Source organism: Ostrinia furnacalis, unplaced genomic scaffold (assembly GCF_004193835.3).
Source record: "Ostrinia furnacalis isolate ACB-3 unplaced genomic scaffold, ASM419383v2 OfSCF1433, whole genome shotgun sequence".
Classification (NCBI taxonomy): Eukaryota; Metazoa; Arthropoda; class Insecta; order Lepidoptera; family Crambidae; genus Ostrinia; species Ostrinia furnacalis.
The window spans coordinates 301,939-374,027 of record NW_021131672.1 but is presented as its reverse complement, the minus strand read 5'-3'; the positions used below and the strand labels follow the sequence as shown (position 1 = coordinate 374,027).

Sequence of the window (72,089 nt, the reverse complement as noted above, 5' to 3'; positions counted from 1 at the left end):
AATATCGTGGTTGGCTGGCAGATCAAATTTTTCTTTCACTTTTTTATCTATACTAATATTATAAAGCTGAAGAGTTGGTTTGTTTGTTTGTTTGAACACGCTAAACGCAGGAACTACCAGTACGATTTGAAAAATTATATCACGCTAAGAAAGTAACTAGGTATTTCACGCGGACGAAGTCGCAGGGAGAAGCTAGTCTACTAATAAAATATCCAAGTAATGAAATAATGAAGAAACTGAAGGCTCTTTTTAAGGCATAATGTAAGTAGTCGTCTCAAGTGGCAGTATAACATCAGAATTATAAATTCCACTGAGTTTAACAGGTGAACAGTTAGGGCTATATTTCACCGGGACACCATGGCGGCGCAACCAGTCGCCGGCTACCAACAAAATGTATACAGCTCTATAGAGAGTTACTCACCTGGTGTCCGTTTGGTTGCGCAAAGCTCTATACATTTTGTTGTAGCGGCGACTGGTTGCGCCGCCATGGTGTCCCGGTGAAATATAGCCCTTAATATGCGCGGAGTCAAAGCAGATTCACACTATTCTGCCTAAGCGAGATGCAGTTAGTCTGAGCACTTGATTGAATAACGAAGTTAGTAAACTGAGCCAAGTTCTAATAGGAGATGGCAAGCCCTAGTTTATAGGGTTATGGCGTTCGTCTAAGTAATTAGTTTCGTGACTTAAATACCGCAACGAGATGAGGATAAAGATATTTATTTACACAAGTGTGAAAACCATAAAGTTAATATACCTAGAGGAATAAGGCAACAAAGGACTGAGCGAGGGAGATGTCACTAGCAGCAACACAGTGTGATAAAAAGAGATGCGAGATACGACGTAACAGAACCGTTTCATCCAACTTTTGACAGTTCGTTAGCACTTTTTGGCACGCTGAATTTGAACTAATGTTTTTTTAGATTTTACGTGAGTGAAATCGTGGATGTTTATGAGAAATAGTGCTTTAGGTGACTGATTCAGTAATTAATAATTGATTTGTACAAAACAGTTAAATAATCCTGACAATGACACACAAATGACATCCAGTGACATCCTAAAATCGGTTTCGTTTGACAGCTCTAGAGTCTATTCCGAAGGAATATTAACTTTATGGTGAAAACACAAGAGAAATATGAGTTTAAATCCCACGATTTAATCCGTATAGATGACCAAACTCAATGACAGGGGGGCGCTACCATCGTTCAACTAGGTTTCCAACATGGCAAAAATCGGAACCAGCGATCCGGTATTGACGGTGGCGCCCCACTGTCAATGTCATGCATAGGACAGTTCAGCCCCCCTAGACAAAACGCACTTTTTGATCGAATCGAAAATCGAATCCGTCAAAACTCCATACAAAAAAGGGGCTTTTCGACCACTTTTCGACTGGTTTGCGATTATAATTTGCACTTTGTCTAGACCCACTGTATTTTAGAACTTTAATATCATCTTTAGGATATTTTTTTTCTATGGTGTCTAAATGGATAGTGTGCGGTATATAGCCTTTTTCGTTATATTTTGTGAAACGTAAGACCGACGACTTTTATGTCACAAAGGAATTTTTGGAATTACTAAATCTATTTTCGGATAAATCTTTTGGATAACTTTCCGCGGCTAAAATATTCAAACTTCTCAGGATTAGGATCTTCTTAGATCTCTCAAAGTTCTAAATGTTTACTCATCCGACACGATTAAGCCTCTGTCACACAGACGGTGTTGGTTTTTCCATATTTTAAATTGTCTTTGATAGATAATTGAAGTGCACCACACCTAAGGTTTTTTTTTTGCTAAACAGTTTATAAACTTTAGTTGCAAAGCTTTTCCGTGACAGACAATCGGACATTACAAAACTAAGTGTTCGGATACACTATTGTAGACTATATTATACCATGCTTTATAATTTGATGATCAGTTTGTTTAGTTATCCCAACTAATATTATAAACTCTGTCTGTCTGTCTGTTACGCTTTCCTGCTTAAACCTCGCAACCGATTTTGATGAAATTTGGCATAGAGATAGTTTGAGTCCCGGGAAAGAACATAGGATAGTTTTTATCCCGGTTTTTGAAACAGGGACGCGCGCGATAAAGTTTTTCTGTGACAGACAAAAATCCACGCGGGCGAAGCCGCGGGCGGAAAGCTAGTTTCCTATATATGGGACAACAAACAATGAAGTACAATAATAACAAAGGGTCGTGAGTTCACCACTACATAAATATACGAGTAGGTAGACAACCTTTCAAGTGAATTTTTTTTTTTTTTTCCACAACGAGGAAGCTCTTGGCCTGTATCTCACCTGATGGTAAGTGACGATCAGGCCAAAGGTGGAAGCGAGCTTCACCCGGAATCCTCAACCACTGAGGAACTGGCTATCTTACCTCTAACTGCCGGAACACAACAATGCTGTTAACATTGTTGTTATGGCGACAGACTTAGGTAAGATGGTGGTAGCTAGCCAGGCGGACTTAGAACAAGCCCTACCACCAACCAAACCGAACAGAAAAATCTGCCCCCACTGGGAATCGAACCCGGGACCTCTGCGTCTGAAGCAGGTGGTCTTACCACTAGACCACAGAGGCGGTTCGTGAATATCTTTGAACTGAAGGTATTAGAAGATACATCAGATATCAAACAAATTATCTTATTACAAACAGTATAGAATTGAGAAGATCCGTAGGAGAACCAGTGACTGACATAGCCCGCAGAATCGCTAAAATCAAGTGGCAGTGGGTGGGGCATATAGCTCGTAGAGCTGATGGCCGCTGGGGCAGGAAAATTCTCGAGTGGCGACCACGAGCCGGAAGACGTAGTGTGGGCAGGCTTCCCACTAGGCGTTTAGGCGGGATTGGTCCAATTCGCAATTGGTCCAATCGTGAAAAATTCACAAATTCGCGATTAGTCCAATTCGCTATTGGTCCAATTCGCTATTGGTCCAATTCGTAATTGGTCCAAAATAAAAGGATATCCAAAATGAAAGAAATAAGGAGGTTATTCAACTTTTACTAATATTGCAGAAAAAAGCGAATTGGACCAATCGCGAATTGGACCAATAGCGAATTGGACCAATCGTGAATTGGACTAATCGCGAATTTGTGAATTTTTCACGATTGGACCAATTGCGAATTGGACCAATCGCGCCTAAACGCCACTAGGTGGACCGACGATCTGGTGAAGGTCGCGGGAGGCGCCTGGATACGAGCGGCGCAGGACCGGTTTTTGTGGAAATCCTTGGGGGAGGCCTTTGTCCAGCAGTGGACGTCTTTCGGCTGAAACGAACGAACGAACGAAACAGTACTATTGTCTACAGATCGGCCAAAAGTTTCAAAACGGAGCTTAAATAATATGTATTTAGGACGTTGTGTTCATTGACTAATACCCGTCCTTCAATCTTAATACGACTAATACAGAAAACCAGGTTAATAACATGGATGTCCTATAAATATTAGTGCAACTACCTACTGTGTGTTATAAAATAAAATGTTTAAAAATACTTGACTGGGAGAATACTAATTTTTTAGTCGAAACTAAAAGTAGTTGTTATAAATGTGCTTTTACAGTAAAAAACGTAATCACTGTACATCCATTGACACTGCCTTTGTAAGCACATTACATCGGAGGGCACGGTGAGCCGACAGCCAAGGCTTATTGAGTCTAACAGAGCCAGCAAAGCTCGTAAAAACGGACGCTATGGTTGCACTTTAAGAGCAACTCAGTTGCTAAAGCCCACACGATAAAAAATGTCTCGGATAGTTTCTCATTTTCAATATTTATTGCAAATGGCGGCCTTCTTAGCGGATGCCTACGTCATAACATCTACCTGCATGCTAAATTTCAGCCCGATCCGTCCAGTGGTTTGGGCTGTGCGTTGATAGATCACTATGTCAATCAGACAGTCAGTCAGTCACCTTTGAGTTATTATATGTATTGGTAATAATAAGTATCTGTATCAACTACATATTACACTACTCGAGTTCAATCCGTCAATAAGCCAACATTACTGGAATACATTAATCGTTTAAATTATATTAGTATGCCGAGTAGTAATTTCCTCACTCTACTGCTATTGCAACTATACCGATTTACTCTAAAATTAAACAACTACTCTAGAATTAAGTATACAAGCCTTGCTTGTCTCGTGCCAAATAAAGATTTCATTATTATTCCTTTATTCATCTTACTTTCTTATTTTTAATTTTTTCTTTTTACAATGTAATTATTATCAAAAAATTATTATTATTATTATTAATAACTACCATCAAAATGATATCGACCGGAGCCCACTTCCAAACGTGCTATAAGCACGGAGATGCCTCATGCCCGTTTTCACCATCAATCCCTAATTTTTAAGTGACCTCTATGGTAACAAATAAGAACATTTGAAAGTTTTTAAACTTTAACTTACATTCTTTATTATAAAAAGTAATGAACATTCAAGTAATATTTTTAAACGAAAGCATTTTATACGTTTTTCATTAATTTTCAGAGAAGAAAGAAGTAATTAATTCACGATATTTCCCTTTTGTCTCGGAACTGGGGCGCGTTCTTTGCAAGCGGACGAGCCCGCTCGTGGTCGCAAATATCTATACAGGATGTTCATAGTGTTTGAGTTGTGTATTATTACAACCTACCTACTAGAAACGAAATGCTATAATTATGACGTTTCAAACTGTATATTACTATCCTTAAGATTGCTATTTCCTATCTACCAATGTCTATCGCCAATTCATAATTCAATAATACTCAATATACCTACTATTTTTATTTACTTGGCCCTGTAAGCTTATCGATATTCAAAAGACAGACGAAATTTTAATAGGGCATCTAAATAGGTATATTAGAAAAATTGGACCCTAGCATTAAAACAAAAAAAAAATAGGCTAGTTTCTGTTTCTACTTTTCCTAACAAACTAAATGTAATATTTTTATTTTTAAACCCTCTCTGTCATTTACACATTATTTACTTAAGCTGCTGGACATCAAAAAATCTCGAAAACTAGCATTCTAAAAATATGGTTGTATTATTTAAAACTAATTAATTTAAGATGTTTTATTTGTCCCTTAAATATCGTCTGTCTTTTGGAGGTGACCTTATATTATGTAAGTAGCTAATTTTCTAAGACTAATTAAAAACCTTTGAACACGTAGGTATTAAAACTAAAATTACACGTCCAAATATATTCCCTGAACTAAAGTTCTTAGGTTTTCATCAAAACCATTCCACCGAGTTTATCGAATGTCTAGGTAAGTTGGTGTATTCTTGAAGCGTGCGAATTCCATATCGCATTTAAATTAAAGGGGTTATTAGTGGTATGAATGAACGAATAAAGGTACCTTCTTACTTAGCTTCAATGACTTCAGTGTTCTCAACAATAATGCTGTCTGCTGCATGCCTGATGAGTTGAAACCAATTGATTTCAAATGACCAATTAACAATTTCTGTTTCATACGGTCAAAGCACATTCGTATACAGGGTGTGGTTTTGTAAAAAACGCCCATCTCATGGGCTTGTTTCTTGTTTTACAAAACCTCACCCTGTATAAGCTTCAAGAATTCGAATGTATCAAGATTATAGCGGGGTTATTTTGAGGAGGTTTCGCCGATAATGTTTGCTTAGGGCCGCCTTCATGCTAGACATAACGTATGGCCCGTAAGTCTGGCTACAGGAGTCACCGTATTTTTTCCATTAAAAGTCCTTTGATTATAGCATAATTTGATGGTAGTAGTCGTAAGAGCGTCGGATAAAGAGTTAACGATTAGTTTTCTTTGCTCGTGCCTGCACAGTCAGATCGCATCAATACAAAATGTAAAGACACCTATAATATTGATCATTGTATAATGGGCTGAGTTCACTTTGATCTGACCGCTGACCGCAGAAAACATCCAGTGTGGCTAATCCTTTAGTCCTTGAAAGTCAATTTCACGTCCTGCTTAGCTAGGTTGGCGCAAAGTTCCTTATCTGAACCTTAGACACGTAGGCAAGTCAATCTTCTCACAACATAGACTAAATGAAGTTAGTTTGCAATCTACTTAATGCTGCGAACTTACAAAGGACTGTTACAGACGCTCTACGCCGAGATAAATTGGATTTTTCCTGCAGTTTAATATTTGATTTGAAAGAATCTTGAATAAGAATTTGCGATCTTATAAAATTCACAAAGCGATCTTAATTTCATTCTACATATTTTATATAGCTGTGCCCGCGACTTCGTACGCGTGAAAACCCGTTTTCGTAACATTTTTCATTGTTGCTCTGCTCCTATTGATCGTAGCGTGATGTTGTATAGCCTATAGCCTTCCTCGATAAATGGGCTATCTAACACTGAAAGAATTTTTCAGATCGGACCAGTAGTTCCGGAGATTAGCGCGTTCAAGTAAACAAATTTTTAGAGACAATACCTCAATTAACGACAGAAGTTAATAAATATTCATCACATGGTGTGATAAACAATGTAATAACTATCGAGTTAACCTTACAATTTAGCATAAAAGGTAATTTCCAACTTGGCCAAAAATAAAGGCGCGTAGGCTGATAATACTGAAAGTAATTTCCACAATCCCATACTACTCGTATTAACTAAAAAAGGGATAATTATTTGGGTCGATTCCTAATGACCCCCACATAGGAGTAATTTCAGCTAGCTGACCTTCATCCAAAGTACGCAAGTATTTCAGGAATCATATAAAAATAATCTCTCGTCTTACAACATAAAATAATCTTTACATCAATTCATTTGCACTGCTTATTATGACAGGTAGGTAGGTATTTCTTTCTCATACGTTTCTCGAAAATATGTAAGAAATCGGATTTTAATTAATTGTGAACCCCCCAATTCATAGCACTCTTAAAATGAATTTTATAATTGAAAAACGGTTTCCCAAAAAGTAAAGTATTTCTTGTTTGATATTATATATACTGGTATACTGTACAAAAATATAAACCTTAATGAGTTTTTTGGATATTTTAAAACATTTTGCAGCTATTGGCAGCAATTCAATGAAAATGATGGACGAATGTAGCAATGAGTTTGTAATATTTTAAAACCTAAGTAAGACCTTAAAAATCATCTATCCCATCTTATTTTGAATAATAATATAGATCCTGATAATGTCACCTCAAGAAAAATACAAGATTACTAAAAAGCATTCAGTTTTCCCTTCGGGAACATTAGTGTCAATCTTTTTGCCGTATCAGCGAGACTATTTCGAGACCGACATTTGGTAAGTGCTGAGAAAAGGCTCCTCACAAACATAGTAACAATATTATAAAGATTCGAGACCAACATTTGGCAAGTGCTGAGACTGAGAAGAAGCGCCGCAACGGACACAACAAGTAACAATAAGAGACTAAAGGACGTCGCACATTTATCAACCTGAAAATCCTAACCTGATCCTAACCGTATCAACTCGAGGCGTTCAGTGTTCTTTGAATGAAACTCCATACTGCAACGCACACTTATCCGCACCGTAACGTAAACGCCTCGCCTAGCGATTGAGAGCGCGCTAAAGGCGAGGACAGCTCGCGAAAGGCGATTCATACGATGTTGATCCCTTTCCGAGTTGAAAAGTCTGCTATGACCTTAAACCCCCTCAAAAGGACAAAAGTGCGACAACGTAAGACAAGGTGAGACTGCGGGCGTGTGTCGCGCCCGTCATGCACCTGTCATCTCCGGTTACTGTTGCTTTAAGAGACACGCGTATCTCTTAGCCAGCTTGAAAATATACAGACTTTTCTCACACTTTTGTATTATCCAATTATTTGACATGCAATATTTTTTTCATTAATCACATTATAAAATCTTACGCCGACAATTAGGACTCCCATTATTTGTAATTAAAAAAAATATTTTTGTTTTTAATTTCTTTGAGTATGAAAGTTTAATTTCCACTAGTAGTAGTAATATCAGGCCTGTTCATCTCCACGAGTATGCATCGAAAACAAAACACGCACGGCGTACTCTCCTGGGATATTTAATCCACAAGGCATTCACGAGTGAGTGACGAATAAGCGCGCGTAAATTACGACATTTGAGTAGACATTTTATAAATATCTTCCCGAAGAAAACTTTCTGAACGCAGTACTTATTATTATTCTGTGCTAATATGACTTAATATGGCTTTAATTTGATGTTGTTGTGAAACATTTTGCTATCTATACCATCAAATTCTTATTTATCAGCAGTAAAAATGTTACCCGTTTTTCATAGATTGCGTCTTGGTAAAGGCCGCTAATATATTGTTTGATAAACCTTTGCTAATCCAATAAACAACACTTGCACGTTTGGAATTTGTTATCCAGATTATCTCCTAAGGTCTTAATTCCAGACCATTACAGTAATGCTGGGTGCATTAAAATTTATCTGGATCAGAGCAAGCATTCGATCGGTGGTTAATCCACTTAGGCTCTCGTTTCTGCGGTTTTCATGCAGGGTTAAAAGCTTTCAGCATCGAAGGGTTAACGAAAGTCAACAACATCGGACTATAATTTTTTGTTGCGAAATAGCCTCTGTTATAACCATAAGATTGGCGTTTATCACACTGCGACGCGCTCCGCCGCGGAGCGCGTGATTTCATATAAAAAATCCCGCGCGCAGACGCGTTGTCAGTGTGTTGTGCCGCGCGTGTTTTGTATACAAACTGAGGTAAGTACTTGCATACAATGATTAAATCTGTCGTCCCGCGTACCGCGGCGGAGCGCGGCGCAGTGTGGTAAACGCCTATAACAGATTTCAAAGTGTTGAATTATCTGCCATACTTTCGTTTATTAATATACGAATAATTAAATTGTTTCTACGTTTGATGATACGATAAATTAACCCTTCAACAGGTATAACAGATTCAAATTTTTCTATGTTTTTGGACCTTGAGACAAGCGAATTAGGGTAAGCCTAGGCGCAGACAACCGATTTTTCCCATAGTTTAGTGCGCACATCACCAATATAGTATCGGCCGATTCTTCATACAAATTAAAATCGGGCCCAACTATCGGCCAACAGTACGGTGCAAGAGGAACTGTATTCCCAGTGTCTTACAAATGGATAAAGTTAATTTAAATATATATGTATAACTGACTGACATAGTTATCTATCAACGCACAGCCCAAACCACTGGACGGATCGGGCTGAAATTTGGCATGCAGGTAGATGTTATGACGTAAGCATCGGCTAAGAAAGGATTTTACGAAACTCCACCCCTAAGGGGGTAAAACGGGATTCACGCGTACGAAATCGCGGGCAGCTGCTTGTCTAAAATAAATTCAGATTAGCTTTAACACACCACAAAATAGCAATGTTATCCGAGGAGCTGAAGCAAGTTCTTGAGCTAAATCGAATTCCGTGAAATGGGTCAAATTCAACTTGTAAGATTTGATTACCCACCGACATCGGATCAGGAAAAGCTGAATAAAATTTTGCAATAAAACAATTTGATAAAAAATGGGGCCACAACTCGTAAATTCACCTATTTTACACGAACATTTTATGTATATTTCGCGATTAATATGTTATAAAAAAATTAAATAACAATAATGCAAGTCGCCAAATAATTTAATTTCATGTAAATACGATTTTTATAACGGCGCAACTGCAGCGCGATTCAGCATGTGGGCTACATATAACTTGTTCCTATAAGCCCTTTGATATCAATTTAAAAATATGTCGAACTACAATCCTATATCAAGTACGTATTGTCTAACGCTTGACCTTTTTGATTCAGGTGCAGGTTTGTTAAGAATTGTCGAGTTTCTAATTCTCGAGAAGTTTTAAAATGTTCTTTTGTTCTGGTTTTAAAGATGAAAGTTGGTTGTTACTTGAGAATACATAAGATCCATGACTTATGAAATATAATTGTATTTTGGTTGAAGGGTCATACAATTATAGCCTTTGTTGTGTGCCTGATGAGACAAAGGAAACTCAGCCTCAAGGTCTAGAATATCTGGAGCACGCTCTATAATTTACTGAACAAATCAGCAAACAAGCACTTAAGTGTTTGGGTACTGAATGAATTATGGACTGAATAATTTGTATCACCTGATTGCCTTTGTGAAATCTAGTGCTACATGATTAATATGAAAACATTTTCCATTATAAATTCATAATTTAGTATGTTGCTATCAAAATATTAACTACTCATAATATTAAATACATGATAAGTAAACATTATGATTAAATATACAGACAAAAATCATGTCTAATAACCGTGTCGCACCCACTCCTTTGAAGGTTGGAGACTCTACACTCGAAGCTGTTGACAATTATGTATACCTGGGACAAACAGTCCAGTTAGGTAGGGCCAACTTCGAGAAAGAGGTCAATCGTCGAATCCAACTCGGCTGGGCAGCGTTCGGGAAGCTACGCAATATACTCACGTCCGAAATACCGCAGTGTCTCAAGACAAAAGTCTTCGAGCAGTGTGTGCTGCCAGTGTTGATTTATGGATCCGAAACGTGGACGCTTACTATGGGCCTCATAAGAAGGCTCAAGGTCACCCAAAGGGCGATGGAGCGGGCCATGCTTGGAGTTTCCCTGCGTGATCGAATCAGAAATGAGGAGATCCGCAGGAGAACCAGAGTTCTCGAGTGGCGACCACGGGCTGGAAGACGTAGCGTGGGCAGGCCTCCTACTAGGTGGACCGACGATCTCGTAAAGGTCGCGGGAAGAGCCTGGATGCGGGCAGCGCAGGACCGTGCATTGTGGAAAGCCTTGGAGGAGGCCTTTGTCCAGCAGTGGACGTCATTTGGCTGAAACGAACGAACGAACGATACATAATATTAAAGTTACGAACGACGTGTTAATATTATTTACAAATTGGTTTTGCCCGCAGCTTCATCCGCGTGAAAATCAGCTTATCACAGATCGTCACAATATAGTCATGTTACTCGGAGTTATAAACAATAATACTGTGAAGTTTTATCAAAATGCGTTCAGTACTTTTTGCGTGAAATATTAACAAACAACATGTACATTCAGACATCCATACAAACTTTCGCATTTATAATTTTAGTAGGATTTTACAGCCGTTACCATAATATCTTTGTGTATGGCTCAAGAGATATGAAGACATGTAAAGACCTTTTTTTACTGTATTTGACGTTCATAAATGCCACCAGTGGTCAAAATTGAATAAAATATTTTTGATTTTGATTCATTAAGACTGTGTGACTAAAATGTTCGTGCAGATAGAAGTCGTTAAGCTGACCTTTAAAACACTTGAATACCTGAAGATCGGGCAAATATTCAATCAATAGTCAATACGATGTAGAGAGGTGCCAAATGTGACTTTGAAACACCTGAGAAAGTGGAGGGTTAGGATGTAATCAATACTGTTTAGAGCTGTGACATTTGATAGCATCGATAAATATACCTAACTAGCGGCCGCCCGCGACTACGTACGCGTGGATCCCGTTTTACCCCCTTGGGGTGGAGTTTCGTAAAATTCTTTCTTAGCGGATGCCTAAGTCAGAACATCTACCTACATGCTAAATTTAAGCCCGATCCATCCGGTGGTTTGGGCTGTGCGTTGATAGATTACTATGTCAGTCAGTCAGTCACTTTTGAGTTATACCTATATATTTAACAAAACTATAACAATAACGAAATATATTAATATTTAATATTCATTTACTTTCGCCACTCTCGCCTAAGTTGGCGTTGTTACTTGATATCGTCAAAATATCGATAAAATCAAATCACAAGAACAACACTAGACCGATATTAATTAAGAGCTGGATCAAAGGATTGCTCCAGTTGTGTCGCGAGAACCAATGTTTTGCACTTACCAGCTATTCATAATTAATGTTAGCCAATTTAGCTACGCAATAGACACGTACTAATATAAACTGACAATGCACTAAAATTAGACGATTCTTTGAAAATTAGGCCGGTTTCACATTAGGGCATGATAAGCGCGACAGAAGCGCGGTAGCGGCGTTTTTATAATGTGAAAAAGGAAGGCATGCACTGTCATACAGGGTGGAAACGATAAACAATAAACAATAAACAATTTATTTCATAACAATGGGTACATTACAATGTTAGTGACCGTAGCTCCCTTTTAAGCTAATGAGCCTGTATCAGGGAGCAAACGCTCTTCCATTAATTTATTCATACTATAGTAGAGGATGTACAGTTATAAAATAATATTATTCTGAACATATTAACTTGTTTTTTTTTAAGTTTTTTTAAGTTTAATTTTAAAGTTACACTATAAGAATCATAAGCAGTTACTCTAATATAAAAAGAAGCTAAATTATAAATTTAAAGAATTAACACATCAGCTAACAGGTCTATTATCCTATTTTTAACAATAAGTTTAACACTTTCTAGCGTGGCTTGTATGTAGTGTATTGTGTGTGTGTGTGTGTGTGTGTGTGTGTGTGTGTGTGTGTGTGTGTGTGTGTGTGTGTGTGTGTGTGTGTGTGTGTGTGTGTGTGTGTGTGTGTGTGTGTGTGTGTGTGTGTGTGTGTGTGTGTGTGTGGGTGTGTGTTAGTGTGTATAATATGTTTTCGTTACTATTGAGTTTTCACTAATAATGCCTCTAGATCATCATAGGTTTTATCTTCCAAATATATCTGTAAGCACCTTTTACACTCGCGATATGTTTTAGGATATAAGTTTAGGTTTCTATTCAGAATTTTGTAGAGGTAGGCCGAACGAGCCATATATTGTCTAGTAGCAAACACAGAATTACATTTAAGGGTAACTAGCTTTTGTCGCCTTCTTGCAGCATTAGTGGCATATCACGATAAGTGATCTCACGCGATTAATTCTAAACTACACAAGATATTGAAAAACTGGTTACTGATCCTGAAAGTGCTTCACGAGCTCTTTCCAACGGTATAAGTAATAGGTTACAGAATTAACTGGATCTGTCCGAAAATTCAATGTTTTCAGCCTCCATACTAAATGTATGCCGGCCACACAATAATAAGAAGCGTATTTTTTTTTATTAAACAATAAACACTTAAATTGAACTCGTAAGTTGCATTCTAATTTTAATTATTCATGGAAAATATTGGTTTTAGGCTTTACTTGCTATAATATTATCAAGACATGAGTGCCATGACTGTGGCAGTACTAAATGTATGGAGTCTGGAAACATTGAATTTTCGGATAGATCCAGTTTATTTTGTAACTTATTATTGGTACCGTTGGATAGAGCTCGTGAAGCACTTTCAGGATCAGTAACCAGTTTTTGGATATCTTGTATAGTTTTTACTATTATGTGGTTTTACTAAATGTATGGAAGCTGGAAACATTGAATATTCGGATAGATCCAGATTATTTTGTAACCTATTATTGATACCGTTGGATAGAGCTCGTGAAGCACTTTCAGGATCAGTAACTATTTTTTGGATATCTTGTATAGTTTAGAAATAATCGAGTGAGATCACTTATCGTTTCCACCCTGTATTATGTAGAATGAAATTATCGGCAGCGCGTCTGTTGCGCGTTTGTCGCGCTGCTAAAGTCGCCTAAATGTGAAAGCGCTATTAATTTACTTGTATAATGTATGTCTTAAGAGCGGTCTCACCTAGGGTTGCCAGGTGTCCGGCATTAGCTTTAGCCGGCTTTTTACGGACTTGTCCGGCCTGTCCGGATTTTGTTAAACTTTTTATGTGGCTGCCGCGCCAGTCGAAACCCGAGCCACAGAATAATATCGAGCACACGCATGCGCGTATCTAGATGTTGGGCTACCGATTCGAAGATGATAGTACTCTCGTGAGCTCGTCACTAATTGCAAATGTCCGGTCAAATGAAGGACAGAGTCCGGCTTTTGTGTTTTTGGACCTGACAACCCTACCTCACCAGTGATTCGTCTAATAAGGTTCTCGAAAACTAGTCAATTAGATGACGGATATCGGATCTAGTACGTATTTCCCGGATACGGATTCCTCTTAGGCTTGTATTTGAATAGATTTGTAACAAATGAAAGCAAATCATAAGCTACCATAATGTTAATTGATTAATATTTTATGTCTTTACTAAAAGCACTGATTTATTGTAAATTATCGTACATTAACCAAAACCTACCGCATACCGCAAGCTTTTAGTAGCATGAAACTCACAGGTCATAACTCAAAACCTAACAAAGCTCCATTTCATCAATATTATAGCCTGACCAGGAACATAAAAACCCTCGCCATGTTGCGGAAAATTAATGGTACTAATTTCTTTTAATGGCAACAGTAACTGAAAACTTCATTGACATGTCACCTTGCATGTCAGTCTATTGCTGTCAAAGTGTAAATAAACTTTATTTTAAATGTGCGCAATTGATTTTGTGAATTAAATTGCTAAAATCTTTTTATAGTCGTGAAAGAAAAGTGGTTCACAATGTGTTAAAGTATTTGTCGGAGAGAAATACTAAGGGTTCGGACAATATTTTCATTGAATAATGTTTCCGACAAAGGTTGTCAAATTGACTGACATGTTTATCGTATAGTACAGTCAACTATGAAAATTTGCTGTGGTTTGTTTCAACTACCTATTTTAAAGTTTTTTGTCACTTTGTAAGTATTGAATTTTATGGAATTGGGAAAGAAGTACCGAGTTTGAAGCGTTCATGAGCAGACATTGTAGTTGAATATTCAAGTTCAGAATTTGATTATTGATGAATAATAATAAAATCCTACTTGCTCGATTGATGGTTTCATTTAATTTATTTAAACCAGTTTACCTATAGTATAATACGTTTTTGTTAATTTATGAAAATATTAAATAAGCCTATAATCCTGAATCCTGATACATAAAGTTAGCCTATTAATTTAATACAGGTACGACTGTACCCAGTGTTGCACTATCAAATGCAATTGAAGCGCCTCTATGCCAGGGTTTTTATGTTCCTGGTCAGGCTATACCTTAATTGCACAACAAAATCACTATTTTTGGACGTAAAAGCTCATGATATCATAGCAATATCTATCATTAAGAGCGATTGGAATTACAACAACGCGCGAAAATTGTTCATAAAATTAATTGGGACTTTCGCACTTCATGAAGAACAAGATTGAGAAAAATTACCCATCTAATTCAAGGCTGTAAATATTTTCAAGTAAACAGTATCTTGTAAATAGTAAATAAATTAATTGATATAAAAGAGCATCTTTATTAACCATAAATGCTCTAATAGTCTTTCAGTTGCGTTAAAAAAAAGGATGAACCTTCTCCGTCTTTATTATTGTAACTGAAGAGCTGAAGGACTTAACGAGAAGTCTGTTGTTGGAATAGTTTTTATTTTCGAAAATTCCGTCTTCGTTTGTTTTGATTGGATAAATCGAGCACCAATACTCTTCAGTTAAACGAATGAAGTTATTGTTTGTATTTCCATTTGTACTTCATTCGTCCACAAAGATTATTAATCCAGTCAATGAATGCTTTAACGACGGTGTAGAGAGAAATCCGTGGAACACAATTTCTGACCTCGGGACTTTATTTAGACTAGTTAGGAGGTGAACATAGCAAAAGTCCCCGCTCTTAGCCCTTGAGCCGGCGGGGAGAGGAGGATTTAAAGGTACCACTTTTCGGTTTTTCGCTTAATCCTCGGAAACTATGCGTCCTAGTGACATGGCTACTATGAACCAAAAATAGCTTATTCAATTTGCTACAGGTCAGATAGTCAAGTTTTTCTATATTTTGTATAATTTTCGCGGCATCAGCTCTAGAAGATCTGTAATATTGGAAATTTTATTTTTGTGTCACATGTTCCCATCAGGAGAAAATTGACTAAATCAACATTAAGCAAACATTATAGACATGCGGGAGCATGTTAAGCCTAGTTCCAGGGAGGGGATTGCACCGTGAGTAATATTTAGAGGAATCACTTGGAGCCACTTTTGACTCCTCATCACTCAAAAACGACTGTGCATTAACACTTCAAATTTGTCTCATGTGTTGAGACTTGCAAGATAAATATCAGCTTCATATTTCATAAATACACCTCAAACGGTTATTTAGGTATTGACGTTAAAAAAATATTGACTAGACTATATGAATATCAGGCCGGCCACAGGCTTTGTGATTCGAGAAGCTTGACGTGCTAATTACAGAACATAATACTTATAGGTGGGTACGTCACCGCGGTTTAAATGTTGAGCTTGGACCTCGTTTGATATGGAGGATCGATTGGTATAGAGAGAGCAGAGAAGATATTATGTGATGCCCATTTTGATTAGAAGTATCAAGTGGAGTAAAGTTGGGCCTACCTGAAAAAGTTTCATACTACCCTTAACTTACGTAATAGACACACGAGTATAAGAACAAATGAAGACTGATAACTGTCAAAGCCCAGGTTCACAAGCTCTCTTCAAAATAGCATTTAAATTAATAAAAATAATCATAAAAAGTGCGGCTCAAATATCAATTTACTATCGAATGAAAAAACTCAGTACAGACCATTTTCATCAAGACCTTTATAAGTAAAAAAATTCAATTACCTATGGCTTAAAATTTCAATCAAGTAGAAAATAAATTAAGACTGTCAAAGCTTATGTTACGAACGGCCTCTTTTGATAGTTTATGGTTTTATATTTTTATACTTTACTATATGTCACTTGTCATCTGTCTGTCTCTTTTTTATCCCTATAATCCTGTATCTTCCTTTTATCCTTTTATTATATCGCTTTCCCTTCCTTGAGCCTGAGTATCATTTTTACTCCTTTTTATCCCAATTCCTAACATTTTTGGTCCTTCTTCCGGCAAAATTTATTCCCTTCATTTTTTCGCTTACCAGCCATGATCACTCGGGCTCAAAGAAAAGCGCAAGATATTAAATCGGGTATAGCCGAGGCTAGGCAGCCTATACGGGGCTCCCCTCACGTTGCTGCACCCGACCCCGCACCAGTCGCGACCGCCCCCGCGGCGGCCGCCGACGCGGCATCTGTTACAGGATCGTCATCTTGTTCATCGGCCACCGTTCGAGCACGCATCCTCGCCGTGCAAGCTAAGTTCGCTCGCAGAGCTGCCGACGCAGAGCGAGCGCGCGTGGAAGCGGAACGCGTGCGTGCCGCTGAAGAAAGAGCGCGGTTAGAAGCTGCCGAAGCCGTGGCGAGTGAGCTTGAGCTGCAAGCGGAACTTGCCCATATAGAAGCCAGCTTCAGCCGATCTCGCTCCAGTCGTCACAGCAGCCGCAATCTTACGGAGTGGTTGGAGGATACGGCGCCTTCAAATCAGGCATCGTCTACCAGCAGGTTTGCCTCTCCGGGCGCGCCTATCTCTGCGTGCCCAGGTAAATCTGCCCTTGCTAACGTGCCTATTTCAGGACAACCTGGAGCTGCCACCGGGGATGCGCCTACCTCTGCGCATCCCGGCCGTTCCGTTTCTATGGTTGCCGCGCCCCTTGACCCAACCCTCCTGCCCGCCGGTCCCAGTGTCTCGGAGTGGTTGGAGAATACGGCGCCTTCAAATCAGGCATCGTCTACCAGCAGGTTTGCCTCTCCGGGTGCGCCTATCTCTGCGTGCCCAGGTAAATCTGCCCTTGCTAACGTGCCTATTTCAGGACAACCTGGAGCTGCCACCGGGGATGCGCCTACCTCTGCGCATCCCGGCCGTTCCGTTTCTATGGTTGCCGCGCCCCTTGACCCAACCCTCCTGCTCGCCGGTCCCAGTGTCCCGCAGGAACACCTGTTACCTGTCCGCACTTTATCTGAACGGCCCATAAACAAATCGTTTTGCACCACAGCCATCGGTTCTTCGCCATCTGTAAATAATCATCCATCACAATCTGTAATTATTATACCAAATTGTAATTATTGTCAACAACAACATTTGATTGACAACTGTCATAAATTTCGTCATCTAGACATTATGTCAAAATTAAATTGGGTCCGTAAGGAAAAAGTTTGCACTCGGTGCTTGAAAAAAGGTTTTCATACTTATAAGTCGTATAATCGAAATACTTTATGTCAAGTCTCCGGTTGTAAATACAGGCATCGACATCGACATCATGAAAAATTACGCGCAGTCGACGTCCCTTGTGGTCCTTCCAATCTTAATTCTCCTCCACTATCTGGCCCAGGTCTTCTATCTTCTTACGATGATTTAATTTTCCGGGTTCGAGAGGAGAGAGATTCTTGTTCAATTGCCATCAAGGAGATTAAAATTGGATCCCAATACAAGGACGTACGACACTTCCCATGCCGCGATCTTTCCTATTTGCCGTTTCGATCATCTTTAGTGCTGCATGATGTGCAAAAGCCAGTGCATTTTAAAGGCTTTTGGGTTTCGAATATTCCGGAGGCACCCGCTCTTGTGCCTTCTGAGCTCAAGTTTGTAGATAGTAATTATGTAGATAGAAGTAATCTTTAGCAAAGCGTACGAGCTTTTGGTTTTATCCGGTATTCCATACCTGATCAGTAGGATTTCACTATTTCTTTTTTGAATATGTGCTAAGGTGAACCAACACATTATCCCACTTCCAATTTCGTGTATTTGTTATGGCTCAGTACACTCGTTTCCATTAATATTAGAAGTAAATATTGCTATTTTTTGTTTCATTTAGAAAGACATTAAAGAATTAGTCTTCATATTTATTTAGTTCTCACTTTTTGTTGGAAGTCGAAGAGGTTTCGCCATTAGCAACTTCCATTTGTATATTATAGGTACCTTTAATTTCTATTATCTCACCTATAATATTTTTGTGTGTACGGATCCGTTCCGTTTCAGCCAATGGCTGCATTTTTTCGTTTCAATAACCGCGCATCAGTTCATCAGGTGCTTGTAAGGTAGAGCTAATGTGTGTAAACCTTGCACGCTCCTGGCATTTCAAACTGTGCAATCCTAAGTTTAAATTTATTTTTAATCTTTAACTTTGGCTACTCTAGTTTTTTTATTTGTCTTAACTTTTGCAAAGTAAAATTTCGACGTGTGGTTCTGATTTAATACCAAGATGGTTATTGTGGCTCTCGGTAATATCTAACTGCTTTTGAAAATTGGATGGACCCTTCTGTCGTCTTGAGTGGAAGTCTTGGGTGGAACGCATCGAGCTAGTGGATTGCAGACGTGTCATAACCACCAACGCCTTGCTCACGGCATACCAATATGGTCGTTGATGGGACTATTGGATACTGAAGCTCCATCGGATTTACGGCTCGCCATCTTCAATTTCGTCGTATCCAGAAAGGGACCGCTCGTAGCCAGTTGAAGCCAATGGTAGCCGCTGCAGCGTTGACACTCCGAAATGGTTGGAGAATACGGCGCCTTCAAGTCGGGCATCACATATCTACAGCTCTGCCTCTCCGGGCGCGCCTATCTCTGCGTGCCCAGGTGGAGCTGCCGCAGGTTTCCCTCTCCGGGCGCGCCTATCTCTGCGTGCCCAGGTAGACCTGCTTCTTCAAGTGTACCCGATTTGCAATCTGGAGCTGCCACCGGGGATGCGCCTACCTCTGTGCATCCCGGCCGTTCCTTATCTAAGGTTGCTGCGCCTCTTCCTTTAACTCTGCTGGACGCTGCTTTATCTACGGTTGCCACGCCTCTTCCTTTCTGCACGACGCCTCTTCCTTACTGGACGACGCCTCTTCTGTTCACCTGTCTGCAAGACTCCCCCTGACCCGAAGCCAGCACATTGTGAACCACCACGTCACGTCACAAAGTTAGATGAACCTTTAACTCTTTTTGTAGCCCACCTTAAGGCCGGTCGTATCAATCTCTCCCGCTCTGTCTCTCTCTTTTTTCTTGATATTCATATTCTATCATTGTTGAGAGAGAGGGAGAGATGTTACGAACGGCCTCTTTTGATAGTTTATGGTTTTATATTTTTATACTTTACTATATGTCACTTGTCATCTGTCTGTCTCTTTTTTATCCCTATAATCCTGTATCTTCCTTTTATCCTTTTATTATATCGCTTTCCCTTCCTTGAGCCTGAGTATCATTTTTACTCCTTTTTATCCCAATTCCTAACAGCTTATTAGCCTTCAAAGATTCATTAGTAACTACACTTTGCTGGATTCCTTTCCTGAATGCCCTTTGAGACCATTCGTATTTCGTTATCGTATACATTTTAAAATCAAATACCATTTATTAGGATTCCACTATCATTTAATAGAATTCCAATATCATTTCAAACTGTTTGCGTTTAGAGAGCAGTATTTACAACGTTTGATGTTAATTAAAGCATCAGTACACATGTCCGGTACGTTTGCACACAACACTGCTAAAATAAACATGTGCGGCTACACTACACATACTACACACTACGTCCAGTGGCGGCTAGTTGCCGTGGCTGTTACAAACCACTTCAAATTAGACGCAAGACCGCACACTAACTATTGGTAATTGTCAATTTTATTCCGACGCAGTTGTCATACAATTTACCGCGTGCGGTCTGCCAACGCACGGCAAGCGCGGGGCAAACGTCCGGCACGAAACGTCTAAATTGAAAGCGCCCTTAAAATCATGAGGTCCAAAGTAATAGACTTTTTTCTGAGCTTATTCACTCAAAAGATGACTAGGTATCAAAGAAATTTTAATCAAAAGGCGTATACATACAATGAAAATAATCTGCCTAGCATATAACGCTAATGCTTCAAATACACGCCATCTAAATATCAAAGGTCTCAAAACTCAAGGACTGACTGACTGACTGGCTGACATAGTGAACTATCAACGCACAGCCCAAACCACTGGACGGGTCGGGCTGAAATTTGGCATGCAGGTAGATGTTATGACGTAGGCATCCGCTAAGAAAGGATTTTACGAAGATCCACCCCTAAGGGGGTAAAACGGGATCCACGCGCACAAAGTCGCGGGCGGCCGCTAGTTATGCATATTTCTATTAGACCTATCACGTAAGTAACCTGTCAGTAATACACGTGTCAGAACCCTTCGAAAGTCAACAGGTGGCTAGACATATTCTACCCAATTTGAAGGCTACTCCGATATAAATAACAAACGTTTGAATTGGCTACTTCAGTTGGGGAGCTAAATGCTTTCAATTTATCCACCCTAACAGCTTCTAGGTACAGCTACGAGTATACCAAAACTGTTTGCAGTGGTTGGTTGGTAAATTGTAGCCACGCAAAGGCTAGTTTCACACTGTATTACAGTTTTAGATGTACTAAAAAGTAACAAGCGATGCATAGTTATACAGGGTGTCCCGTAATGTAACGTCAAGCCGGAACTGGGTGTTGAGGCAAGTTGTGCTGGTTATCAGAAAAATATAAAAAAAAATCTATGTGGCATATTTAAAAAATTATAGGCATTTAAAAAAAATCTAAAAATTCTACTCCAGGTGACGGTCCTTTTACTCGTGTTGCCACAAATCTTCACTTTTTCCAAATTTTTTTTTTGTTATGTAAGCCTGAATAATGCTTCTCTAAATTGTTATCAAAATTACAAAACCAGCTGCTCCAACTTGGATGGAAAAAATACATTATTCCCAAAAAAAATATCAAAATAAAAAATTTGCCTAGTTTAAACTGACTGTACTGAAAAAAAAATGTACTACGCGAGTGTGGCAAGTGACGTCATAATTTGGCGCATTTAGTAAGGATTCCAAAATGGTATAACACTTTGTAAAATCTTGCTGTAATTGTCGACAATTTTTGTTTATTGGAAATAATCCCGTTTTTAACTTTATCTACCTTGGTTAAAAATATTATTCTAATGTGCCCAAAATTCAAGTTTCTGGCTTAAGTGAGGTGGAGAAGCCATTTTAAAAGGTATGAGCGGGACGGAGAGGGCCATCTTACCAAGCAGGGATGTTATGGATATCCGTAACGTACGGATAGTTTCGGATAAAGGCCAAACTGCAAAACTCTATGAAATCTGCAGTATACACGCCGCAGCTGCAATGCCGCGCTGCCGATTTCATAGTTTTGCAGTTTGCGGTCTGCGGCCCGTCTTGGAATTGTACCTTAAATCTTAATATTTGTTACCAACTTGTCTGGCATTCGCTGGCACCATCTAATATACCAGCCTGTTTTACCTTTATCATACATAGGTGTCGTCTTAGTTGGTACATAAAGTAGCTATGTGGGTCACGCTCACGCAGCATCTTGCTATTTGTATTATACCTACATTTTTGAAATTCTAATAATTCCGTAACCGAAATTATCCGAGACTTTCGGATAATCTGAAATGATTTCATATCCGTGACCGTAACCGAAACCGGTATAATATTATTCTAATATCCGTAACCGTATCCATAACCGAAACTTCATATCCTTATTATCCCTGTTACCAAGTACAAGTGCAGGCAGAGCAGTAAAGGCGCGCGCGCACGGGTGACTTTTGTCACAGTATGTCAACTACTAATTACTGTCATGGTGACAAAAGTTTCTGTGACTGACTGTACGGTAGTCAGTCACAGAAACTTGAATTTTGGGCACATTAGAATAATAATTTTTAACCAAGGTAGATAAAGTTAAAAACGGGACTATTTCCAAAAAACCAAAAATTGTCGACAATTAGAGCAAAAATTTACCAAGTGTTATACCATTTTGGAATCCTTACTAAGTGCGCCAAATTATGACGTCACTTGCCACACTCGCGTAGTACATTTTTTTTTCAGTACAGTCAGTTTAAACTAGGCAAAATTTTTATTTTGAAATTTTTTTTAGGAATAATGTATTTTTTTCATCCAACCTGGAGCAGCTGGTTTTGTAATTTTGATAACAATTTAGAGAAGCATTATTCAGGGTTACATAACAAAAAAAAAATTTGGAAAAAGTGAAGATTTGTGGCAACACGATCAAAAGGACCGTCACCTGGAGTAGAATTTTTAGATTTTTTTTAAATGCCTATTATTTTTAAAATATGCCACATAGATTTTTTTTTATATTTTTCTGATAACCAGCACAACTTGCCTCAACACCCAGTTCCGGCTTGACGTTACATTACGGGACACCCTGTATATTGAACCAATCTAACGTCGTTTTTCAACGTCAAATCCGATATCTGTTATCAGCTTTATGCAAACTACCCATACGCGATGTGGCATGTGTAAACGCAAACGGACAGCCCTCTCACACACGTTGAATGGAAGTGAAATGGAATTTAAAAGCTCAAAAACTGTTTGCGTTCTCGAAATGGATTGTCAGAACTTCCGCTTTCCGGATGCTTTTAAAAAATAAAATCTGCCCCATAACCGGAAGGAAATGGCATATCAAATAATGTGTATGATTGAAAACTGTATGTAAATACTGGTGTAAATACAAGAAATGCTTTGTTTACTGTTAATATTATTTTCCAGTGTGACCTTTAACAATGTGGAGGAGGGACGATAAAAATAAGTAAAATAAAATGCTGGGAGATAGGGCTCGAGCGCTGTCGTCACGATTGCGTGCAATTTGAGACACCTAGCTATTTCTAGCCGAGAACTTATGATACCTATGGGTGTTGGTAATTAAAATACCGATGTGTGATAAAATTGTAACTGGAACCGAGTTTATAATAATAATTATCCAAAAAGAACACGATATTTCCTCCATATTACGTTGTTTGAAAAAAATTACTAATTTTGGAGATATTTGTGAAATGGTGGACTTAAGTTTGTAAAAGGAACTATTTTTTCTCAAGATCAACTATAGTGCATAGACTTTTTGTAAAAGACCGACGCAGAAACTATGTAAGTACCTAACCAATAAAAATCCAAAACTTCAGTAAGTCGCGAGCGAGGCGAAACTACAAAATATGGTCTTCCAATTTTTAAAGGACTGTTACAGTTACAACGTGCTGTTAGTAAAATAAATTTGCATTTTCTACTCAACCAAACAGAATGTTGGAGCTATTCCGTTCCGTTTCGCAGAATAAATTTTATTTTCAATAGCATCTCCCGTTTCCAGTATTGGTCTTTGAAAATACACCTTCAACATGTAGGAAAAATTTAGCAAGGCGACGCATCAGGGCGAGCTCTCTCGCTAAGGCTTCATTTTCTACAATAATTTACGCGGTTGCAGCTCGAGGCAGATTCATTTGAATACAATTATAGAGAAAATAAACATATGGAGCCTCGATGGATGGCATTGAGGCTAATTTACCATTAAATTTGAAAACGTACAAGTTAAGTGAAACACAAAAACTACTTCATAGAACCTTAAATTCATTAGTCTCTTTTCATGCCTAAGTGCTACAGAAAACGACAAAAAAATATGGATTTTATAAAAATAATAACTTTCATGAAGGTTTTAAAGAATAGCAATTCAATTATTTTTGTATTCGCTGATCCTATTTGAAAAACTTTTCGACAAATGGATTGCATAAAAATATTTGTTCAACAGTGCAAGTTTTGATATTTACAAAGCTTTTAGGCATATTGTGTTCAGACCTTTTGTTTAAAATGTTTCACAATTAGCAAATGAAAAATTGTTTTCCAGTAAAATGAGTTCGTTCGTTTCAAAGATTTCCATAACGACCGTTCCAGCGCAGCCCGCATCCCGGTTCTTCCCGCGACCTTTACCAGATCGTCGGTCCACCTAGTAGAAGCCCTGCCCACGCTTCGTCTTCCAGCCCATGGTCGCCACTCGAGAACTTTTTTGCCCCAACGGCCATCGTCTCTACGAGCTATGTGCCCCGCCCACTGCCACTTGATTCTGCGAGCTATGTCGGTCACTTACAAAATAAATAAGTTATGTAGAAACAATACGGTTTGTTTGGCCACAAGTCAAGATACCTGTGCATGGTGAAGTGTGAACTAATTAAGTTGAACTCATATACTGCATTGCTAATCGAGTAGAATGTCAAAGGTCAATTTCATTACGAACATGATGCGTCTGTGGACTAAGTGAAGGTCGAATGTATTTTATGTGGAGACGCTACAGTTAATTTAACATTAAATTTCAATAAAATTAATTTTACAGAATCAAAGAATACCTAGAATATTCGGCTAGAGAATAATAAAATAGTTTACAGCTAAAGCTACGCTTGTAATGTCAGGAATTTCTAACTACAGATATAAGTATTTTAAAAGAATATTTTTTGGGGTTGGAGTAAAGTTTAGGTGATAAGCAGTGTTATGTTTTAGAGAAATTATAACTTAGGACAAAAACGAGCCTAAATATATTCTGAAAATTCTGATAGACTTAGACTGAAATCTATATATATAAAAGAAAGTCGTGTTAGTTACTCCACTTATAACTCAAGAACGGCTGAACCGATTTAGCTGAAAATTGTCAGGGAGGTAGTTTAGAGCCAGGAGAAGGACATAGGATAGGATATATTTTTATCCCGTTCGAAATAAAAAAAAAGTCTGCTTATTTATTGCCATTAAGGCGGAACAAAGTTCGCCGGGTCAGCTAGTTAAATATAATAAGAGTTTCTAGACTGATTATCCGTTTTGTCCGTTCATACTATTAACTCAATAGTCGGCCGTTTGGTGTAGTGGTTCAGAACGGACTACTATGCCGAGAGGTCCCGGGTTCGATTCCCGGCCGGGCAGAAATTAAAATGATGAATTTTAATTTCTGTGACGGGTCTGGGTGTGACTATGTATAATATTTATGTATTTAAAAAAAAAAGTATATAAGTAGTATATCCGTTAAGCTAGCACCCATAACACAAGCATTAAGTTGCTTACTTTGGGGCTAGCTGGCGCTGTGTGAAATTGTCCAAAGATTTATTATTTATTTATTTATACTTTAAACCGATTATGAGAGTTCATAATCGGTGATGCTGATTCAACAAGCTGATTCAACAAATTGTATTGTTTTTGCAAAAGGAAAGTTCCTTTTGAAAAAACAATACAATTTGTTGAATCAGCTTTTTGTTTTCATTTTCAATTGAATTTAAAATTATTTAATTGATTACCGCATGCTCAACCACCGCTAATATAATTTATTGAGTAATTTATCACATAAATGTACTTAGTATGTATTAGTATGTATTAGAGCGTAAAGATATTGTATCTCTCTCTGTTGAGCGAACTATTGAGCTGTCATGTGCAGAACTGGACGACTATGTTATTGTATGTGTATATAGACCCCCATCTAGTAACTATGAATTATTTGAAACCACAATGGAAGAGGTACTTAGAAGAGTGTGTAATAGTTCAAAGAAAGTAGTTGTATGTGGAGACTTTAATATCAATATAATAGAAGATTCCTCTCTTTCAATACGGTTTTTAAATTTATTCAAATCTTTTAACTTGTTAAATCTTTTCTCTGAACCAACTAGGGTGACTCCAACATCAGCTACTTGCTTAGACAATATATTTTGTAACTGCTTAGTGCTAGAGAAATCAATAATAAATTTTGTTAATTCTGATCATTGCGGTCAAATAGCGTCATTTCAACACCATTTTGTGCCATCGAGCAAGGAAATAGAATATAGACCAGTCACTGCATCCCAGAAAGACAAATTTAAATCTCAAATATCTAATAAGGTCCCACTTTTGCATTATTTTAACTGTAGTATAAATATTTTATATGAGCAATTATTTGAATTAATTAAAAATGAGTTCAATAAAACTTTTCCTAAGAAAACAATTATTATTAAAAACAATAAAACTAAATTCAGTGACTGGGCTACAGTAGGTATTTATATTAGTAGGAAAAAAATGTTTGAATTATATGGTAGAAAAGCCTATAGTAGCGACCCGGACTTTATAGAATATGTAAAAAAATACTCAAAAGTTTTTAAACAAGTTTGTACTATGGCAAAATCTATTTACATACGTGACAAAATTAAAAACTCTGGCAACAAAATTAAAGCTACTTGGAATTGTATTAATAAAGAAACTTGTAGAATTATATCTCGGGATGACACATTCGCATTAAAAATTGATAATAAGTAGTAAACATATACATTTATTTACTAAGAAAAGTGACGTCCACTCATTTAACACGAGACATAAGAATAAACTTGCTGTTCCATCATTTAGGTTGCATAAGATAGGTAATTCATTCTTGGGGAAATGTATTACCATATTTAACAAAATACCACACAACCTTGTCGAATTGCCAATAAACAAATTTAAGATACATATAAAAAATACCCTTATGTCCAAAGGGTACTACAAGGTTCGAGACTATATTGATGACAAGGATGCGTGGTCAGTTCAGTCTGCACATATTTGATGTACTTAAATTTGACTATTCTTACCGTTAGATAATTCCTGGCAATAAGTGGTGACTGAGTTTGTTCCGGCGTTTCTTCTCAGCACTTGCCATATGTTTGTCTCGAAGCGCTGGTAGGGCCCAAAAGATAAGGAGACATGTAAAGTGCCCCATAAGGGCTACCTTTTTCTTTTTTTTATTATTTTCTATTGACGTTCATAAGTGCCACTTGTGGTCTAAACTGAATAAATATTTTTGATTTTGATTTTGATTTTGATTTTAGTAAAAAACAAACCTATAAGTATTCGTAGACAATCTAAACACAGCAGCATCTTATGCCGTTGAAATAAGTGCTATTTTGGAACAAAAACGTACAGTCCGATGCGCAATTCACTGCACATTTCTAGTCGTATGATTGCAAATTTGACGGCTCCAGTCAGCACAGAGATTGATGCGAAAACCGACTGTGGAGTAGGGATGTTATGGATATGTAGTTTCGGTTGTGGATACGGTTACGGATATAGGAATAATATTATACCGGTTTCGGTTACGGTTACGGATATTTTTTTATTTCGGATATCCCAAAGTTTCGGTTGCGGTTACGGATATCTGTGCTCTAAAATGCAATTTGCAATAGTTGTCTAACACGGTTCATTCATGGCCGCACACTTCACATCGAATAAAAAGTAATAAAATAAAAATTGATACTTGATGGCATTATAAAGGTAAATCAGGCTGCTATGCCTTTACATATAATGCTATACAAAAAAACAATTAAAAATACTTACATCCGAAACGATTCGAAACTTTTGATTTGATTTGATTTTTTAATTTTGAATCGGTTACGGTTACGGATATTTTTTTATTTCGGATATCCGAAAGTTTCGGTTATGGTTACGTAATATATCCATTAACATCCCTGCTGTGGAGCTCGTTCCGTTTGTACTTCGCGTTGGCGCAGTCCCCGGTGTGACTGGTAATAGAGGATGCGATGGACACTGCTTCATTATGACGGCTGTACAGCTGTGTACCCATCGGACTAGTGGATTAAAGGTCGCAGTAGAGATGTGAATTGATTGAATATGACCGGTCATAATGGTCAAAAACCATAAATGACCGGTCATTTAATGTTAAATTCAGTCAATTTCACTCAAATATTACTGTACTACCACCGGATAATTTATTTATTATTTGAAATTGCATAAAATTTATATGCAATTTCAAATGAAGGAACTTTTTTTTGTATGATATTTTATTTTGAGAGAATAAAACGTCATCAAAGATGACGCGCGCTGCGAATGCTGCGATGCGACAATGCCATTAATTCACCTATAATGCACATGAGCGGATCTATAAATTATCAGATATGTTATGTACCATCCTAGACTGCATTCCACTTAACACCAGGTGCGATTGTGGTCAAATTACCTGCCTTGTTATGCATAAAAAATCTATACTTAGTTTAACTTAATTTGGTTCACGATGTTAGAATGTAAAATATGGAAGAATGTTTTAGTTAGTTTTATGACGTTACATTACAAGATAGGACGCTTCTAAGTTTCATCCCCCATTCAAGGGGGGGGGGGGGGCTTTCCCTACTCGAATTTATGACAACATTAAAAATAAAAAAAATCATGGAATCCTATTTGATAACGTCCGGCTAACTAATGAAATGAAACACAGCTTCACCGCTACATTTTTAATTACTTACTAATTTTGAGAGTTGACTGTATTTTGACCAAATTAGTTTGGGACTAGACGTATACTTAATATGTCTAAAAAATGTTGTTCGGTAACATGTTTGGTAATAAATAAATAACCCACTGAAAATCAGTGTCTTGGCAGTCACACTGTCAAGATGTTACTGAATAGGTAAGTGACCTTTATTGACAACTTTGTTTTTTTTGTGTATGTCTTTCTTGCCTGAATTTGTTGTTGTCAAAATAAAGTTATTTTCTTTCTTTTTTCTTTCTTTCTTAAATTATATTCTTATTTAGGTAGGCACTTATACAAAATGACAGGTAATAAATAGGGGCACAAGGGCTATCCGTCACAAGTAGAGAATACAATCCCGGGATCCCGATTCCCGGGATCCCGGGATCCCGACCCTTTTCTGATCCCGAAAATCCCGGGACTATACTTGGCTAATCCCGGTATTTTCGGGATTGATATAAACAGGTCTTTTTTGCATTCTACGATCCGTTGCGCTTTGACTATGACCTTGCCTAAATATAAAAAACAAACCTATGGTACAATACGGACACGGACTATACAGGTACGGCCCTAATAATATCTTTTTCGTAGACCTTAGAAAGCAGGCGGAACGCCGGTACTAAAGGCTCTTCAGAGACTGTTCGATTCCGTCATACTTGAGGGAAAAACGCCTACGGCATGGCACAGAAGTGTGGTGATACTTTTTTTCAAAAAAGGCGACAAAACCTTGTTGAAAAATTATAGACCCATCTCACTTCTGAGCCATGTATATGTATGCAGTGGGCGGGGCACATAGCTCGAAGAGCTGATGGCCGCTGGGGCAGGAAAGTTCTTGAGTGGCGACCACGAGCTGGAAGACGTAGCGTGGGCAGGCCTCCCACTAGGTGGACCGACGATCTGGTGAAGGTCGCGGGAAGTACCTGGATGCAAGCGGCGCAGGACCGGTCTTTGTGGAAATCCTTGGGGGAGGCCTTTGTCCAGCAGTGGATGTCTTTCGGCTGAAACGATACGATACGATACGAGACCTTAGAAGGGACTTTCCCACTCGGAATACTTCAATAAGGTAATTCCCCTTCTCTTAAGGTAACTCCCTGACGGGCTAACAGGGAAATCACCCGATCACCTCACATCAAAATATTGTTGCGGGGTAATTCCCCTTCGGGGATTCCCTGTACTAAAGTATAAATACGCCAGGAATTTTTTTTTTCATTTATTATTCTGCCAGTGACAAGTTTACGTAGGTGACGTCATTTAAATTTGAAAGCAAATTATCTGAAATTAAGTATTTTAAACGGCGGCCATGGCGGGATACTTTGTTAAATACATATAAAAAGACAGTGATACGTCATCAGTGTGGAGTATTTTTTTAGTTGCGAAAGACGGGAATAGTGCTAAATGTAAGCGATACCCAGCTATTCTCAATACTATGGGTGGATCAACTAAGGGATTACATACACATCATTTGTCATCCAAACATAACATCAACATTGTATCAGCTAACGTTATTCGTACAACAGCTTTCCACATAAGGCTGATCCCGGGATAGTCCCGGGATCCCGGGATTACCCATAAAAAATCCCGTAATCCCGGGATTGCAAAACATGCTCGGGATTGTATTCTCTAGTCACAAGTGAATAAAGTATGAAGTAATTACACCTGCAGAGCCGTTTTGCGGCGTGGAATTAGAACTTAAAGGCAAAGTATACATTTGCTATTCCGGTTACCATCCTGGCATACAATTAGCTAAGGGAAAGTATCGGGAAACAGCTTTCAAATCACACCCCTTCGCTGCAAACTGAAGGAAATTTAATTTGAGGCGATTAGTTCGCCGACGCGTTGATAGTCGCATGGAATATTAAAAGAAGTTTACTGCAACGGAAAGCTTTTGCTATCCAAGAACGTTTAACTTTTTAATTATAACTTTTTAAAAAAATAAAACCGACTTCAAATGCGTGAACACAAAAAAAAACTAAAAATTGCGTATAAAAAAGTTCATCCCCAATTTTCCACCCTTGGGGGTGAAATATTTTCTTCAAATTCGCATGAAACCGTCCTTTTGATAATACCTATTCAACAAAAAAAATTAAACAATCGTTCAAATTGATTTATAATCGGCGGAGATATTGCGTATAAAAAAGTTCATCCCCAATTTTCCACCCTTGGGGGTTGTTTTTTCTATTATTAAATTTCAATGGGACCACCCTTGAGGTATTACCTATACGCCGAAAAAAGATTTGTTCAAATCGGTTCATAATTGGCGGAGTTATCGCGTAACAAACATAGAAAAAAAAAAAACATACGGGTCGAATTGAGAACCTCCTCCTTTTTTGAAGTCGGTTGAATAGTAAGACCCGCGTAAGTAATGCTCTTAACGCGACGTTTATTAATGAGTTACATTATGTACTCACGGCTTGACGTTTCGGCTGCGATGCTGCAGCCGTGGTCACAAGCAGACTGGTGGCGCTTCGCGGCGTCGTCCGTTCGGGCGGGCTTGAAGATTTTCAACTACCCTCATATTGTCATTTGTTACACTACCACTAGACCCGTGTCTTACTATTTTAATTGAAATGGAACGCGAAAGTTTAAAATCATGTTTTAACTTTCTACCTTGGTAGCTTGATTCTTTTTTTCGTTTAGTATTTTCCCTAGACTTTAATGTTAAGTTTAGGACGCTCACGAACGAGTTATATTATTATCTCTTCAAATTAATATTACTAGTTAATTCAAATACAAATTGTATTCATATATTTCTATACAACTTCGTCTACGGTAGCAGGAAAGCGCTGGACGCAGGCCGCTACCAACCGGGTAACATGGAAGGCATTGGGGAAGGCCTATGTTCAGCAGTGGACGTCTTATGGCTGAGATGATGATGATGATACAACTTCGTCTAACTTCGAAAGCCATCAGCAGAGCAGAAATCCACGACAACTGTTAATTGTTTTCTACAGCCTACCTATCAGATCCCCATCCAATAAGCAATTGGTTTAATTACTGACTGCACTAATGATCGCACGTAACACGTAAATTTGAACTTTATGCGGGTGTTCATAAAGTCTATTTTTTATGCAAGCGTTGCCTTGCAAAGTCGTTATGTGGACGATAACCCTAAGACGCCTTATTATTATCACCTGCACTGTCTGGAGTCATATTCTTATTCATATTCATTTATTCACTTCGCAATCAGTCAACAAAAAGTCAGAAGTCAGCCCTATTCATACTACATATTTTACCCTGTTTTGCTGATCCTTGAATTTTCTTTATGATCGAAGCCAGTATGAGGATTTATCTTCGTAAATGTTAAAAGCAACAGCTGTCCAAACACTTCGATGAAACCGAATATATTTTATCATATTAATTAATATTAATAAAATTTTCCCGAAAATAATACCAACAGTTATCATATTCATAGGGGTAAACGGAACTTAAAATATTTCAGTTTTTACTATACGACCAATCACTGGATACTTAGTAGTTACTGTTACTGTTGTTATTTGTACTGTTAATAATTATAACCATTTAACGGTTGAGAGTTGAGTTTTGTTTTTAACACAGCTCATAAACATTTTATTTTTTTTTTCATACGAAAAATTGTGACGACGTGCTGTGATTGACGAGAGATCTTCAAATTAATTTTTTTTCATACGAAAAATTGTGACAACGTGCTGTGATGCCTGTGATTGACGAGAGATCTTCAAATTATCTGGAACTAAAATTGCGCTTCTAAGAAATTCAATTTCTCGGAACTATTCCAGAAACCTATCGTAGATGAGACCATCCAAATTGCATACAGACGTTCGCCCGTATTCACAAACATTACTATGAGGTCTCAAAGTTCGCGTGGACGCACAGGGTGACACACTCAGATCATGGAAGGGAATAGATGTGAAACGGGGGCGTGGCGCGTGTCTCCGCGATATGCCCAGAAACGAACATCGGCCGCGTAGCTAGGTTAGTCGCGATTCAGTCGTACTAAGGAAATGTTCTCCGAATTTTTTGGATAATGCGTCGTTACGTGCAATAAAACAAGTGAAACGAAGAACTACAGGAACAATGGAGTCATTTAGGTACTACATGTAAGTATTGCAAATCCATTGGTATTTTGGTTATAAATAAAAAAAACTTTACATTTTTACGAACGAATTCAGTGCCGTAACAGTTACTGCGATATCGAAATCAGTGGTGATAAAAATTCTAACACACTTGTACATTGACTATTTAGTTAGCAACCACTTTATGTCATGCTCAACTACTGCGCGATGTATTTAATTTCTTCCGATATCCACTATCGTGTGAAAATACACAGTACGGCCGCATGTGCCGGTCGTAACATAGTGCCGTGCTCGTGTTCTAATGCGGTTTCCTATTATCGATAAATAGAAGTAAATTATAATTTTCTATTTTGTAATTTTAAATAAAAAAATTATGTGTTACTTGCGATTATAAGATTTTACAAAAAAAATAATAACAGTAGAAGTAATTAGTAACTGTCAACTATGTAATTACTATAAGAGCTAGTTGAAAGCCTAATATAGGCATTATTTTTGATAAACATATGCGGTACGCAGATCGCCATAATTAATCCTTCAAGGCCCGCGAATCTAGACACAATAGATAATCAATTGTTATGACATTAATTAATGCCGTCTGGGACTCAAGCGGTTAAAAAGTAAATGCGTGATAGTAGTTAATAATAACGTATAATAATAAAAAGGTTTTCATACATAAGCATTTTGTGAAACCAGTTTCTAGCCTTGCCCCTAGCGATTTAAAGTATCGATATCTTGTCGACTTCATTTTATCTTTGTTCTCTCACTAGTTTTCAAAGTGTGCGTCACGTCACGCGGCCATTGATTGGCCATAAGGCACGCCTTCTGGCCAATCACAGCACTTTTTAAGCCGGTTGCACATGTTGTCGTAGACTCTCAGTCGCTTTGTTTTTACACAGTTGAATGTGTGTGTGGGAGCTGTGGTGGGGGAAATGTGGGGACACTGGTTCTCGTTGTAGTTACGCGCGACTTCATATCTATTCTCTTTCTATGATCTGAGGTGACACACGAACCAATCAGCTCTGTCTAACACTGTGCGTTCGATTTGGTGCTTCACATAAGCAAGCATCGTTTGTGAATACGAGCGTCTCAGTCCAAATTGGATGCATTCGCTGGAAACACGATGCATGTACACTCTACGTTCGTTATCACCGAGCGCTTGTGTACGTCACATTTAAGTACGGCCCACTGAACTATGTGGTACATGCCATTGTTTGCTAGTGTCCCGGTTGTGACTGAGAACTTGTTGATGAAGTGTGTATCAGAGATACGGTCGTGTATAGAATGGTCAGTGTCAATCTATCTATACTAATATTATAAATGCGAAAGTAGCTCTGTCTGTCTGTCTGTCTATCTGTCTGTCTATCTGTCTGTCTATCTGTCTGTCTTGCTTTCACGCCTAAACCACTGAACCGATTTTGATGTAGCATAGAGATAGTTTGAGTCCCGGAAAAGGACATAGGATAGTTTTTATCCCGGTTTTTGAAACAGGGACACGCGCACGATAAAGTTTTTCTGTGATTGACAAAATTCAACGCGCGCAAAGCCGCGGGCGGAAAGCTAGTTTAGAATAAAAGCTAAGGGCGCCGCCTGAGGAAAAATTCGCGCCCAGAATTTGTGCGCTGCTCTTTTCAGGGCTGGTCTTATTATTGTCCCGAAGCAGTGGTAAGGTTAATGATCATAAACACATATTCGGACTTGTGTATAATATTGTCTTCTATAACTGAGAAACTATTTTTTATACTGTTGTTATGCACAAAACGTCTATGAACGTAATGGGGCGAAGTCCAACCACTAGAACATCGAGATTTTTCATATAATTTTCATTTTGTGGTTTGCGTTATAATGTTATCTTGGCAAGTCACGAGAGCTACCGTACCCAGCAAGTACTAACATAGTAAGTTACGTATTGATTCCTAGAATACAGGTAACTGCGTAACACAAACCTAGTGGTTGGCTGCTCTTCAAATTACACTTGAACAAAACCGAAACTGTACGGTGAAGCTTTAATTAGAAGTATCAGGTACGTATAATGGATAGCTATTTTGCTAACTCAATTATAAATAACTAGCTTGCCGCCCGTGGTTTTGCCCGCGTGGAATGTTGTCTGTCACAGAAAAACTTAATCGCGCGCGTCCCTGTTTCAAAAATAAACTTATAGTTATAGATAGTTTGAGTCCCGGGAAAGGACATAGGATAAAAACTATCCTATGTCCTTTCCCGGGACTCAAACTATCTCTTTGCCAAACATCAAAATCGGTACAGTGGTTTAGGCGTGAAAGCAAGACAGACAGACAGACAGACAGAGTTACTTTCGCATTTATAATATTATAGTATAGAAGTATGGATTATACTCGTATAAATTATTATATTTTTTTCTCTTGTACAAAATCTAGCTTACTTGCTTACAAAATTAGAATCAATCGCGCAAAGTGATTGGTCAATCAACAGTTTTCCAACTAAAGGACAAACCTATAATCTTCGTTATAATTATTATTGACGGGATTGCTACCATGTACCTTAATTTTGAGTTTCCGATATTAGGGCACTGTTGCAAGCTTAATCTTCCATAATCTACAGTTGGAAAAATCATTAAACCTTTGAGGCGACAAAAATTACAATTACTATGTCTACTCATCAGAATATTCCTTAAGAATAAGCTTTTTTGCTAGTGGGTACGTATAAAATCAGCAATTTAGTCTAAAATCGAGTAAAATAGGAAGACACGGGTCTTATTTATTAATGAGTTAGGTACATTAGTACTCACGGCTTGACGTTTCGGCTGCGATGGCCACAAGCAGACTTGACTATTTTAATTGAAATGGAACGCGAAAGTTTAAAATCTTATAAAATCGAGTAATTATAAAAAACAAGCTACTTACCTATAAAAAAGTTAAGTACTAGTTGTCTAAGTTTATTTATTTTATCTCGTCAAGTACTAGCTAAGTTTATTTATTTTATCAAGGTACCTAGAAAGGTTGTTTATTTCATGCAATACTCCGTAAATCATAACATTTCACGCGTCTTTCCTGTTTGATCGCAAGCCCAGTCACCTGTATTTCCTGTCAGATATAAATCCCATTTCTGATAAATATTGCTGGAAAATCTCCAGTCGGTTTAAGTTTTCTTATTTTCCTAACACTTTACCGTCGAGTTTTCTTCGTAAGCCTCCAGTCAGAGGAAGAAATTATTTTCCAAGACTGCTTTCTTATAAAATTCTAAAGCATTGTGTGTTCGTGTTAAATGGTCTCGAAAATAAGAAGAATTTAACGGTATCCCTTTAGTTATTAACTATTTTCATTGGAACTTAGGACGTAATTTCTAAGAACCGTTAGTGTGTATGGTAAAACTAATTAATTAGGAATATAGCTACATGAAAACAAAAACCTTAAGTACTACATAAAAATTAATATTAAAACATTAATTTATAATAAATTCACACTTAAAATCAAAATAGCAGTTATGTTAATTTCAGTAGCAAACTGGAAACTATTCCACAAACGCTATGCACAGCACATTCCTCCTAGGTGCTGAAGCATCCTGAAGTGGCAAGATATTCACACTATTCCCTCAGGAATCACTCGAGTAACAGCTGCACATTCCTTTCATATCACAGGCTGAGAGCTCCAATTGGACACTCAGTTCCTTATAGGTGCCAATTTCTAGTGTATCTATTCGCTACGAACATTGACTACATGACACAAGCGAAATTCATATAGGGTGTACTATAAAAGTAACAATCTTTTGTACTAGTCAGATGGATATTGAATATCTTCTTTCTTCTTTTTCAGCCAAATGACGTCCACTGCTGAACAAAGGCCTCCCCCAAGGTTTTCCACAATGAACGGTCCTGCGCTGCCCGCATCCAGGCTTTCTTATTGAATATAATTTTAGGTAATTCACTATTATTTTTGCTACATAGACTAGACTTATGAATCGTTTAGAGATGCTTAAGGATACGTTATTTTTGGCCTAAACGTAACTAGTGTTTGGCCAATAGTTTTTAGATGGAAACCAGTTTCAAATTCAAATTCAAATTGTGTTTATAGTGAAATCACAGGTACCTAAGTCAGGTCATAAAATTTGTATAATAGATCAGCTCTGTTCCGCCGCATGGGCATACAATAATGGAAAGATACAGGATTGATCAAATTACATCTTAAGAAATTGATAGGTAGTAAAATCTATGACGCAATAAATGATACAATTCTTAGTCAATGATTATTAAAAAAATGTTTGCCTACCTAAAAATAAATAGCCTGTTAATACGCTTAAGCTTTTGAATTCCACGATTTAGATATTTCTTGTGAAGGAACAGTTGCTGTGTACAATGAGATTACGCAGCCTCGAGGCCAGCTCCGTTTCCTCGCGCAACCTGTATAAGATTAAGGTCCTGTCCAAGGTCAGAGATAAGTCCTATCACAATACACCCTTTTGTTGCTGTTCCATTTCCGACGGCGACTATATCAGCATCAGGGATGTTATGGATATCCGTAACCGTAACCGAAACTTTCGGATATCCGAAATAAAAAAATATCCGAAACCGTAACCGTAACCGATTCAAAAGTTTCGGATAGTTTCTGATGTAGGCAGTTTAAAATGTTTTTTGTATAACATATGTAAAGGCATAACAGCCTGATTTACCTTTATAATGCCATCTAGTATAAATTTTTATTATTTTATTACGTTTTATTCTATGTAAAGTGTGCGGCCATGAATGAAATATCGCAAATTGCATTCTAAAGCACAGATATCCGTAACCGTAACCGAAACCGGTATAATATTATTCCTATATCCGTAACCGTATCCATAACCGAAACTACATATCCATAACATCCCTAAATTCAGCATTATAAATCTCGCCAATCTTCTTCTTGGTACTCAAAGGAATCGATAAACACCACTTTAGTCAAGATCCCAGGCGTAAGCTAGATTTTGTATTCGGCTCAGCAGCGCTGATTTAAAATTAATTTTTAATAAAATAACTGTAAAATATTAATACAAAAAAATTGGGACTTACGACTCGAAGCGACAATCTTTGGGTATAAGACCATCTGTATCAGTTAATCATTTAGTTAGATAGTTGTGCCCGATTTTAATTTATATGAAAAATCGGCCAAATCGAATCGGCGTAGTGTGCGCACTCCCATACATGCCCATACTGATCAACTGCCCGACTAAACTATCGGCCGACGAAAAATCAACGGTGTGCGCCTACTCTTATACAAATGCAGAATGCTTTATAGCACCAACTCAAACTTGTCGCTATTCAATGTAAAGCTACGTATTTACTCAAATGAAGTGTCCAACGATGAAACAATACGGATATATTACCTGTCGATAAGTAATTAATTTTACAATAGGCCGCGTAGGCGAGCGGATGAGTATTCGAGCGCCTACACTATAATAATGACGTCACAACTGTATATCGGAAGCCTACTCGTATGTACAGCCTTTAACTGGGAAATCAGTCAGTCACATTCATCGGCCGAGTCTTCAAATAAAATTATAAAATCAGGTTTTTCTATTCGTATCGTAATGGACAGCTAACCTAGCGGCTTAACGTGATTTGTCTACGAGTATTTGGAAAAAGAAGATACGAGTACGCACGTAGTATAAGGACAACCGTAAAATGCTAAACACTTTAAAAACTACACCGTTTAAGTAAGACCTATTTTGCAACCACTCTACATTATTGAAAAGTATTCACGTTGGAAAATTAATACAAAAATGTTCTGTAAATATTGTCTACGTTCATCCTTGTTCAAATAATCTCACAATGCACTGCACTTTACTCAAAGATCAACATTGCAGAAACAGTAAAAGCGTTTAGGGATCAACTCTGCAATACTGTCGATATTATTTTAAAACCCATCTTTTTATTTAGTACTATCGGCCGCCCGCGACTTTGTACGCGTGGACATCGTTTAATTACTAATGATGTTGATAGATGGCGTTTAACAGCTCCACATGAATATTTACGAACGTCGAAATTTTTGGACTGTAGATTTTAACCAATGACGATAGAGGGCGCTTTTTACCCACGTCTTATTTATTTATTGAAATTTATTTTGCCATAATATCGTCATAAATTATAGCCTATATGTTAATCTGGATTTTAAACAATAACAATGTAAAGTTTCAACAAAATCCGTTCAGTAGTTTTTGCGTGAAAGAGTAACAAACATCCAGACAGCCACACAAACTTTCGCATTATAATATATGTAGGATATTAGCGGGAGAAAAAGAACGAATATGTCGAAAATATCGGATTGTTTCGCAGGGAAGGGTCAGACTTAATCCCTGGCAGGCATAAGCTGGTATTTTCCTCCTATGTTTCGAATGGACAGCGTAAATACCTCTTCAGACACACTCCGGAATGGACTGCCGGCATTATGTTGAACTACCCGAATTACCAGTTCGGATTTTTTAGAGAAATGTGTGTATTTTAAGTCAGTACAAATATTTGTTAGATTAAACAACATTTGGTGATTACAAATATTTGGTGAGGCCGCGGGCAAAAGCTAGTTTATAATATTAGTAGGATAGAGTCACTCATATAAGCTTGCACAATTGAGTAAATATTTAGCCGCGAAAATTGGCGCGACTCAATAACCGTCCTTGTAGCCCACTTGTATTTTTGCCACATATTTATTTCTTAAGTGGCGACTTCGATTTTGCGTGGGAGACGTTTTTAATGCTCCACGTTAAGGGCCTCATTAGGAACGGTAAACCAATGGACCACGACCCCGTATTTATATGGGACTTCGTCCAATAAGGAGGTCACGACGTTGCACATCTACATTAAAAAAAAACTCGTTATACTAACTTATTTAACAATTTGGGATAATTTTTGTAATCAGTAAATAATACTGCGTAGGTTTAAGACATGAAGTTATGAAGAAATTACTTTACATTAGTTCGTTCGTTCGTTTCAGCCAAATGACGTCCACCCTGGACAAAGGCCTCCCCCAAAGCTTTCCACAATGAACGGTCCTGCGCTGGACGCATCCAGGCTCTTCCCGCATCCTTTACCAGATCGTCGGTCCACCTAGTATGCCACGTAGTCACCTGCGTGATCGAATCAAAAATGAGGAGATCCACAGGAGAACCAAAGTGAACGACATAGCTCGCAGAATTGCTAAAATGCCGTTGAGGATGGCCGTAGGGGCAGAAAGTTCTCGAGTGGCGATCACGGGCTGGAAGACGTAGCGTGGGCGGGCCTCCTACTTTGCATTATTAATTCTTTAATAAATCAAACTTTACATTTAAATAAAGATATGAAAAGCAAAACCCTAACTCCGATCTATTACGCATATATCCGTACTTAAAAACTAAAAAAGCTTACTGAAAAAAAAGAGCCCAGATTTATCAACGGCCTACTTTTAATCTCTTAGGTTATTATCATTGATTCTCGGGAAAGGTTTCAAACTACTACGGGAATACCAGTTTTACCGGCAAAATAGTTGCCTACCTGCGAGAGAAACATTCATTGTAAGCTCTGTGGATATTTGCGAGTGGAATAGACACGGCAATCCACTCCAGGGATTCCCCGGGGGAGCACATTGTGTCTCTTGCACATAATGATCACGACCCGCAATAAGAGTTAATGATGGATGGCGTCCCTCTATTTGAACCAGCTACTTGCCCTTGCATGTTAGGTAGATACAGGGCATTTTAAGTGATTACATGAAAGAATATTCATAATATGTTTTTCACCCGACTGCGCAAGAAGGAGGTTTATGTTTTTCGAGTGTATGTATGTATATTTCTGTGGTACGACCTACAGCCTAAACGGCTTGACCGATTTTAGCGTGAGAGGTGTCGTTAAATTCGTCTTAATCGTGAGAGTGACATTGGCTAATTAAAATTTAAAAAATCAAAATGGCGATTTAGGCATCATAATGTCTTCCAAAAAAATTTTTTTTTCTCAAAACCTATCGAGTGGGGTATCAAAATAAAGGGATTTTTAAGTAGCTTACAAAAATGTATGTTGTTTAACAAAAAAGATTAAAATAAAATTATGGTTGAATAAACAAAAAACCCAACTGCGTAAAAATGAACTAAAAAGATAAAAACAAGCCTTAGTGTTCACAAATGCAGTCGGAGGCATCAAATACATATCACCAACAAAAGAATTCGTCATTGTTCATCAATGATTACTATTCTTGCAAGTAATTTATACACGAGCAACCCCTACAAACAAGCAATACGTCCATTTTCTATTAATATTGTCAGAAAGTTTATAATAAGCCTAGCATTTAATCATATTCGGAACGGACCACAAACCACATAACATGTCACGCTTGTACGGGTTTGAAACAAGTTGACAAACAACTTCCAAATCACGATACGAATTGATATTCCGTAATTTACTCACTGTGTCTATTTGTGGTAATGACAAACAAGCACATTAAATATTAATGTATGTTGATTTAATTATAAAGATAATTAAAATATCATAAGCACAATCAATGGGCAAATGTTATGGTAAGCTCAAACTATACTTACGAGCAAAAGTATGGAATCACTCCATTGTGTTTGGTTCCGATTCCGAGTGATCTTAAGAACTGAATAACTATGCATGTATCTATGGTATCAATTTAAAGTATATAATATTACCTTTAAAATGGTACCATTTTTATGTATTTTCTATTAGCCATTTAGTTCTTACGATCGCTCGAAACGCATAGGGTGATTCTATACTTTTGCTCGCGAGTGTATATGGAACGTTCGTAGCAAAACCGTAGTTCTGTAGCTACGAGCATTCCGCTTCGCTGGCTACTCGGCGTAGTTATTGTTCGTGGCAATTGCTTCGTAGCGATGCGATTTTGCCACATCCACAGACTACAATTTTATGTACAGCATATTCGTAGACGGCGATTTGTTACACTGTCTACGCCGTAGCGTTCTCTCAGTGAAACGTAGATGGTACTTTTAAGTTAGTTCCATCAATTTGTAACATTAAATTTAACTACGTTCGGTTCGATTACATTTCGCATAGGGATTACGAATAGAAAATTATTTATTCGCGAAATATACGAAATCTTTTGGCGAGGATAAACGTGAACATTTTATCCTGATATTACGCGCGACAATTGATTCAAATTATGTACAGTTCAAATATAGTATTATTCTAAGGTATCCGTCTGCTCTTTTGCCTCCTGTCACATAAAAAAAACATAGGTGATAATGACAACAGTGTAATAATTTACCTTTGTAGTCATGTAATAGAATAATGGAGCTTAAAGTTACTCTATTGGCATAACAAAGTTATTTCGTGACGCCTAACTTAGTTTGGTGGAGCACCGTCATGTAGTAAAATTTTGACAATATTTTGCCTAATTTTCTTATTAACTTGGTTAATATACAATTTTTAGGACACAGGTAAGCAAAAACCTAGAGATTAATCGGTAATTATGCACTACCAGCCAGTGAATTTTCTTTGTTCACTGAAGTTTGTTATTGTTTATTTAGCCCATTTTTAAGGGGTTCCGTACCTCAAAAGGAAAAAACGGAACCCTTATAGGATCACTTTGTTGTCCGTCAGTCTGTCAAGACCCTATTTCTCAGGAACTCGTGAAGGTATCAAGCTAAAATTTATACCAAATACTCAAGTCTATAATACCTTTAAGCTGTAACAAAATCAAAGTTATATACCTACAGGTTTCTACGGAACCCTTGGTGCGCGAGTCCGACTCGCACTCGCTCGGTTTTTCTTAGTACCAAATACCAATGTTATTTTCACTTATCCAACCGAACAATAACAACAACTAATATCATGTTTTTGCTTATGATTTCATTATGTTTCACCTCTAATATTTTGCTGATAAATATTTCATTATTTTGCTACACATTGCGTGATATTCCTAAATGTTTTTTTTTTTCTAATAAATACGATGGGAAAAACCTATCTCCAATAGACAAAAACGCATGAAAAAATATTTTGCATTCGCTTGTATTGTTACGCCCGTATTCACAAACGATGCTTGCTTAAGTGAAGCACCAAATCGAACGCACAGCGTTGAAAGAGCTCTGTGATTGGTTCGTGTGTCACCCTGTCCACGCACACTGTGAGACCTCATAGTAATGTTTGCGAATACGGACGTTAATCTCGTTAATGGGATCGTTCGTAATAATATACGCATATCAAAGTCCTTATCAGAGCATGCTGAAGTCTTATCAATGCCATAACAAATGACGATATTGATAAGAGAGCGCTGCGGTTACATCGGCTCGTTGATAACTAGAGCCGCAGTGCACGCTCGGAGCTTAAAGCTGAGCTTAAAGCTTTCACGCGTTCGTCATAATCATTTAATTTTGTACTCGTAGAAACGTCTTATTATTTAGGCCTGATTCGATTTAAACTTTTCAAAGATTAATTTTGTCGGTTAAAAGGTAAATGCAACAAAGACATTCACAACTGATATCAATTACCTAAAATCTTTTATATTCCTCAAGAATTTGTTTATGTTAATGAAAAGTGTAATAGGGCGACGTATATTGGAAACATTAGAAGTCAATCTTCAAATGTAATCGTATGCGAAATTGATTTAAATTGCGCCATTCATTTAAACTGCTCGCAATTAACACTATCGAATCATTTAAATCCAAATGTTTTAACTAAAATTCCGCCAGAATACCACGCAAGAGGTCCTAGGTTGAATTCCCGGCCGGTCAGAAATTGAAACAGTGAATTTTCATTTCTGTTGACAGGTCTGGATCTGGGTGTTACTACGTATGTATATTTAGCATGTATTTAAAAAGTATATAAGTAATATATCCGTTAAGCTAGCACCCATAACACAAGCATATTAGTTACTTTGAGGCTAGATGGCACTGTGTGTTATTTAATTAGTTACACTATGATTGCGAGAAACAGAAATGTGAATTAAAGTTTCCCTTTGTTTCTTTTTGTCTATTACTTTTTCATTTTTTTTATCGAATACTTTTTTCATTTAATAATGTCATTCTGCAATTCAAAAACTTCATCTAATTTTATATTTTTGTAATTTCGTATGCGAGTTGGAATCTTTAATTTATCAATCTTTAATTTTTCGTACCAGCTGTCAGCTTCCCATGGGTCTCCTGAAATTCTTTCAGCCTGTCTTATGCTATCACTTACCTTAGCCCACGAAGCGAAAGTGTGGCTACCTAAATAAACTCCGACAAACATTACTTCGACATTACGTTACTCCGAAGGCGTAATATCCTTTGTCTGAGTAGTGTAGTGTCGAAGTAGTCATGTCGATATTCAGTAATGTCGAAGTTACGTTTGTCGGAATTTATTTAAGTAGCCCGAAAGTGTAGTTGATCTCCATCCCACCGGCTCTCAATATTCCGCTGGTCTACTCGATATCTAAAAACCTATTTAACTAAGAGCGGCGGGACACCAATTACCTGCACGAGTACTTAAAGAATCGGCTATGTTGTAAAAACCGTGGTTACTAAAAATGATGCACTTGAGTCCAGTTGCTCTCAATTCAAAATGTGAAATGGAACGCGAATATAAACGCAGTACGATAGTATATCCTATCCTAAATAAAGTAATTATTATGTTACCACTTTTTAGTGCACTTTTTTGGAATCAATTTTTGTGGTTTATTAATTTTCTAGTAGACCTTGTTGTTACCACTGAAGGTTAGCAGTTTATTATGATTATTGAGAAACCGTTCCTTTTTTGAAATCCGTAAAAAATCGAAATCTATAAGGTAAAATATCGTAATCTATCTACATATACCAGCGTCGTGGCCTTCCCCACCGTGGGCCACGGCATATGCTGAGTGGAGTCCCATTGCGATGGGCATCGCTGTTACGACAGGGTAGCACTGCTCAGTTCACTTTTTATTTCCGTGCAATATTATGTGCTATTTCTGTATACCTTCTTTGTCCTTAACTTAGTGATTTTCATCGTAACAAATGTTTCTTTCTATACCAGTCTTAAACTATCACTTACCGAAGCAAGCGAAGCGAGCGTGTTGTCAACCATTTCGTTGCCGCTGTGCATCGGTGACATCGGCGTCGAGGCGGGCTTAGTGGTGTTCCCAAAACCGGTGTAACGCCCGCTTCCATACTCACTGCTGAGGAAAGGGATTCGTTAGACATTTGACAATCAGCATTTGGAATCGCCAGTACAAAATCAAGCCTCGTATTCACTAGGTTTTTTATTCAAATTCTTTATTAGTATGTTGGATCTAGTCAGGGCACATACACGTCCCTAACGGCTATAAAATGCTACTCCGACAAACGTTACTTCGACATTACGTTATTCCGACACTACACTACCTAGACAAAGGCAAATATCCTTTGTCTGAGTATTGTAGTGTCGAAGTAAAGGCAAACATCCTTTGTCTGAGTAGTGTAGTGTCGAAGTAAAGGTAAATATCCTTTGTCTGAGTAGTGTTGTGTCGAAGTAACGTCATGTCGATATTCAGTAGTGTAGGAGTAACGTAATGTCGAAGTAACGTTTGTCGGAGTAGCATTTTACAGCCGTCCCTAACATAGCTTTTCTTACCACCACTTCGGTACTATCGGGTGATGTTGAGAAGTTGTTGAATAAACAGTCACCTTAGCCTTTTATTGAATACGGGAAATATTTGACGGCTTAATTCTTTGAAGTACTTACAGCTCATTTTCAATAGGTATGAGAAAGAGTTTTACTTTTTTAACATTAAAAAACAAATCGTTTGTGTGTGAACAAGGCGCTAAGGGACAACAACGTTTGAGAAATATGAAAAAACTAAAATTAACTCCTTAAATCTTCATTTAACTGGCAAATCGTTATTACCATATTTTTGATTCTCTGCCCATAAAAGACGGTTCAAAACTAATGGAAATATTATCTGTGTGGTAAACTTATCGACATATCGGGCAAATATGTATTGCTATTATGTTCTCAACACATAATAATAACGCGAAAACATGTCAAGTGAATATGAGGCTTAATTTACATGTTTTCTGACAGCATCAGTTGTTATAAAACTGTTTTGTTTACATTTTAAGGCGCGTAATTTAAGAAATCTATGGCCAATTAGCAGCGTTTCCATTCAACTTTTTCAATTATTAAGGTTGTCCTGTTTATGGGATACATACATAGGTAATACCTTTAATTTACCATAATTCCGGTCGTAGGTACACACTAAAATATGTGTTTACCAACAAATTCATTTAAAAAACACCAATCGCTGCTGGAATAATAAATTTTGAAAACATTAAAACGAGCCAAGTACTTACGTACAGAGGTTGAAGACGATCGCTTGGCAGTTCAACAAAAACTAGAATATTTATCGGTAACATCGTATCTACACGAATGAACTATAAAGGCAGCTGTCAGTAACTGTGAAGCTATATGTCTGGTGAAGCCAGTCATCAATAAATAAATTGCAAACTCGACTGTCTGACGATTTCTTAAACCCGCCTCCAGTCGAGTTGTCTTTATTTTTAAAATGATTAAAGTAGCAAAAACTATTCTGAGTAGGAGAGTAGGTACATATAAAATTAAATGTTAATTTAAATCTTGCAAAAGCAGAATAAATATTTTTATTGATACAAGAATAAATCATAAACAGCTACTCTATTTGAGAGCTTTTATGAATAAAAATATTTACTTTGTAATGTCTACTCGTATGTTATTCAAATAAACGAGTCCAATTTTAATGTAATTAAAACAGGCACGTTAAATAGTGTGGGAGTAATATTACTTACATAAATCCATGTGGGCGTAAAACATAAAATATCCAATACTTCAATATAAATTAATATTATGATAACAAAAACATAACCGCTCAGCACGCCTACGTCTCTTCGCGATTCATTCGTAATCCTCTGCATGGAAATTATTACGCTATGCAAACCAGAAGGGAATAATAACAAAACAATACAAAAAGTACGTAACGGATCAACAATATGGTTCACCGCATTTCGAACTAAGCTCTATTCATTGAAATATCTCGACAAATCACGAAGTTTATTCCGAACTGAGGAAAAAGAAAAATAAATTGTGAATCTATAGTCATCAAAAATAATATGCCAGTTATTCTGAGCAATTCGAATTTAGTTAGCTTAGCACGGAGCTTAAAAATAGTATGCTCCTGCAGATATTTCTTTAATGAAATCAATATCATATGCTATGAAAAAACTGAATAGATATTTATTTTAAGAACACATCGTACAAAATCCATGATAGGATCATGTGACAGGTATTCACAATATTCTCGAAAAGCAAACACAATAAGGTGAGACTTTCGCGCTGAAGGATGTCTGAAGTGCCTTAAAGGTTCGATAATTACCCTCAGCTTTAGGCTAACTTCAGAATTTTCTACAATGAATCATTTTGGCTTTCAAGCATTGTTTTGGGATTACCTGTGGATACTAAGATTAAAATACGCAATTTTAGGAAATGTTTTCTGTTCAGATTTGGCAATCAATGTTGTTTTAATTAAAAAAAATAAAAAAGTGTTAATTATTTTGATGACTGGACATTGCGATACTGTATAGCTGAGCTTTGGAAATAGTATTTTCATTTAATTGTAATGTAACTGTAACTGTAAACTATACTCATTGTTTGCATCTGGTTTGTAAGTTCAATGACAAAAATTTATAGGAACCTTCCAAGCACAGGTGGAGCTTTCACACTCGACTTTGGTAAGTTCTTTTGACACGCGTAGTGGTTTCCGAGTTCCGTTTACGCGAGTCAAATCAAGTTCTGAAATTCTTTGACGCGAAGCGAAACTTGCTCGAACTATCAAACTTACAGGACCATGAATATCATGTTTTGTAACGGATTTGTCGGAGCATATCCAAAACTTTTCTGAATATGCTCTGAAAAACAGGCAACATGAAAAATTGTATGCCAATCGATAATTCTTACTCGGATCAGGAAACCTGCCCAATAATCTTGAAATAGCTTAATTCAATAAATTTTGCGATTTGTAGCGACACATGTTGCGCGTCAACTGTTTCCTAACTTACATTATACCCGTCAAACTGTATTTTTTATACGCTCGAGTGTCCTTAAGTAAAACTTTAACTGATCGGTTCTTACAAAATCATATTGCAGACAGCAGCACTGAAGGTGTACACGTCTTTGTACAACACAGTTTCCTTCTGTGCGTACACGAAGGAGCACTTAGCGTAGTCGACTGTACATTCGTTTGCAACTGTACACCGTTACAGCGTCTTTAGATCATAGGCAATTACCGACAGACGCAGGCGCACTTGTTGATTCACGCGCTGACGCGGAAAATGGAGCTTTTGAGCTTCGCAGTAGCGTCATAAATTCTTACTGCATTTTAATATGAAAGATCTAAACATAGCACCCAGTTATAACGGCGAACAAATATTGAAGCAGCTAGCGGTTGAAATGCAAACACTCGGTTGTCTAAAGTTTAAAGTAGAGAACTATGCACTTACTTCTGACATCATAAATTCTATTTCTAGGCGGTGCAAAGGTTCTTTGTTTGAATAATAATCCGTGTGGGCGTCCCGTGCTAAGGGCATGTCAACTTTATCAGTCAGATGTAGTTGTCTGTCACATTACCTATGGCTCATAGTCTGACACCAGGTCCACCAGCCAGAAATTCATAAACATTTTTAACAAAACTAAAACCGGACGACTTTATTTATATTATCTACAAAACAGGAATACAGTTCCAATTTAAATGTGTACAAACATTTAAAACTGTGTATACTCCAATTAAAATTTCATCAGGATTGAAATGAAAGCGAATATTTATTCAAAAAATTCCAGGTACATTTTGTTTGTGGCCACCATCAAAGGCCCTTCGATGGTGGCCAATCGCTAGCAAAGGGGCGAACTATTTTTGCGATGAATATATCCCAATAATGGGGCACACTGAAAACCAGCGCCGTGGCCTTCGTCACCGTGGGCCACGGCATATGCTGAGTGGGGTCCCGTTGCAGTGGGCATCTTGTTGATGGATGGGTGGCACTGCTCAGTTTGCTCTTGTTTTTATTTTTTCTTCTTTTATTATTATGTGCCACTGTCATGTCTATGTAATTGCCTGAATTTGTGTGATGTCCGTTGTAATAAATGTATCTTTCTTTCTTTCTTTCTTTCAATAAGAGGGCACTATTTTCTCGCGAAAATCCAGACGAATGCAAGCGATCCAATTAAAAGTGAGCTGTGGACGTTACCTAACCGTCGAGCTTTATTTGGACTTTTATAGGGCGTGTTCCATAAAAGCCTGTCCAATCAACGATATGCCGAATCGGGAATATCCATTTTCAACCGACTTCAAAAAAGGAGGAGGTTCTCAATTCGACCCGTATGTTTTTTTTTTCTATGTTTGTTACGCGATAACTCCGCCAATTATGAACCGATTTGAACAAATCTTTTTTCGGCGTATAGGTAATACCTCAAGGGGTTTTCACCCTTGGGGGTTGTTTTTTCCATTATTAAATTTAAATGGGACCACCATTTATATTTAATAATAGAAAAAACAACCCCCAAGGGTGGAAAATTGGGGATGAACTTTTTTATACGCAATATCTCCGCCGATTATAAATCAATTTGAACGATTATTTTTTTGTTGAATAGGTATTATCAAAAGGGTGGTTTCATGCGAATTTGAAGAAAATATTTCACCCCCAAGGGTGGAAAATTGGGGATGAACTTTTTTATACGCAATATTTTCAATTTTTAGTTTTTTTTTGTGTTCACGCATTTGAAGTCGGTTTTATTTTTTTTTAAAGTTATAGTAAGCAAATCTCGGTCTAAACGACGAACTTTCATGGATGGACGTTCACTAATGTGTATATTTTCAACGATCATTTCTGTTACTTCGCCGATACGAAATGTTTAATGAAATGGCGGAACGGAAACGTCCATGTTGTAACCAAAAGTCGTTCTCTTCGGTAAATATTAATGAGTGTCCATATTTATTAGTCTGTATTTTTCACCTTTAGTGCCCATTTCGATATTTTTGGGTTAGTTCGCTGAAATGTTTAATGCAGCCGGGGCTCGGAGGTGTTCGTTTTTGTAACACAAAGTAGCTCTCATTGGTGAATATTAATGGACGTGTCCATATTCATTAACGTGTGGTATTTTTCGGCCAATTTCGATATTTTTGGGTTACTTGCTATCGTAGGCATTTTTTGCTTTTAGCCTTAATGTAGTCATTCTGAATAGCATAATGGATGCTTTGTGAAGTTGTGATCAATTTAGGGTTAGATAGTGCTTTTTAAAATCATGTATCTTCCATCTTTATTTATTGATTCCGAAATATTCCAGAAATAATACTTATACGACGAGATTTAAAAAAAATGTGCTTTTAGATACGCATCCATTCACCTGTTAAAGCTAAATTTTCATTTGAATTAGATAAAAATCACTGCTTTAGAAGAAATCTGTTTATAGTCGTCTGCCTTCCGTCGTATTAAGCGAAAAATCTATTTTTTTTCGTAAAACTCGCAAAAAATTCTTACAGAGTTGCTATTTCTGTAGAACATTAACGCCTCGAGCATTAAGACATCTAAAGTAAATGTAATATTTAACGTCGCGTTGTTTGAAACAACAACAACGGTACCAAGATTAGTAACTTTTTAATTTATATCGCCAAAATAATTTAAATCAACGATTTACTCGTAAGTACTGAAACATGTACCTATCTGTGGTTTTGTATAAATAGCTTCATATTGGAGTCTACAACATTAGTTTGAAATTAGTCCGGGGCTTGACGCATCGGTGATCCGACGATTGATTAATATGGACTGGTCTACAGGCACTCATTACTGGGTAAAGCAGAATATGATGCAGTAAGTCTAAGATAGATGAAAATGCCATCATAATTCACTCAGCATCAAATCGCACCTCCCACGACAATAACTTGAAAGATTTTCTTCTGACACAATCAATAATCATGGTGCCCTACCAATATTGGCGTTATTTGAAAGCCCAATAAACTTTAAGAAAAACACACATACTTTTTTTTTAAACAATCAAAAGGTACCATAAATGTGTCTTGAAAAAAGCCTCATCACACATGGGCTTACCTCTGGGACCAATTAGACCAATTTTTGTGGTTATAAAACCAAATAAGGATCTCACGTGTCTTCTTTAACAGATGGATAGCGATTAATCCCATTTAACAGTTTTATTACCATTAAAGTAGTAAATATCCGTCGCTTAAAGAAAAGGCACTGGATCCTTCTAAAGACAAATTTTTGGGGTTTAAAAACCTTTCCTTTGATGAAATAAAGTTTAGAACTAGGCTTTCAAATGGTACCAATATTTTTGGGAAGTGGGGATGCATAGTAGCGAAGCTGGCCTTAGCACTGAGAAGCCCAGGACCGAGTCATTTGCGGGTCAATGTAAAAAGCTGAACTTGGCTATGTCCGATTGTCTTAATTTAAATTATAGCCTCGTTTTCTTTGGCTTGAAGTAGGTAATAAATATCCTAAGAAAGACAATACCGGCCGAGCAGTTTGTTTATATTATCAACTTGACCGACCAGAGCTTTTGTGACTGCTCGTGTATTCCAATCAATCGTACTCGTATAATATGTTCTGTATTTTTTCTTACAACGTTTCGCTCTTGAAGCATATTCTGATGAATTAGTCTGTGTGTCAGTTTTTACTTGTCACATAGCAAGCAGCATTACTGTCTTTAATGTTCACTATGGCCGAAACTTCATCTCGTCTAGTCTAGGTTATTTAATCATTTTACTTTATTGAATGTTAATGCTTTTGAGTATTGAAGTCCAAACTAATATTGAACTAAAGGTGGTCTGGTCTGGCAGACTGGATTCACAATATGAATTGTTATAAACTATTTAATATGACTTATTGAACTTATGCCCGCGAATTCAACCGCGTAGTTTTTGGTATTCAATCTATAATTAATTCCCTTTGAAAAGACGCTTTACTTCTGATTCAAACTGTAATTCCAATAGGTAGTTATTTTACACACTATCATTTAATGTTTCGGTTAAATTATTTGTAAACGCAAAGCAATTTGATATTGCATTTTGATGATTGAACTCATTAAGGTCCTGCCAGAATTCAACATTAGCACTAAAATGTTTGATGTCTCATGTCCCAACCCAACGCATTTGAACTAATGAAGGTAAAATATTTTGCGTTAATAATTGTGGATTGGATTTCGTTGTTTCAAACGAATAGTTTCCATTGTTCTGATTGTTTTCATTAGGATAAGGGTGCTGCTTGTTCTGTTTTAGCTCCTATTTCAATGCAGGTGCAATAGTTTTAGTTTGGCAGTTAGACTAAATAATTCGATAGTTAAACCGAGCTTGATCTTTGTTCGGTATGAATAGTTAATTTCACACTGCGATTGTATTTATAAATGTTTAATAGCTCGTATTTAAATGTAAACAAAGGTGATATTTGGTTGCGCGCCAAAACCGAGCCCAGTTGTGGCAAAGACACAAGAAATTTACCTTAATTTGTGTAGTGCGATTCCAATTAAGGCGCATCTCAGAAACAGTATTAATTAGTAAACGATACGACAAAGCGCTTTCGGCCATTTTGTTTACTGAAGTGAAATAAAGGCCCGAACATAACATTACCAAAAACATTAAGCTGCAGACACAACTGAGTGTTCTGCTGTAACATTCGCAAGCGGCTTACGTTCGGAACATAGGGGTTTGTTGAAATTGTTAAGTCTTTTCTACTCGTATGAAGTTTGCCATGATTTTAGTTCATATTTGGGAGACTATTAACAAATGCTTCATAGAGAACCACCAACTTATTCAAACAATTTTCGACTGCAATCTCATACCACCCTTTTAAAAGAAACTGCCTTGTCTTGTTTTCAACATTTAAGATTCGATAGACCTCTAGATAGAATTACGTCTTCTGTAAGTCAATATCATCGTGGCGCCAGTCTATTATTTATTCCAATCACATTAACTTGTAAATAATACTTTAATTTAAACAAAAAAGGCGAAGCCGAAAATTTTGGTTTTTTTAATCAATAGTTTTGTATACCTCATACCGATACCGATATGAATTAATTAACTGCACATGACAAAGCGCATACATAATGTAATACAATAGGCTAGATGACAAAATTTCAATTATTTGTCCGTCAGACAAATAATTAGAAAATATTAGACTCATATAATTTTTTATTTTCTTTCAGGCCAAGAGCTTCCTCGTTGTGGATAAAAAAAAAAATAACAGTGCTACATCGGGTTGAAATGGCGCGTTACGTCACACTTGAGTAGATTTTTTACTCAAAAGTGACGTCACCATCATCATCCCTATTATGTGAAATCATCCTAGTGTATTTCAAAGTTCTATAATAAAATTATGTATTTGATCTGACATTCTGACCAATACAAAACAGAATTGAAAATCCGATAACTGAAATAAAATGTTTGCCGAACGAACTTCGCAGGGCAACCTTAAAAATGAGAGCACATTATTCGAACAAAATCATTCGAACTTTTCTCGGATTAAGCCAAAGCTCCGCGCATTGGTTCCAGTTCGTATTGCGAGAGCTTATTACCTAGCCTAATACCAAAAACTTAAAATAATATGTCTTTTATATTCAGCGTAATCAGGCCAGTAGCTTTTACCTTAGTTTAAGCACTAACCATCGCACGTATGCTCGTGAGGCGGAACGCGGCCGATCTATTTTCAATTAATAATTTTACAACTTACGCACTAATATATTTAATTAATTAATTTTGAACTTCTATTATTTTTATCTTACAGCCTGTATAACATCTATCTGGTAATCATAGAAGTTCTAATATTGGTTTCGGAGTTCGTGCGAAATGAATGGAGATTATCAGATTGGCTCGATAGCGAACATTCTGGAACTCGATGAGTTAATTTAAATTTTCCACGAATAAGTACTTTTTTGATGATATTGGCTTAGTTTTGGAATATCATTCGAATATTTTGTATTTGAATTTCTCGCTCATGCTCGTGAATGCAATCTCACATCCTATCATAGAGATATAGTTCCAAAATACTGGACTGTCCTATCGATGACATTGACAGTGGGGCGCCACCGTCAATACCGGATCGCTGGTTCCGATTTTTGCCATGTTGGAAACCATATAGTTGAACGATGGTAGCGCCCCCCTGTCATTGAGTTTGGTGGGACAATTCAGCGTGGGTCATCTATAGAGCGATTGGTTAGAAGTTAGAAGTCAATATAATTTTCATACTTTTGCGTGGGGCAAAGGAAAAGTTTTACAAGGTACCAACCTACTATTTTAAACCATATTTTGTTTACTTTAATATTTAGCAAAAATAGCTAAAAAATTAGTCCAATATAAAAAAATAAAAACCAACTCAAACTCCGACATCTCGGTACCCGTAATTGAACTCCATTTGATAAACACAGACTTTAGCAAATACTTAAGTAAATAACCTCTCATGATCCGCTTTTTGAGTCAGAAAATTACTTGAGGCTATTTGACGATTCTACGGAGACTGCGACCAAATTCAGTATTCAGCTAAATAGCTACCTATTACGCTCATAATACGCACATCTATACTAATATTATAGTTTTTCTGTGACAGACAAAATACCACGAGGGCGGAACCGCGAGCGGAAAGCTAGTAATCTATAAAATAAAAAATGAATTGCAAAATGTGTTGGTAAGCGCATAACTCAACAACGCCTGGACCAATTTTACCAATTCTTTTTTTTACGGGGAGATTTACAAAATTCAACCCCTAAGGAGGTAAAACACCCCGTTTCACCACGCGTAAGAAGTCGCGGGCGGCCGCTAGTTTACCATAAAGTATGATAAATCTTGGATAAGTCTGTGAGAAGTAAATAAATTAATCCATATTTTGTAAGCATGTGTCATGGCTCCGCTTATAACCAACAAACCAACCAGCTGTCGGTTTAGCTCTGAAGCATGGAGTAAGAAGGGTTATGGCATGTAGTCATTGTTTACAGCAGTGCTTTTCAACCTTTTTCATGGCACGACCCCCCTAGTATGAAAAAACATTTGGCGACCCCCCCGACTGTTCGAATGTTATAAAGATGTTTGTAGGGACCGAATACTTCAATCCATGCAACATTTTAATGCATTTGCATAATTAGATTGCGGATTTTGTCTTTATAACTAATGTTTTTTTACTGAGGTAGTTTTTACGACCTCTCGCGACCCAAAAGCACTGGTGTACAGTGATTGAAGACATAAAGGAGGATTTTTTCAGCTAAAGTATACCACGTTCAGATGATGAACGTTCAATGCGCGTTACAACTACATGTATATTATTCTCGGAGTGCTCAACTCATGCTAACGCGTATTCTACATGTAGCTGTAAAAGCACGAGTGTTGAGCGCTCATCATCTGAACGTGGCCTAAATCTTCAGTGTCAGCACCATTATTTTATTTATTAAGCTTGAATATCTCAACTCAATAATGTATGAATAATAATATAGGTAAGTACCCTTTTCAAGATAATATGGAATAGATTTTTAAAATGCAATCGCTTCTTTGTATTTGTACCATCCATTAGTGTAAAATGTTTCATGCATTGCATTGGTTATCTGGCCAACAATCTAAAGTAAATTATGTACTACGTAATGTCACGTCCATTTTTTAGCTTAATTAAAGGGCCATCGTTGGTTTTAGTATTTGATTTTTATTGTTACTAATAACCATATATCAGAAAACCTATAAAATTTTAAAGCGCTCGCTTTTAATTGTTATTTTGATAATAACAACGAGCTAGAACTAAATAGTAGGTATTTTAATACTATAGTAGTACCTTTATCGTTTAATTTTATTGCCAAGTTTTTTTATAAACAAAAACATCATAATTGTATCAAAGTTTAAATATTTATCAGATTTGTGAACACAAAATCAATCAGATCTCATTTTATTCCATATTCTATCAACCACACTGAATGTGTAACAAATTACAGCCAATGCGCATAGCGTTCTTTTTAGAAATACACATACAGATGAGAAAGAGACCATAGGAATTTCTATCTTGACCATAGTTCTTTTAACAACTCTCCCCATTCAGGGGCTTGATGAAACCGCCTTAGTACGCACCAATAAACCATAATAACGCCACAAAATATCTTTTAGACATAAAATTCTAAGTCCACAGCCGCCACTAAAGCACATCAATGCGATATAATAATATCAAGTTTAAAACTAGAGACATAAAATACTACGAGGATTTAAAGCGACAGAAAAATTGAAGACGAAAGCAGCATTCCTTAAAAAGTGCAACACATGAAGTATGCGGAACGCTACAACTACGAATGGTACGTACCAACCCTGGAACCCCGTCTGCTGCTGCACATTCCGCTAACATTCTCTGAGAGATCTAGAGAAGTTGCAATATTTGACTTACTTATAGCTGCTGTTACAACCACTGTGCTGGAAGCACCAACTGCCTAAGATGTCTCCAAACTGGCAGAACTCTGTTCGAGAAACGAGAGTGCAAATTGCCCAGTAACACATAAAAGCATATTCTATCACACCGAACGGTTCGTGACAACGTCATAGTAGTTTGAATCCGACGTTGATTTGAGCATATTTCTGTATATTTTATGCTGTCTCAGTAGTCTCTGAAGATATCACCCCTGTTCATTCTGGAAATTAATCTGGACTTGAGACATCTTTCGACTAACGTCATTCTGTTAAGTCTCATTACAGCTCTTGTCATTATCTGACACTCGCATGTGTTTGGATTTATGAACTCTTTTCCTCGAGTCCTAAGATTCATTGTTGTGCGTCAGACCCATCATGTGTTCAATTTGTTTGTGGCGTTTGCAGACCATCAACAGGCAGACTCGCTGCCGTTTCATTCATACATCGACCACTCAAATTTCCAAGAACGACATGAACTACTAATACAAGAGCTAACTACTACAGTAACACATTAGTTGACTCACTGATAGATAATGTTGTCCTCAGAGATGCTGGTGTTGAAGGTCTGATAGCTTCGCGGGAATAGCTTCTTCTTCCGACTGTAGAAGATGAGTTTAAACTAGCTACAATACTCGTCCTGTACAGTTAAGATTAATATCGTAGCAGATACCTAGCCAGTTTAGTTATCGTCCAGGATGTGTCAACCTTCTTTTCGTACCAACATTCGCCTTGGAGACCCCGGATACTGTTTGACCCTGCTTGGTATTGTACCGTGATATAATCAAACGTTGTAGCAACACGACAATTACCTACCTACCACAAGATACTGAAGCTAAAAATGGGAAGAAGCAAAGGTTTCACTTACTGGTAGCTGATATTGTTATCAGATCCACTGGTGTGGAAAGTGTTGTCTCCAGAAGAGTAGGAGTTCTGTGATGCGGCGTATTCCGCAGGCCGCTCGGTCACCTCCGGTTTGTAGTCCTCAGGGCTCCAAGGTCGGCCCTCAGCCAGTGCCGCGACCTATTGAAGACAACAGACACATACATTACATACATTTTTTACAGAATTAGTTACTGAATGGCAAAAACGTCAGTCATATATGTCCATCATATCTTTGTGGGAGTGTGATGTTTGAAAACATGAATGTGACAATGCTTAACTCAATACAACATACATCTCTTTCTGCAATTTATTACACAAGATCGGTGTAATTTTATTTTAAGCGATTTGGTGAAAAATATTATTGGCAGGTAGCTAAGATAGGTTAATTGATGTGTATTGTCCGTGGTACATATCTTTTCATAAAGGTTACTAAACCTTTGTTTGTCACCTGTCATCCCCTTTGCAATGGAGGGAAGTCGAACCTGAACTTTGTGTTCCTATGTTCTTCTGATTAATTTAGTTGCGGGTCCAATGACAGTTTAGGTTTCCTCCAGGACAAACTTGGCCTTCACTGGTTGGGTTTTTATTGGCGGTCAAGCTGTAGATCCTGGCTACACAGGAGTTGCATCGGTGGGAACGAGAGGTGGGAATAGTCCCGTATACATTTTTTCAGAACGTATTTTCATGACACGGGCAAAATGTTGGTTTGACCCCAGATCGTGTGTGAGGGAGCATTTCAGTTCAGTACGTTTATAAGCATTACTTAGTTTGGAACTATAGTCTGGTCTGTGATCACGTAGAATTTTGTCCAATGACCCCAAGCTACCCATTCTTATCGCTCGCGCGTAATTATGTTGCTGTCGCGCTCGCATACTCACTGCGGGCGCCCGTCGCACAGTCGCGACAGCAATATAATTACGCGCGAGCGATAAGGATGGGCTTGGGGTCATTGGACAAAATTCTACGTGCTCACAGACCAGGCTTTAGATGTCACCGTGTGCACGGCGCGATCTCGCCTCGGCGAACAAATCGCTGGTATGAAAGGAAAATGTGGTCGCAGCGCCATTCACAATATATTGGAACGTGTGTAAGTGCCTTGAAAAGGACTTAAACACGAACAGGAATTTGAATATCAACCGCTCCCCATTAGTAAACCAGTCGTAATCGGACCGTGTTGGTGTTAAGTTTGAAAATCTATTCAGGAGGTATCCTGAATGGTCGGATTCCAACGTTTGCCATCTAGTTGATATACTAGGGTTGTTCAAAAAGTAATGAGAATGGGATATTTATAGACAAAAATTAGAAGCCAGGGATAAATTGTGACGTCCACCCGAGGGGTATGGACTTTTCGTGACGTCAAGCAGGGAAACCTTATAGTCATGACTTTTTTAACATTTCAATTAGAGAATATCTCTATCTCTTGTTTAAAGATATTTGGATATTTCCTTTATCCATTTCTTGAGCAATATGATTGAATTTATCATACTTAGTCAAGTTTAATGTTTAAATAATTATATTTTTCCCTAAACCCAAGTAATGGGGAAACTTGTGGACGGGGTAAGCTAAGTAGGTTATCTCGCTGACCAAAAGATATACTTACATATAACGCCTAATATCTGAGTAAGAATATTTATGTAGTTTCGAAATGCCTAAACTAAGGCGAAACAAGGCAAACTAAGAATAATTTACTTAAACAAGTTTATCTGCTTTAATATTTACAAGTTACCTTGGAGTAGTCCAGTGTTCAGCGAGATCGAAAATCCTTTGGTCTGTTTGTGTCTAATTCAGTAATCCTGAACACTCAAACAACTTCAAAGAGAGAAAAACATTAATAAATCTTATGACGAGGAAAACCACCGCTACCTAAACCTGATCCATAATTATACATACTCAGAATATCAAGTTTAAGGCTGGTTGTAGAGTCACGCTGACGCACGCTGACCGTCAGCGCTGACAGCCGAAATGTATGCGTCGGCGCCGAGCGATCAGCGTCACTCAGGAACGTTCCCTTCAATTACATACATATTGATCTATCAGCGAGCGGTCAGCGCGATTCTAAAACCCGCCATAAGAGCAGATAACGTGTACGACACTACGAATACAAGTCCCAATTCTACTATGCAGTCCGTGACTACACCGAAATGCACTTATTCCTATCATTCTTTCTTCTTCTTTTTACTCTGTCTTATTGACGCTGGTATCGCCATATTCTATTAAAATTATCGCCACTTCAGCGGATATGATTTATACACGGATGTCATAAAAGCGCTAAGACTAACCAGCTGATGTACATTTTTGACGTTATTTAAAAAAAATACGTCACTCTTAATACTGGCATAGAATCCAACGCAAACGGGCGTTATTAAATTTTCACCGGGCGTATAAACGAATTATCGCCCCAGAAAAAAAATGCTGTGAATATGTCAGTGTAAAATCCTATATCGTGTAAAGCTGGATTAAGCGCACGGGTGGAAAGCTAACGGACTAGTGTCAGATATTATCGATACCCCGTCACCGCCGTTTACTGGCTCGAAAAGAATCCGTTAAATTGGTTAAAACTGGTGCAGGACGTTTAATGGACCAATATTTTTCCAGCAAATATCTGTGCGTGAAACTTCGACGTGCTGAAAATGCTGTTTTGAAATGTTTCCAATGACATTCGATTCTGGTGGTCGCGGATAAATCTTTATTTTCAGCAATATTTCTCTATTATTTTGTTGGAAAAAACGCTGATACGAGGTGATTCATTGTTTTTGCAGCAGCTTATTTTCACTATTATTACTTTTCATCTTTATCTCTCTGACACATAGAGAAATTTTATTTACGACAAAGTGATACTTCACTTTCATTGTACCTATTGTATTCAGACACGGCCGATCCTTTATAAATCACTAGCGTTCCGCCCGCGGCTTCGCCCGCGTGGAATTTTGTCTGTCACAGAAAAACTTTATCGCGCGCGCCCCTGTTTCAAAAACCGGGATAAAAACTATCCTACGTCCTTTCCCGGGACTCAACCTATATCTATGCCTTTCATTAAAATCGGTTCAGTGGTTAAGGCGTGAAAGCAAGACAGAGTTACTTTCGCATTTATAATATTAGTATAGATGACATTTGCTTTTAGTTTAACCTTTTATATCACACGAAAGGTCCTTATTTACGCCCTAGCTTTCCGCCCGCGGCTTCACGCGCGTGGACTACATTATCTACATATTTTACGGAACCCTATTTTCCAAAATAAAATTTAGCTTTCGAGTGGTGAAAGAATTTTTAAAAACGGTCCAGTAGTTTTTGAGCCTATTCATTACAACCAAACAAACAAAGTTTTCCTCTTTAAAATATTAGTGTAGATTGTAACTGCAAGCTCAAAGATATCGCCTATCGAACAAATTGGATGTCTCGCCCCGAGTGCATCTAAGAAAAATAACTGGCATTCCGACCTTGCCCTTGGATATCCTTGGAATATCAATACAAAGTTTCCAACTAGAAAGCAAACATCCATCCATATTGCTCGACGTCAAAGGAATATTCCCCGGTACTTTGTGTGTAGACTGTAGTTGTGGTCGGACCAGCGAAATGGGAGTGGAAAATTGCTACATTTTCACTGAATAATAATCTTTCAGATGTGATATGGCACGTGCGTGAGAGCGATAGGTATCTGACAGATACTTAATTAACCGTATATATCTATAAAAGGAACGGGCTTTTGCCTTTTAGATGGCGAAGCATAACATTTTCTTCATATTTACAGATTATGTGAAGAGTGCGTAATTTGAATATAACTACAAAAACCTATAAAGGTAATCCATTTAGAGATGTTACAGAAGATTTTGTTTCTCTGCGAGTTGCTTTTAGATACCCATAGGCGCTTTAAAGGAAAATTGTCTGCCTATAAATCAATGGTAGTGCTTGATTGCTATTGGGCGTAGCGAGGCAGATTTCAGAGCCGGTATCCATTAGTCAGCCTTTACAGGCGTGCACGTAATCTGAAATGGCAACGACCGCAGCCACCCTGCCCTGCACACGATGTTTATGTCATCCCGAGATTAATATTGATTTTAGGCTATTGGACAATAAGCTGAACAAATTTAAGATAATGTGATCTTCTGCCTAAGATAGGAATTAAAGCCACGACCATTACTTACGAGACAGCTGTTTAGCATTGACAGAGAACATCTCACAGTAAAGATTAGAAGTAAAAAATCATACTATTCAAGATATTGATCTATGCCAGGGTTTCCCAAACTATGGGTCGCGACCCAATGGCGGGTCGCGAGCGTACATTGAGTGGGCCCTGCCTGTAGAACGACACACCACCCTACCCTAATTTGGAAACTTGTATTAGATGAGTCGTAGCCCAGACAACTTTGGGAACCACTGATCTATGACATACGAGATGCCACAAATCGCTCTTTTAGATTCTTTTTTGCGCTCGCGCACCTTTATTTGATAGCCCGCGAACAACGAAGTTTACACTTTATGTTGTGTCGAAAAACGACTATGATAACACATTTCCGTTGTGTGATTGCAGTATCGAACAGCATTGCGAGGTCTTCGGGTTTCAGCAAAGTATCTGGTATTTTTAGATCTTCTATATTTTTTTCTACATTATGTGGGCACGGCTTGAGACCCTCTTTGGGAAAATCTCAAGACCTCTTTGGGAAGATCTGGGTTTACTTGGTCCCTCAGCTGATTTGAGGAGGTCTCCTACTTTGGTAACGGCTACGTATTAATCCTTGTCTGAACAAATACATTTTGGATGATATAGCAATTCTGCAAATGCCTGTTTTTCGAGGTTCCCTGTAGGAGAAGGTGGAAATTTAACTGCCGCGATTGAGTTCAAGTACCTACCTACAGGTTATCAAGTCCCATGGCCTTTGGACATGCTTTAGTTATTCGTATTCTGTAGGAAATCCACAATAAAATTTCCTTACTGTCTGAGAGAAAATAATATCGGTGAGTCTAGTAAAGGGCTTAGTGTGAGTTTACATCAAAGGTCGTCACTAGCGAGCGCGTCAAAAAATCTATGACGATTTTAGTTCTTGAAAGTATCCACTAGGGCAGCGGTTCCCGAATGGTGGTCCGCGGAACCCTGGGGTTCCGTGGAAAGGCCGCAAGGGTTCCGTAAAAAATATTATCCCACGTTTCGTGACCGACGTTGTTCGCTCGCACCGACTTGTTTACGCACAAGGGAGGGGCAGGGCGTGCGGGCGGAGTAGTACGGGAGTAGTAAATTAGGGTTCCTTGGCAAAAAAAATTGGGAAACCTTGCATTAGGGACTCTATACAATCCGTCATACATTTAATGCAATTTTTTTACGCAGTCACTAGCGAAGACGTTTGATGTAACCACCTCACACTAAGGCTAGCCCTTACTTTGGCCCCTTTTAAGTTGACAACAATAGGCTAGTTTCCTAAAAAAATTTTTTTCGTCCGTCATGTTCAATATCAAATAATATTGGACACATATATTTTTATTTGTCAATCTAACAAATAATTACATAGTTATGGTATATTGAAGTTCCGCGCGACGTCACAAAGTGCGGCACTTTTATGCACTCATTGACGTCACGGGCCTCTTCTTATGAACTTTGGCGCGCTTTATCTCTTTAAATTTTCATTAGTTTGAAAAAGTGAAAAATACGTGTAGAGTATTTTTTGATAAGTTAACTGACGGACTAATTAAAACTCTTGCTTTTTGACCCAGGAAACATGCCTATTACCCGCATGTTTATTCACTTCAATTTGTCGACATTTACCTGCATTGTATAGGTACTTTTTTTTTATTCATATTATAACAATATAATCCAGCTTACATGATCATCTCTCTGGTAAAGCCTTCAAATTGCTTTCCACCAAATTGGGTGTAGTATAGATCTTGAGCAAAAATGTCCCATTTGAATACTCAACTTTGTTGCAAAGCTACATTTTTCGACGCAATTCTTTTTGCTTGCATAACTCTTAAAAGGGTCCACGTGAACTCTTTACACAAGTTAGACGTTGACTTATGGATCGAATATTGTTAGGCTGTTACATAACTATTGATCCTAAGACACATTAGAAAACTTTCATTAACATTTTACCTAGAATAGAAACACCTCTAAAACTAGTTCTTTGCTTTTTTAGACATCTATTCCAAAGTTTTATTGCTTTTGATGGAAAAATACTGAAGATTTACTCGGATCGCCTATGCTAAAAGTAGCTTGTCTGCTTTGGTTTTTAGTGAAAAATAGATTAAAACTGTATACCTCGCTGGAATGCGACTCTCCCTTGCACTATCCCGCACATCTCCCCGCGTTCGCCCCGTTCGTATCAGAACGTCGATGTGACGTCACGGCGCCAGGTGCGTAGTTAAGTTTAAGTTAACAGGTTTTAAACTTACGCGTTCCATTTCAATTAAAATAGTAAAACACGGGTCTTAACGCGACGTTTATTAATGAGTTACATTATGTACTCACGGCTTGACATTTCGGCTGCGATGCTGCAGCCGTGTACTGTACGTAGTATGTAGTAATCCTGGTGCAAAGGCTCACTAATTTGTTTAAATTGCTTTTTACCTGTGGGACCTATAAGTGGTTTACTTGTTGCCTAACTTGTCATTATTATACACTGTAAAACCCTGGTTTTCCTAAATAAATAGATGCAACTTACCTTGGTCCGGTACATGGCCGCGGCTCTGGTGTTGTATTTCTGAGGAATGGTCATGTTCTGCTTAACGTCGGATTGGCTCTCGAAGAACTCGCGCGCTTTGAGGTTCCCTCCGACCTGTACGAGAAACACTAATATTAGGGACTACGTTCTTCTGATTAATTTCGTTGCGGGTCCAATAACAGTCTAACTTTCCCCCGGGACAAACATGACCTTCACTGGTTGGATTTTTATTGGCGGTCAAGCTGTAGATCCTGGCTACACAGGAGTTGCAGCGGTGAGAACGAGAGTAAATTCAGCTATCAGATACTGATTCTTATTTGACACTCAAAGGATGACAAAAACTAGTCTTTCTTTTGTTTTTTTTATTTAAATACTTTTTTTTTCTTTGCTTCAACTGTAGGCTTCTTCATTTACTTCCAGCATGAAAGCTCTATGTGGCTCTACGTTTCTAACATCACTATAATGTAAATCAGCAGATCATCATAGTGTCACGTTAACTTAAAGCCCAAAAGATAAGGAGACAATGTAGTGCCCCATAAGGGCTACCTTTTTTTATTTACTATATTTTGACGTTCATAAGTGCTACTGGTCTAAATTGAATAAAATATTTTTGATTTGATTTGAATATGCTTCTCTCTATTCCTTCCTTGTACATTTTTACGATTTCTTTATAAACTGCACGATTTCTAATCCTTTATTTTTCCTTTTTAGATATTTTTTCCATCGCAGACACTATTATCAGACGCATGGTCCTCTTTAAAGGATACGATTCTCCATGGGTCAATTTTTCGAACGACGCTTATATTATGATTTTCAAAGGTGATTTTTCGTACTAAAAAGGTTGCAATAGCATCTTTTTGGTAACTTTTTTTCAACAATATCATGAAGAACTCCAGGTTTAACAAAGCGGTTTGTTTAACATTTTACTCATATCTGATAAGATAACAGCATCGTTTTCAGGAGTATTTAGTTTAGGACCGTGTATTCTTTATACATATTTGACTTCTTTTTCCTATGTTGAAGAGTTACTTCATCAAAAAGATCTTATTCATCACGTAATTAGAAGTTTTCTATTTAGGAGTTTTTTAAAGATATTTTATCAGTAAAAATCTTTTTATCTGCTTTTTTTTCTTGAAGTTTTGCACGGATAAACGTATAGAACATAAGTTGGAAACGAATTTTCAAAATCTGAACACTTAATTCAGGGGTAGAGAAGCGTTAAATGAAGTAACGGCATTATATTCGCAATAACGTAACGTTATTTATTAAAGTATGATGTTGCCGCCGGTACGTTCCGCAAATATTATTAAAATTAGTAATATTGAATAAACGTGGTAATTTGAACGGTAATAAAACGATTATTTTCAGACATATTGCTTTATTCAATGAGGAGAAATGGTTAGAGAAAATAAAACGATTCAAACTATTTTTTTATTGCTTTTAATTGATAGTATAAACATTCTGCTCAAAAAAGCAAAAATAAAATTATTACACACTAACAACGTAATATTATACACATACAAATCACACATTCATATTATAACATTTTGTACATTTCATTGAAGTTGAATCCATTGCCACTTTTGCAGCTTTTTTATTCTTCATGGTGTCGTAAAACTTGGTGTCCATTGTCAGCAGTTTTCAGGTTTCCTATTTAATTTCACTTCTCATTGTTGCAAGAAGTGAAAGTATTGCGGCTTCATCTGCGCAGGCGCCGTCAAACTCTTGGAATCTTTTTAAGCAATCTTTTTACCGTGCTTCGTAGGGTATCTTTTGAAAATATGGTCTTTATTCAATTTTGGTTTTGATTTTGATTGCAGCCTCGTCTGTAGATCCGATTAAGTTGTATTTCGAGCTTTCTCTACAATGTCGAGTTACTCTAGCATTTTATTATGCACTGTATTTCTAAAACAGTATTGTTCGTTATCAAATAGCCTTTTCGGCGCTCGCGCAGCCTGACATAGTATCATGTCAATGATGATGACCTATTGCTTCACAATTTCTTCACATTTGTAAAAGTAGACATCTTGTAGGCTTGGATTCGTTCAAGACTGTCGGTTTTCGTAAACTCAAAGCAAACACTGAATTTTATTCAATTTGTTGTGCATAAAAACTTTTTTTTTAAGATTTACGTTTTAGAATGATAATGCATATTTCGCCAAAAAATTCGCGTAAACTATGCGTTGTTGCCTGTTTGCACCGCACAGCGCCCACGCATTTCGCATTAGCGAATGATAAGTGTGGCAACGTCGCACAATTAAAGTTATTTTCCCTTGATTTGAAATTTCGTGACGTTACTATCAATACCGTTATTTATCTTGTTAATTGCTTTCAATTAATGGTTAAGGAGATCTTAAGGAGGAAGGAAATTGAATAAGGCAATTTTATTCAGAGTTAAGAAAAACTGGCAAAGGCCAGTAGTTTAGGACCAAGTAAGCTCTTTTTAAATAAAATTTTAATATTATTATCAGGATTCTTTTTTTCAAATAAGGCAGCAAAAAAATGCTGCTAAGTTTTTTTGATATTTTTTTTGGTTCTTTTTTATTTTTTTAGTGATTTTATTAGTTTATACATTGTGTCTATACATACATATATACAACAAAATGGTAACAATGTCTTAATTGTATTGATATAATGTGTTAGTAAATTAGACTTAAACCTGATTTTGCTATTGCTCAAATAGATAATGGGGAAAATAATTCAATAATGAGCAATTACCAAATTTCATTATTTATTTTGAAAGAGTGAAACCGAGTGTCTATTGCCTTTTTGTTGGTTTGTTGTACATAGTATTCTAATTTTTAGAAATTGTATTATTTGATTTATTATTTCAATTAAACTGAAGTTATTTTTTGCTACTAGAAAATAGGTCAAGCCTTAAAGGCAGAGAAAATCTTATTTAAAAAAAAAAAAAAAAAAAGTAAAAAAGTATTTATTACTAAAAGAAAAAAAAAAAAAAGTAAAAAAGTATTTATTACTAAAAGATGTCACATTGTACAAATTATTCTGGCGGTCTCTGCACTAAGCAGGAAAGCTTGTATCGCAGCGGCCAATACGAACAATTACCTTAAAAATAATGACATCGGTCTTAATAGGACGGACATGTTTAAACTGGTTAAATGGACAATATGGTCTAAAATGACCTATCCCAATAATAATTATAATGTTTTGAAAAATTGAAAAAAAAATGGCCATAATTTTCTTCCAATGGTCATAATAATTGCTGGATGATTAAAAATCATGGCTTATTAAAACTTAATAATAAAAATGGTGTTTCAAACTAAATCCATCGCTTAGCATTGGAGTGATATCAATTATGGAAGGATATGGGTAAAGCATAGCATGGAACAGCACACACAATCAACATAGATAAGGATCTAGCTACAAAAGAAAAAAACCCTGATTTTTAGGCTGTGGTAGGAGAGGGTAGGAGCCACACAAGAAGCAAAATTTGACTTCTTCAAGGAATTGACCTAATAGTCGCCAGCTTGTAACGAACAGAGCGTGCAAAGTAAACAGTAAGAACTTACCATCATCTTTTCTAGTTCTATGTCTTTCCATTTATCCATAGTAACCGATCTAACGAAGGATAGATGAACCCCAAGGCTGCGGTGCACCCCTGAGCATTCCAGGCAAATCCAAATGCCATACGTCACTGACGCCCATTGCGGGTTCAGAGTGCCGCATTCGAAACATTTCTACAAAGACAAATAAATTGTTAAAACCATATAAATCACCATAAAGACCAAAATACCACCACGAAACAACTTACATGGTTTTCGTCTATAGTTCGTATAGAGTTAAGTTTTCTTCTGGTACGCGGTGATGCCATTTTTAAGAGTTGTGAAAGTTACAAACTCCCAGTGTAGTGGATTCTTTTGATTACGGGATCAAGTGAAAAACGCTGGCAGCACGTCCTGCCAGCTGGGAGCCCGGATGTCGTATATGTCAAAAATGAAATGATGTTCAGACTTGAAATGTCCACTTGGCATTCATAGACAATGTCCTATTTTTTTTTCTAACCATAGAGAGAGAGCTTGTAGTGAAAATCTACCAAAGTAGTAGAAAAAAATAATCTTGTCTATAATTATGAATTTCGTTCAGAAATGAGAACGAAATAGTTTTGTTTACAATAAAATCACTTGTTTTAACAGTAAAATCCGTTATACAGTGTGAGTCACGTTAAAGTGTACATATGAAAATAGATGAAACTAGACCTATTTTTATCGACAAAAAAGGGGTCAAAATTTTTTTGAGATTTTATTTTTATTTTTTATACAGGGTGACAGGTAAAGCGATACATTCCTTGAAAGGGGTTAAAGTAGAGCTTATTTGTAGTCATTTAAGTCATATGACACCATGTCCGAAACTTGTTCATTTCCAAGTTATTCAAGATTTAAGTATTTTTTAAAAAATCTCCAGATTTTATGTTAAAATGTATCCTTGTAATGAAGAATACGGAATATTAATGTTTACTTTTTTGTTGTATTCGTATAGCTAAATAATAAGATTGACATTTTAAATAAAAATTTGCAAGAAAGAATCGTCATTACTCAAGTAAAAGCTAAAAAACCATGTATTATTTTGCAAAAAAAATATGTTTTAGGTAATTAAACGAAGAATTTCCAAGAAAAAATGTATGGAATGTTGTGTACAAATTACAGAATTTAGTTCCTTGATTCATTAGCTATTCAAAAAGGTACAGGTGTTTAACAAACACTACATAATTATTTTTTTATTTGAATTTAAACGTCTAGTAAGATACTTTCATAAAAAAATAAATAAATAAAAAAGTCACACTAACAACTGTTCTTGGGTCTCAATAAATGAAAAACTTAGTATTTTAATAATAATTGTATCACCTAATTTTATCTAGGTACATTATTTTAAGTCCTGCTCAAACTGTGAGCCCCGTCTTCTAATACAAGCTCGTAGTCTGTTTCTCACTTCTGTTTTTGTGACTCTTGTTGTCAAACTTTGCTGAATATCTTGAGCTGCCCTCTGAATGCGCTCACGAAGCTTTCACACACACAGCACACTTTCGGCTCAGTGTACGCCAATGGATGGATCAACAATATCCACTTCGTTGGATTGGGCGCGGTGGACCCATTCCTTGGCCAGCCAGAAGTCCGGATCTGACCCCTTGCGATTTTTATTTATGGGGTCACATGAAGTATCTCTTGTATGTAACCCCCGTAAACAACGAGCAAGAGCTTCGTGAGCGCATTCAGAGGGCAGCTCAAGATATTCAGCAGTTTGACAACAAGAGTCACAAAAACAAAAGTGAGAAACAGACTACGAGCTTGTATTAGAAGACGGGGCTCACAGTTTGAGCAGGACTTAAAATAATGTACCTAGATAAAATTAGGTGATACAATTATTATTAAAATACTAAGTTTTTCATTTATTGAGACCCAAGAACAGTTGTTAGTGTGACTTTTTTATTTATTTATTTTTTTATGAAAGTATCTTACTAGACGTTTAAATTCAAATAAAAAAATAATTATGTAGTGTTTGTTAAACACCTGTACCTTTTTGAATAGCTAATGAATCAAGGAACTAAATTCTGTAATTTGTACACAACATTCCATACATTTTTTCTTGGAAATTCTTCGTTTAATTACCTAAAACATATTTTTTTTGCAAAATAATACATGGTTTTTTAGCTTTTACTTGAGTAATGACGATTCTTTCTTGCAAATTTTAATTTAAAATGTCAATCTTATTATTTAGCTATACGAATACAACAAAAAAGTAAACATTATTCCGTATTCTTCATTACAAGGATACATTTTAACATAAAATCTGGAGATTTTATAAAAAATACTTAAATCTTGAATAACTTGGAAATGAACAAGTTTCGGACATGGTGTCATATGACTTAAATGAATACAAATAAGCTCTACTTTAACCCCTTTCAAGGAATGTATCGCTTTACCTGTCACCCAGAATTCTTTTTCTTCCAATTACTTATTGTAAAGAAAACGTAATAACTTTTAAACTAAGCGGTATATCCTGATAAAATAATATTTTATACCGCGTCGTTCCACAGAATCTAATCTATGTGAATTTTTGGATTTAACATTGCAAGCTATGGAGGATGACTTCCAGGTGGATGCTGTGTATACGGATTTTTCGAAAGCGTTTGACAAAATTTCCCATAACTTATTGATTAGCAAAATCGGAAGGGTAGGTATACACGGCGATCTCCTGAGATGGCTGACCTCATACTTGCGCGAAAGATCCCAGGCAGTTGCGATAAAGGGCTATACTTCTAGCTTTGTTCCTATCACATCTGGCGTGCCTCAGGGCTCTCATCTCGGCCCTCTTCTCTTTAATATATTTATTAATGACGTCATGAATTGTTTTCTTCATTCCAAAGCATTATTATACGCCGACGATACTAAAATTTTTACATTCATTAAATCTGTTGAAGAATCATTGCTATTTCAAAACGATTTGAATAATTTTTATGATTATTGCTCAGCTAATAATCTAAAATTAAATATTGATAAATGTCATACTATTACCTTTTCACGCAAAAAACGTCCGATTAATTATAATTATACATTTAATGACATTATGATCAAAAGAGTGGCCGAGGTGAGAGACCTGGGAGTATATCTAGATAATGAACTTAACTTGGCGTCTCATATTGATAGAGTTACTGCGAAATCTTATAAAATGTTGGGTTTTGTCTTTCGTCAATGTAAAGATTTTAAAAATATAAACACCTATATAATGTTGTATAACTCCTTAGTAAGAAGTCATCTCGAATATGCATCAACAGTATGGAACCCAATTTATGCCACTTATATTGATCAGATGGAAAGGATACAAAACAAATTTTTAAAAAGACTTAGATACTTGTTTAGGGATCATTCAGCGCAGCTTCAGTCATTAGAATTAAGACGTGAACATAGGGATCAAGTATTTTTGTTTAAAATTTTAAATGACTACATAGATTCATCCTTCCTTCTCAGCCGAGTGTCATTCAGGTGCCCCAGGCTCAGTGCCCGCTCCAATGCAGTTTTCTCTGTTCCTATTTGTAGAACTAATTATTCAAAGAATAGATTTCTTGTTCGTGCTTGCAACACACATAATGTTCGATACAGCCACATTGATATATTCAATTGTTCTCTGCGTGTTTTTACTTCACATGTTAAGAAGGTTGACCACGTTTAAGTGGGATTATCTTGTTTCTGATGAACGAAATTACCTAGTTAAATTACTACGAAACTTTTTATAATATGTCTTCGCTATTGACAAATTAACATTGGAAACTTTTTTGGCTTATGAATAAACTAAACTTTTTCCTGTACCTATATGTAATTAAAAGCTGTATGTTTCTTTCATTAAATAAATAAATAAATAAAATAAAAACAGTAATAATGCTTAATAACAGGCGATACTAAAAAAATACATAAAATACACAAAAAAGGCCAACAAATAATAAAAAATGATACTTTTTGAAAAAAATCTGCTTTTAAATTCGTGTTTTTTTGGTTATTTGATAAATTTCTCCAAAAAATGCCCTATAATAGGTGGTTTTTATTACTTTGTATTATTCTCTATCGTATTATCTTTGTAAAACCAAAAATCGCATGTCTCTATCCCTATCACAACATTTGCTATGATTTTTTGTCGATAAAAATAGGTCTTGTTTCATCTATTTTCATATGTACACTTTAAAACAGTACTTTTTCAACTCGTTACAATCATTAACCAGTAATATAGCCTGACCAGGAACATAAAAACCCTCGCCATGTTGCGGAAAACTAATGGTACTAATTTCTTTTAATGGCAACAGTAACTGAAAACTTCATTGACATGTCACCTCACCATGCATGTCAGTCTATTGTTGTCAAAGTGTAAACAAACTTTATTTTAAATGTGTGCAATTGATTTCGTGAATTAAATTGCTAAAATATTTTTATAGTCGTGAAAGAAAAGTGGTTCACGATGTGTTAATGTATTTGTCGAAGAGAAATACTAAGGGTTCGGACAATATTTTCATTGAATAATGTTTCCGACAAAGGTTGTCAAATTGACTGACATGTTTATCGTATGGTACAGTCCACTATGAAAATTAGCTGTAGTCTGTTTCAACTACCTATTTTAAAGTTTTTTGTCACTTTCTAAGTTTTGAATTTTATGGAATTGGGAAAGAAGTACCGAGTTTGAAGCGTTCATGAGCAGACATTGCAGTTGAATATTCATGTTCTGAATTTGATTATTGATGAATAATAAAATAAATCCTACTAGCTCGATTGATGGTTTCATTTAATTTATTTAAACCAGGTTATCTTTAAATTTTACAATAAGAAATCACAAATTAAAAGAACGTGAAATACCCAAAAATCAAAGTGATTTTTTCACCAATATTCTTTCTTTATTCAACATAAAAATAGCTTAATATAATAAAACAACATCTTCTTTAAAATATTTACTTTGAAACGATATTTAATTCATTGTTAT

The 72,089-nt window shown here is 37.0% G+C and overlaps 1 protein-coding gene across 1 annotated transcript; it reads right to left on the bottom strand.

Annotated features, from left to right (window-relative positions):
* Positions 1-19,072: 19,072 nt before the first annotated feature.
* Positions 19,073-67,563, bottom strand: LOC114352722 (ADP-ribosylation factor GTPase-activating protein 1). Its single transcript, XM_028304400.1, has 6 exons — positions 67,384-67,563; positions 67,142-67,309; positions 63,612-63,725; positions 56,948-57,102; positions 44,700-44,823; positions 19,073-19,147 (listed from the first exon to the last, which is right to left on the bottom strand). The coding sequence occupies exons 1-6, from the start codon at positions 67,441-67,443 to the stop codon at positions 19,073-19,075; spliced, it is 696 nt and encodes a 231-aa protein (XP_028160201.1). The 5' UTR covers positions 67,444-67,563.
* Positions 67,564-72,089: the final 4,526 nt, after the last annotated feature.

Bases quoted from the DNA above. Each gene is read 5' to 3' on its own strand.
- LOC114352722 (XM_028304400.1), bottom strand. From the start codon at position 67,443: ATGGCATCACCGCGTACCAGAAGAAAACTTAACTCTATACGAACTATA. The intron at 57,103-63,611 runs GTAAGTTGCATC...TGTCTTCAATAG, and splicing joins CGGCCATGTACCGGACCAAG to GTCGCGGCACTGGCTGAGGG. The intron at 19,148-44,699 runs GTAAGTGATAGT...TCAACGCTGCAG, and splicing joins CGCTCGCTTCGCTTGCTTCG to CGGCTACCATTGGCTTCAAC.